Below are 72,089 nucleotides of genomic sequence, written 5' to 3'. Positions count from 1 at the left end.
CAAACAACACATGCTGCTGAAGATGTAGACATAAGGAAACCCTTAGACACTGCTGATGGGAATGGATCCAGCCCAATCTTTATGGATATTATTACAATGCTTCCCAAAACCTGGAAATAGATCTTTCATATAACCTATAATTACAACTTTGGGATAGATACCTGAAGGACTGCAAGTGAACATGGCACACAGACTCCAGAATACAAATGTGTACTTCAGCATCACTGACAGTAACTAAGTTATGGAACCAAGCAACATGCCCAGGAATCAAGAAGTGGATAAGAAAATCTGGCACATACAAATAATGGAATATTTCAACCTTCAAGATGAAGAAACTTATGTAATTTTCAGGAAAAGGGAAATGACAGAAGAAAATTTTGTTTAATAGCTAAGTGTTCCAGATCCATCATCTATAAAATATACTTAGTAAGCACTTACTGAGATCTTAATATAGTTTTTTAAAAACACACTGTTCTCTCATACAATTACCAAGTAATGGCTAAAGCACATAATATAGAAAGGAAAGACCAAACATACAATGCTTCAAATTTTAAAAGCAAAAGAAGAATGATGTAAAAATGTTTGAAACATCAGAGATAGAGATGTAGACAAATACCACTTCAAATATCCTGCTGAGGAATGCTCCTGTTACCAAAAGAAAAAGAAATAAACATCTATGTGCAAGGAAGAGGTTTCCAGCAGCAAAGTACACATAAAATCAAGACAGATTTGCAAGGAAGAGGTAGTAGCTCATGCTAACACAATGAGCATAACTGATGTGAGGGATGAGTTCATAGCTGCAAGGAGTGGGGACAGCATGATATCCTACCTGCAGACAATTATAAAGAATGTGCATTTTTCTGTGCTGGTGATAAAACATCTTGTAGGGTTAATGCTTCCTCTCTGTCAAATAGTGGAGATCAGGTAGAACTAATAGGTGTTACTGAATCCTTGCTCCTTTTGGGTCTGATTTCAAAGTGCTTCATGTGTAGAGTAAGCATAATGAATAAAGAAAATCTATGGGATGGCAGCAAGTATTTTGAAGTTTAAATGATACTTGTTCAGGCCAGGATGCTAAAAAGAATGTATCAAACTTCAGAATCAAGGACACACCTAGATAGGAGCTAAAATTTGCTAAATTTTTTTTTGTAAAAAATATCTATGAAAATTCTTAAGATTTTGGTCATATAAAATGTGTTATTTTATTATCTGAGATTAAAATGTGCTTTTACTAGAGCCCAACTATTAATGGCATATTCAATAGAAAATATGATAACCATACATTTAAAGCTTTTAGGATATTGTTGGGAACATAGTAAATGTAGAACAAAACATAAACTTATTATTATGTATATAGTAACAGTTTTTTGAGATAGTTTCTTGCATATATTCTGTCTCCCATTAAACCTTTGGCAACTCCAGATACCAGAGATCTGGGAAAACATGCATCTATTGCCATACTAATATTATTGAGAATAATTTTGAAACTGGAGCAAATTTTTTCATTGTAAGTTGAAGTTTCTTGAAAAATGTGTTTATTTAATGAGGCATTTAGATATAACATTTGTAACCTCAATTAGCATATTTTAAACTTTTTCTGCAAGCATATTACATTTGTACAATATGTAAGGATATGATAGTAAAATTAAAGGGAAAACACAATCACATCATATTGATTGCATAATATAATCACACAAACACATTAAAATATTTTGGCATATTTTATAAGGAACATAAGTAGAAATAATATTCTAAATTTAATGTTGCAAGGTGTTTGAACATAAAATATTGTATTTTCATTTGCAAAAGGCACAGATCTCACCTTAAAGGGAATAAGATTTAGTTTATTCTGGAGCCAAATATGCATGACCATGGTCCAGGAGCACAGATTTAGTTATGTTCCAATGTGTTAACAGTTTCATGAAGGTTTTATATTACATAATGGAAAGAAGTTATAAATCAGGGCACCCTTCAAATACACTGGCTGACCATCAGATAGGCAGGTTAAAGCAAAGTGGGGAAATCTCCACAATAGGCTGCACATGCTATCTGGTGACATTCTTAGGTCCTGAGTTGGAGGAAGATGGGGTTCTGCTAGTACATTCAAAAAAGTTTACACCTGATAACTGACAGTCAAGTTAGGTCAGACTCAGAGGTGGGCAATAAATGGCTATTGAGGGGCTAAAGTTAGCCCAAAGTAATTTGAATCTGAACTTGCAACATTCCATCACCTGTGATCACCAGGGTTTTATCAGCCCAAATAGTCTTGCTGGAAGTAGATGCAGCAGATGCAGAAGTTTTCTACAAACTTTAGTTTACAGTATGATACCAATTTAAGAATCAAACACAGATATTAGACCATGAGTTTAGCATGTGTTCTATTAGTTCCAATAACTCACAGACCCCAAAAGCTGCATCAAGGAAAGATCTAAGACCAAGCATATCTAAGGTAAGCTCAGTGCAGATAAAAAGGTTTCTCCTCTCTCTTTCTCTCTCTCTCCTCTCTCTCTCTCTCTCTCTCTCTCTCTCTCTCTCTCTCTCTCAAGAAAAGGACACTGAAGGAATACTTCAATGTAAGGAAAGGAGGCTTACATGATGGGCTTCACTGCTATCTGAATTACCTGGAGCCCTCTCTCCTCTGTAAGACTCTAATGAATGCATTTTTCACATCCTTGTTTCTCAAACTATAGATGAGTGGATTCAGCATGGGGATCACAATAGTGTAAAAAACAGAAGCCACTTGATCCTTTCCCAAGGAGTAGGACTTACTTGGTTTTAGATAAGTAAAGATCAAGGTGCCATAAAAGATGGTGACTCCCAGGAGATGGGATGCACAAGTGGAGAAGGCTTTCTGCTTCCCAGAAGTGGAACTGATTTTCAAAATTGTAGATAAAATAGATACATAGGATACAAATAATATGACAAGAGACAATATTAAAGTAGAACCAGCTAAAATGAATATCACTATTTCAGTGTCATGAGTGTCACTGCAGGATAGAGCTAAAACTGGCGTCGTGTCACAGAAAAAGTGATGAATGACATTGGAGTTGCAGATTTGCACTCTGCTTATGCAAAGCACAGAGACAGTGGAATCCATTGCTCCAATCACATAGGACACTGTGAGGAGGACATGGCAGAGTCCTGTGGACATAATGACTGGATAATGTAGAGGACTGCAGATAGCTACATAACGGTCATAGGCCATGGAGGAGAGAAGAAAACATTCAGCAGCAGCCAGGAGAATAAAGAAGAACATCTGTGTGAAGCAGCCCGTGAAGGAGATATGCCTGCAGGAAGTCAGCAGGATCTGTAAGGTTTTGGGTGTGATGACAGTTGAGTAACTGAGGTCCAGGAATGACAAGTGAGTGAGAAAGAAATACATGGGAGTGTGAAGCTTAGCATCTAAGCGAATGAGCAATATCATGCCCACATTCCCCAGCACAGTAGTCAGGTATATCAGGAGAAAGAGCATGGAGAGGACCAGCCTCATCTCCTTGGAATCTGTGAGTCCCAGGAGGATGAAATCAGCCACAGTTGTATGATTCCAGGTGTTCATAGTGAGCTGTCCTATGCTTTTGAGAAATTAAAGGTTATAGATAAGTTGAATGGGTTCAGTATTGTCGTGGCTGGTTGAGTTGTCTCAAAACTGACATCATTCTTTCCTAGCATGTCAATCAAAACCTGATTGCCAAAAATAGATATAGGTATAGCCTGTCATTTGAATATTATAAAAAGGGGCATCTTACTTCCTAATTTCAATGTGCTAGGTTCTATCCTAAATGACTCCTTTACTAACCCATTTAATTTAATGAAATGTTTTACTGTGGACACTATATGTATACATTTCTGATAAGGAAAAGGTTGCAGAAAAAAACATGTACCTTATATTAATTCAATGGAAATGCATGAGAAGTCTTTGGTTATACTAATATTGTTTGATTCCAAAGAACATTCATGATACTGAATTCCTATATATGATTACTTCAATAAACCTGAGCCAATAATGTTAGCATATTATGGACTCGTCTAGAAAAACTAAATATTCTAAGGTATTATTCATATTTTTGCAATGTTAATTAATGCTTATAAAACACATTTTCCAAACATATATGATAACTTATATTTTTACTTAGCTAGAAGAGGTTTAGCTACTTAACATGTCACTGGGAATATTGAAGTAAGAACCAGAAAAAATTAGATCTCAAAATAAATAAAGTGGTCATGGGAAAACCAAATTTTAGAAAACACCATTGACTCATTTATCTAACAATAAAATTTAGTTTTTCCTTTCCTGAAAATTCAAAGTCAACTTTCTTCAAAATCTACACTTTGAAAATGTGATACTTACTGGTAAGCATCTCATTCAATCCACTCTTTATTTCATTTTTCAAAAATCTTGACATGACTTTTTCAAGTTGCAAATGATACAGATACACACATTCTCTTAATAAATTCCTGTTAATTTCAATTACATTAAATCCCACCCTTCAAGTTTTAAGAATACTTACTCAGAATCAAAGTTGGTGAGAAACATGCCCAAAAGTCTTCTGATGTCAAATATTCCTAAATTTGCCCAGTCCCATTTTTTTATAATAAATAAATGAATTCAGTTAAAGATCTTAAGGTTGTTGTACTGTAGCATTTGTGTTGCCTGAGAATGTATCTAAAATTTTGTGTGTTCATCATTGTTTGGAATCTGCAGGTAACTTAAATCACCTAGAAATTATGCTCTCTTATTGGGATAATGGAACATTTTTCAGATTGATAAAGCACAAAATTAACTTGGGGATCTGCTATGAATATGAGGATGACAGTGTATTCTTTGCCTTTGTGCCTGCTTTTTACCAGTTACCTCTTAAGGCCACTGAGCATCATGTAACATTTTGTCATCCTCAGGGGCCAATTTCCAGATAATATTATGTATGAGCATGCTTTCAAAGACTCAAGTTCAAGGACTAATTCATCAAAGGGTTTGACTTTAAGAATCTAGCAATGCCCTGCATGGCTACTATGCCCTCTTTTGTGATACACTAAATGAAATGCAAGTGCTTTTATATATATATGGAAAAAACATAACAATTGCTTAACTCATAACTCACAATGTTTAGATAGAGCGCTGACCAAATAAAGGCATTTTAATAACGTAAAAAGAGGATATTTTTCAGAGATTTATGTAGTTATTTTATCAATGCCACTCTCAAGGATAGCTAATCTGTCACCAAGCAACACTGCATATTGAAACTATGATTTTCTTAGTATGTTTCATTAAAGCAATAGAATACATCAAAATTCAATGTAGTGAATGAAAATAATTCCAAGCTATTTTATCATCTTATTTATATAAAATTTCATTTTCAAATATTTCATTTTGTGCACAAGAAACTTTTAAAACATATACTTAGAGGTTTTCACAATATCATCACATATATCCAATATCTCATACTTATTTTACAGTTAAGTTATGTATACTATGACCTGTCTTATGGCAGTATTCTATAACCTGTGCTATTTTGGGTACTTTGCACAGATTCCCTAAGAAACTGAATATCCAGAAGCTGATAAACGCACATTTTGTGGCATCACAGGGTGGCTTCATTCTGCATTCTGGCTTCCTGAAGTCACTTTATTTAGCAGGCAGCATTGTGTCATGTGCTCTGTAATCTAGGCTATTTTATATTACATAAAAATAACAAATGAGGGCTGGAGAGATGGGTTAGCGGTTAAGCACTTGCCTGTGAAACCTAAGTACCCCAGTTCAAGGCTCGATTCCCCAGAACCCACGTTAGCCAGATGGGCTAAGGGGGCGCACACGTCTGGAGTTTGTTTGCAGTGGCTGGAGGCCCTGGCGAGTCCATTATCCCTCTCTTTCTCTCTGCCTCTTTGTCTTTCTGTCGCTCTCAAATAAATAAATAAGAATAAACAAAACAAATTTAAATGATAAATGGAAGATAAATTTTATACTGAAAGTAGTAACCAATTTATCAATATTTTTGTTAAAAACTCATTTCTTATGTATATTATCTGGTCAAGTTCTTTCTTGAATGAGAATGAAAGAATTTGAAATTTGATTTTAAAAATCTACCTCATTGAAGATTACTTTCACCTGGTGAGTTAGCAAAGGGACAGATGACTGTGAACACAATATGGGACTCAGCGGTTCATGTGAATCTTGCCTTGCTGTATGATGAAATCAGATTTCTGATAGACTTACAAGTCAATACTTCAGGAAAAGGCATGTCATACAGTTTCTGAATATACTATATAAGTGTAGACATTGATACTATATTTAAGTATCATATCTTTGATGAATTTTATATAGACAATACTAATCATAAATAAAATCATAGTTGATGCTGATCAGACAAAGTAACTCGCACGTTCTCAAAACAGCATCTGACCATTTGAAAAATGATAACTTTGGGAGCTGAATATAGAATATCCCATAGTATCAAGGGTCTGTGAATAAGTCTCCTACTCAGCTCCTAGCTGATCAGACTTCTGGGAAGTAGAGCCATATTGGAGGAAGTGTATCACTGGGGGTGGGGTTTGGCTGTGAGTTAGCTCACTTTAGCTACTATGACAAGATGTGACTCCACAAATGTCTCTTCTGATATGATTATCCTGCCATGATGAAACTTCCCCGTAAGAGTATAACCCAAAATAAATGCTTTCCTCCCACAAGCTGTTTCTGAGCAGGTATTTTGTTCCAGTAAGTAGATAAGTGCTAGATATGTCACCATTTTCCTGAATTTGTAGGCCATTTATACTTCTTTTAGAAGCATCTTTATTATACATCATTATTTAATGCTAGAATTTTCTCCCATTCTGTCTGTCTGGCTGTCTGTTCTGACCCTTAGTTTTATTTGCTTATTTTTTAAGAGGCTTTTTCACTAACTCCATTGTTTGTATATGACATCCTGGTGAATATTCAAATGGCTGTGTGTGTGGAATAGTGTCTGCACTCTGTATTCTACTTCACTTGTCTCTGTATGTAGTTGTGGTAATACAGTGCCAGTTTTGTTACTTTCACTTTGTCACAGAATTTGAAAATAGACTTGTTGGTATTTCTAGGATTACTATTTAAGTTCTCAATTGCTTTACAAATTGGGGAATTTTGTGTTTCCTTATGAATTTTCAGGTAGACTTTTATAGTCCTTTGATAAATGTAATTGGAATTTTGATGGATCTTGCATTGAACCTATGCTTTGCTTTTGCATAGGTTCAATTTGTGCACTGAACAATATTTATTCTATTGAGCCATGAACATAGAAAGTCTTTCCATTTTGTAATACCTTCTTTAATATTTGTCATTCATATTGCAGATGTCTTTCATTTCCTTCCTTATATTTGTATTTTAAAGCTATTGAAAATGTGATTATTTGACTGATTTTTTTTCCCACCATGTCTGTTGTTGAAATATAGGATGGCTAGGGATATTTACAAAGTGATTTTATATTGTTCTATGTTGCATAAAATATTTTGTCAAATGGAAGATTTCTTGTGGGATCTTTTAATTGGAGGATCATCTCAGCTGAAGACAAGGACTACTCTACTTCTATTACTCCACTTGTCATTCATATTCATTTCCACATTTATTTTGTTGTTCTGGCTAAAGTGTGATATGCTGTTTATGGTAAGAGAAAGAAAATAGTAACTTGAGAGATCTTTTCATGTGTATGCTGACTCTAATTATCCAGAGAGAGATGGGGGCTTCTTGCTGGGGTCTGTGAATTCCCTGGCCATGGGATTCTGAGTTGGTTTTAAGTGCCAGTTAGTTTTCTGCTTCTGAGCAGGCCTCATGTCCATTCAGAAAGCAGGTGGTTACCACCAAAGCCTGTGTGCCACTATTGTGTAGGTGTGTATTTGTTGTCTAGTTTATTGAATGTACAACTTGCAGGGTCCCCCTGCTTATTTATGTTGTTAGTGACCATTCTACCCCACAGTCCCCATAGCACTTTCCACCACCATGAAGGTTTTCCCAGGAGAAGTCTAGCTATATTCTTAGTTACCATGAGATCTCTTGGTGTCCTTTGACAGCAGCTTCTGATGTCTTCACCAATCGGGTTTTACCCTTTAGCTCTGGCAGGTAACCACATGCTTTGGCAATGGCCTGCATTATTTTGTGGACCTCATGGGTTTTCTTGGCCAACTGCTCACTGTAGTGGGTAACCCAATTCTGGTCCTGAGAATCACCAACCACAGTCAATGGTTTTAATATTAAGTTTTATCCACCTTCTACTGGGCACTCCTGTCTGGACCATCTACCCCCCTTTATTGGGGATTATATCTTGTGTACTGGTATCCATGAGGAAGGTCTCTATTGCACTGATTTATTTTATCTTTAGTGTTGTGTAATTCACCCTCCTCAATGTCCCCTCCCTCTTACTTCCCCCATGAATCTCCCCACCCCATATATTCTTTTTCTCTATTAGTTTTTCAGATGTCTCTTCTCACACTTGGTTAGGGAGTAGCTTTTATTTTAAAGATAGCATAGAATAATAGAGAGATCCATCAATACTATAAGAAAAGATAGTAAACTGCCTACCCCTAGATGCACCCCCTCTACCATGTCTGCTGGGTCCCAGGAGAAAAATGCAGAGGAAGCAGCCATCTGAATGTTGCTCCTAGTGCTAACCTGGCAAATAACTCCAGGGGAAAGGTGACAGACAGTGTGGTGAATCAAAACACATTGAAGCAGAAACACAGAGGCGACAGACAAACTCAATGCTAAAGCAAACTATTAACAGACTTGCTAAAGCTCAGGTATTGTTGTGGAAGAGGGGGGTAGGAAGATTATAAGAGCCATAGGTTGGGTATAGGTAGAAATATCCTAAAGCACAGCCTCCCCCACCAAGTGATTGAGGCCCTAATTACCCCACAGTGAACATGAGTAACTCTACTGAGGAAGGTCCTCATGGAAATGGGGACAGGGGAAGAGGGGATATTAGACCACAGTCTACATAAAAAGAAAAATAGAAAAGAAAATAAAAATAAATTGAAAAGAGAAAGAAACTAGACACATGTCTCTCGTTTTTAATCTGAGAGGAATGTTTTCTATGTGGTCAGCATCAGGTTTGTATATGTTGTTACCCAGATATTAGTATTCATTGCAATAACTAAAATAGTTGGTACTAATAAATCAAAAAGAAGGCTTGTATTCAGAAAAAACATATTTATACACCCAGTTACATACATATATGCACTTATGCTCAAATAATTTGCAATCAACAAACTTGTGCTTCATATATTTTTTTCAAGGACAGGTATGAAACATAGGTAATCTCTGGGCTGAAGAAAAAGAACTATTCCCAAATCTAGAATTGGAAATAAGTAATGAAAAGGGTAAGACTATTATTGTAGGCCTATAGTTTCAAGCTTCTTGGAGTGAACAATGGGGTATAAATCCTCAGGCCTGCTTAGGCAGTTAAGTCAGAACTTGCTTCAAAATGACAGAAGTAAACAAATGAAATCAATGGGTACAGTTCAAAGGTAGAACGATTTCCTAGCATGTGCATGGCCCTACATTCAATCTCTAGTGTGAAAAATAAATGAGTATAGCAAAAGTCTACATGAGGTTACATTGTGTATAAAAGCTCCATTTATGGGACATATGACATAGTAGGGAGGTAGAATTTGACCTACATTACTCTGAGTCAAATTAAAAGTTATGTTGTGTGTATTTTTAAAACAGGTTATCATTAACATGTTGTGTAACTGGGAGGAAGCAAAATGTTATTGTAACATACCAGATAGAATTTGAAGGAGGGTCAGGGGGCTCCATTGGAGCAAAGACCTAATATGAATTTCCTCACAGATTTCATTGAGACTTTAAGTAAAAGTTATGGGAAGTTTAGATTGAAATATAAAAAATGTTTTGTTTTGTTTTGTTTTGTTTTTTAAATTTTCAGAATAAGGCAAATCATGAGTTGCTGCATCAAACATTTGCTTTGGAACATGCTTAACACATCAAAAAGTCTTTGTAGAGCTGTTGACTGGCTTGAATCCTAAGAGTACCACTCAGGACACATAGTTTTCCATCTTATTACCATATCCTTTGCAAAGTTTAACCTTCTGTGTATGAGCATGAAAACCCCATTAGTCTATAAAATATTGCACTTAAAATTTTTGACTGAATATCACTGAGTAGAGGAAAACAAGGAATGATTTTATCATGAATGGCATAAGTAAGCTACTCCACCATCATCACTACAAACATGAGTAGACATTAGAATATAAGTTTCATAGTTAAATATAAAGGTACAGTTCTTAAAAATACATCATGGACAGGTAGGGTAGCACATGCCTTTAATCCCAGCACTCCGTATGCAGAGGTAGGAGGATCGCCATGAGATTGAGGCCACCCTGAGACCAAATAGTGAATTCCAGGTCAGCCTGGGCCAGAGTGAGGCCATACCTTGAAAAAACAAAAATAAATAAAGGTAAAAACTAATCACAAGATTATCAGGGTAGACATGTAGTAGATTGACCAATTTATGAAAATCATCCTCTTAAACAAAGAGTTTGGAGCAGTTCTTCCAGTGTAAAGAAAATCTTACATTCACTCTGATTGTGCTAGGGACTACACCTGGACTAGAAGTCCTTCGTGGCCGATGGAAAAGAGTAGAGCATTAGAATTGTTTAATCAGTGTTGGTTATCTGCATCAGTCATGAAGGATGAGAATAAAACAAAATAAACCATGAATTAAATTCAAGCGCAGTTTTTTCTCTGTTGAGCCAATATATTCTGAATTTGTTTGGTATATTCAAAACTATTCATTGTAAAATGATTTTCCTCCCTAGGATCATGCTCCCATGGTCTATGGTTTCTTTGTGAAGATCATCTTGACTACATGTAAGGCTGTAGTTGTAAATTTATACTTGAGTAAATTTATGTACTGATGACAAATCACAGCTTTTGCAGTGGTTCTGAAGATTGCTTTATAATAAATGCACTTCTCAATGATCCCTGGATTTTTGAATATGCTTTAATAATTATAGATGGGAAATAAACCTATTTACTACAGTATGATAGCACATAAAAAGATGGTGATGGATACTGGAGTCAATAATTTTGGATTCAAATGTGAACTTATTGTGTAAATAATAGAGTGATTATGAGCAAGTTGTTTAATCCCTACGTGCTTCATAGTCACTGCCTGTACAACACACATATGAGAACAATCAGACATTTATGTGTACGTAAGTATCAACACTGAATAAAAATAGGAAAGGTCTAAATATTGCCAGGATTAACTTTTACCAGACGAGTGTCAGGTTATGCTGTCAAAATCAAGTGAGCATGACTGATGTAATACGTTCATAGAGGCAAGGTGCAAAGACTATAATACATTCTAACCTGTCTGCAATTATAGGGGAATTGGGTATAAATCTACTTGAAATAAAAGATCCTGTATTTTTTTTTTGTAGGAAAGATATCAAGTAGCATGTACCACCATTGCTTATAAAGCATCAGAAATGACCTGCACTACTAGACAGGGTCACTTCCCCAGGACCCATGTCAGCCAGATGCACAAGGTGGAGCATGTGTCTGGAGTTTGTGTGCAGTGGCTAGAGACCCTAGTGTGCCAATTCTTTCACTCTGTTCCTCCTTCTATCTCTTGCAATGAATAAATGAATAAATAAATAAATAAGAATACCAACAAATAGATCCTAGACTATATATATATATATATATATATATGGATATATATATATATTCAGAACCAACATAAGTCATGCTAATTTTCTGTGATATTAATACAGAATAAACAATTAATTATATAAATTTAAAAATTAGGGGATATCATACATATGTAGAAGTTTTAAGTTAATTATCTTACAGTGCTGAATTTGTGAAAAGCTGTTAAATTATTATTAAAGTAATGAGTTAGAACAATTTTAGTAATTTTATATTTGATGTTTGGCTAGTTGTTTTTGTTGTTTATTTTTTGCAAATAAAAAAGTTTTAAAGCCATCTTTGGTTAGCAAAATATTTAAGTCACATATTATGATAGAAAACTTCTGATTTGCACTTCTCATTTCTTTTTTTTTTCAATTTATTTTTATTTTACAAAATCATTAAATTTGAGTTCCCCTCATCTCTCCATCCCCACACTCCTTCCCCTGAGGGCCCTTTACAGTGGAGTTCTTGGTATTTACTGTACCTCCCATGTGAGGTACTTGGCCTCAGAATATCCCCACATACTCTTACAATATTTCTACCCCTTCTTCTTCATTGTTCCCAGATCTATGGTGGGCTTGTTAGTAGCCTGATCTTGTTTTGAGTTTTCTGGACCTTCACTTATTTTAACTACTCAGAAAGCAGTTAGGGAAAAGGAATACAGTTTTTGTGAATAATCATCATAAATTCAAATATATATGTGGTGGATTGAGTTATGAAATAACTGTCAAAAGTTAATAAATATTAAAATCTTACATCTAAACTACCCCTTCCATGGCAGAGGCAATGACAGAATGTAAGAACAACTTAGTGCTATAGACATCACATGTTTGGGCTGCATGACATTGATAAATCAAGATGGACTGTGCTAGAAGCCTCCTCCCTATTAAATAAGCTGACATGATACTGGATAGTGCTATGTAGCACAGAGCATTTGGGAGGAGAAAAGTCATCAATCTTCTTAAACTCAGAGAACTTATTAAGCTTTTGTAGTGACCAGCCAGGGGAATGAACCAACAAGGGTAGCATGTCTGTTTGGGGGAAAACAGGTACTCTCTGATTAGATTTCAGTCCCGTCAATGGGAGAGAATTAATGCCTGGTACAGATAACTTTAACTAAAGCCTATGGCTGAGAAGGCCATAAGTGCTAAGAGGGAACTACTACTTTTGTGTGGCTAAATGGATATATTATGACCAACAAAATGCTCTCTACACACTTATATTTATGCCCATATATTAATGCTACTCTCACTTGTGGCTAGAGAAGATTCCCCTTTCAAGTGGCAATGGCCACTGGGGTGACTCAAAGTGGCCAAAGTGCTGAGAAGATCTATCACTGGATTATACAGCAATAAGTGAGACGTCTCTGTCACACCCTCTAAGGCCATTGTGGAAAAGTGGCAGAGAGAATATAGGAGCCAGAGGAACAGGAGAGCTTTACAAAGCTGTCGTTCACACTCAAAGTGGCCTTGATATTCTTGACTTTACAGTGGCTAATGCTACCTGCAGAACACCCGCAGAACACGAGGGCAAAATGATGGCATCAACATAAAAAATAAGATTTGTGTTTATTACCAAAATGCAGTTAAAGCTATGTCAGTGATTTCTTTCAAGAATTTATTGAGAAACAACTTAGGTACCTGAAATATCAGGCAAAAACAAAGAATTATTGTGGGAGCCGAACCTTCTGATTATGTCACAGAATAGTATGGCTTTCAGATATTTAGCAGGTAGACATACAAGTGATTACTGCATTCAGTCTTAATTTGATAATTTGCAGGTCCAAAGCAATACAAGATGACTGTATACATTCTGCTGAGATATTGAAAACATGTTCACCTCACAGCTTGCAATGAAAGAGATGATCAAATATTAGACTTTCAGCCTATTACAAGGGTATAGAGGAAATGATATAAGTTTTGCTTACATATATCTTGCATGTTTATAGATTCACAATAATTAATTTAGAAGAAAATTTATATGAGTGATAACAATTCTTATATTATTTGTCTTCCTTAACAACTGAATTTTGTATTTTGTTATCAACATCAGCATATAACATTTTTGTGTAAATTAATTTTACTTTAATAATTCACTTGAAATCCACATTTATAGTCCTTTTCAGGTATTTGTCTGTTTGCGCAATGAATTAACTTAGAGTAGTTTATAAAACAACAGTGAGTATTCTTCAAGAGAAGGCACTGCACATTAGAAATATGGGACAAGGCATGAATGGTTGCACATGCCTTCATCTTCTCATTCAAGAGGCTGAGAAGGCAAGAAGTTCAGGACTTCCAGGCCAACATGGGCTACAAAGTAAGTTTGACTTCAGCCTAGAGTAACATGAGATCTTGCCTCAAAAAATATGGAAACAATATAATACCAGACAGAATTTGTGTTTCTTGACTTAAATATATCACATCCATCTTTTTGTCAAACAGAATTATAAATATTCTGTTTCTAGGACGGGTAAAGAAACTGATGCTTGAAATTTTAGAGATTTACTAAAGAGTCAACAAATAACAAGCTCTTTTATGTATGTGGATAGGACATCTGTAATTGTAACTGTGCCAAAAGTTGTCTTTTTCATGATATAATTATCTAAAATTTTAGGATACATGAATTACTATAAGATAAAAGTTTAAGGTTTTCTTTTTTTTTTTTTGCATAATACTTATCTTAAAAACACAGCTAATCATCCAAGAGGGTACCATGTGTTTTGTGATTTTCACTTATTTATGGCAAGGACTTTAATACCACATTCCTGGAAATATCCAAGACCATTAGCAGTTTTGAACAAGGGAAGTCCAGCATTCAAATAAGTGAGATTTCCAGTCACTTTCTGATAGAGACAGCGATAGAGATGGTGGTTTGAGGCAATTATACCAAAGAATAAATAAAAGAAAAATAATGAAATTATTGATATGGCTGCCAACTTAGTGACTTTCACATGTTCCTAGAAAAGAGAATATTCACTTGCCAAAGGGTAAGGAAAGCAGGCGTACATGCTGGTCCTCACTGCTATCTGAATTACCTGGAGGCCTCTCTCCTATGTAAGACTCTAATAAATGTATTTTTTACTTCTTTGTTTCTCAGACTATAGATGAGTGGATTCAGCATGGTACCATCATGTGTTGTTTACATACTAAATAGGCCCTTATCTAATAAAAATTTTAAAAATAACATTTCGTGAACTATAATGTACAAATATACTTAACAAACTTATCTCACTATTATATGTCAAATAATTTGCTATAATAAATTATGTTATTTCTTTAATTTGAAGAAAATATTCTTTTTTGTACACTAATCATAAAATGCCCTGATATGATCAGTTTTCCATCTAAACATTATATGTATCAATTAGGTTTCTTTGTGTGTCACTTTATATGTATGTGTATGTATATATAACTTTTTAAAGTTAGTATGTTATACAAGAAGGCAACTGGTCACACTGTTCATTGCTGAGCTCCTAGGGAACAAGAAAACAAATTCTTTTCTGAAACACCCCTTAAATTTTTGTACTTGAAATTATGCCACTTGATCTTACTTGGAAATTGGCCCCTGAGGAATGCAACATGTTGCATGAGGCTCAGTCCCCTTAAAGGGCACTGTAATTACCAGGAACAGAGGCAATATGAAGGTGCTTGCCTTTTATGCCAGGAAATTTCAGAGATTTTGTAAGGCCTTCTGTACATTAGAAACTTTTCATTTGCCCAACAACTGATTAAAAGAACTAGGGTGATTTAATTTCCTTGAGAAGTAAAAATATAATGAACACACAAAATTTTGGGAATAATATTCTCAAAGAGTAAAAGTGTTACAATTCAGAAATTTTCAGTGTCTTATGGATTTCAGATTTTATTTGTAAGAATAATTGGGAGTTGACAAGCTTGGGTTACTACATATCAGAAGAATTTTTTGCATCTTTTCCACCAGTTTTGGCTCACAGTAAGTATTCTTCAAACTGTAAGAATTAAATAAGTTAAAATAAAGTAAAAGAATGTTTGTATACCTATCTTTTGCAACCTTCAGCAGTAATATCAGAATTTCTGAATAATGAAGTGCAGAATTCATAGAATGAGATTATTTTAGAAATAACAATCATAATTTCAAAATGTACTTATAAAAGAGATTTGACTTTGAATTGCCAGGAATACCAATCTTCATTAACTACTAAACATAACAATGCAAATTTACAGTCAGTTACACCTCTTCTCTTCTATTTTGTCTCTGGTCTGGAGGCCTTTAATCTTATCTCAATGTTCCCAATGAAATGTTGAGTAGTCAAATCTTTTCCAGTTTAGCAAAATATAATTTACCATATAACTTCTGGGAAAAAGTGGCCTTTCTTTAATAATAATTATTTAAAATTCAAAAAATATTATATTTTATGTTTTGTTTTTGTAAATTTGTTCATGAAATGCTAACATAATTGGCTCAGGTTCACTGAACACATCAAGCATAGGAAATCAGGATTATGAGTGTTCTTTAGAGTCAACTGTTTTGGTGTGACCACAGAATCATCATGCATTTACACTGAATTAAAATAAATTACTTGGTCTATATTTGTAACCTTTCCTTATTTGAGATGATTAGATGATAGTGGTACTCACAGTTTAACATTTAATGTAGATTAATTGTGTTCATAAAAAAGGCATTTAGAACAGCATCAGACTAAATGAAAATATACCATACTCTATTATTCAAGGGCCAATTTATGTCTGCATGGACTATACCTATTTTGGGGGGCTCAATTCTGTTTTATACACAAGCAAAGTGAAAGTGGTGTTAATTCTAAGACATTCACACTCACTGTAAAAGTAATTTAATGTATATATGAACAACTCCCTTTTACTGAAGTTTTTCAAGCTCTGTATTACCTTTTATTTCTCCACAGTTTAGGTATTCTTACTATGGACACCTGGAATCACACAATTGTGGTTGATTTCATCCTCAAGGGACTCACAGATTCCAAGGAGATGAAGCTGGTCCTTTCCATGCTCTTTATCCTCATATACCTGATTACTGTGCTGGGGAATGTAGGCATGATATTGCTCATTCGATTAGATGTCCAGCTTCACACTCCCATGTACTTCTTTCTCACCCATCTGTCATTACTTGACCTCAGTTACTCAAATGTCATCACACCCAAAACCTTACAGATCCTGCTGACTTCCTCCAAGCATATCTCCTTCATAGGCTGCTTCACACAGATGTTCTTCTTTGTCCTCTTGGCTGCTACTGAATGCGTTCTTCTCTCCTCCATGGCCTATGATCGCTACGTAGCTATCTGCAATCCTCTACACTATCCAGTCATTATGTCCACAAGCCTTTGCCGTGCCCTCCTCACTGTGTCCTATGTGATTGGAGCTATGGAGTCTATGATCAATGTGCTTTGCATGAGAAAGGTCCAATTATGTAGATCCAATGTAATCTATCACTATTTTTGTGACACATCACCAATTTTAGCCCTGTCTTGCAGTGACACTCATGACATTGAACTCATGATATTTATTTTAGCTGGTTCTACTCTAATAATGTCTCTTGTGATACTTTCTGTATCTTATATATCTATTCTTTCTACCATCTTAAAAATCAATTCTGTTTCAGGAAAGCAAAAAGCCTTCTCTACTTGTGCCTCCCATCTCCTGGGAGTCACCATCTTTTACAGCACCATGATGTTTACTTATCTAAAACCAAGTAAGTCCTACACCTTGGGAAAGGATCAAGTGGCTTCTGTTTTTTACACTATTGTGATCCCCATGCTGAATCCACTCATCTATAGTCTGAGAAACAAAGAAGTGAAAAATGCATTCCTTAGAGTCTTACACAGGAGAGAGGGCTGCAAGTAATTCACATAGCAGTGAGGCCCAGCATGCGAATATTCCTCATGCCATACTTGTATTCCCTCACTGTCTTTTCTTTAACACAACTGAAAACCTCTTCACCTGAGTATGGTGCTTCCCATATGCACATATTTTCAGACATCTCCATGATGTGGCTTTCTGAGTCTAGGTATTACTGGATTCATGGAACACAGGTTAAATCCATTTTTTAAATATTTATGCATGTAAGTCTAACTAGTGTGCAAAATAACGGTGTATGTTTGCAATATTAAGCATTTCATACAATATTGGAATTTTAGGTAATTAAATTATGGAAAAGATAAGTTTTGCAATAAGTTGCAGAAGTCATACCCTTTATAATAATAGTTTTTAGCTGTGCAATACTTAATAAGTCTCTAAAAGATTAAGACTCAAATTTTCTCAACTGCATCTTCTAAGCGTTAATAGTAGCATCAAGATCAGTGCATTGTAGGTAAGGCAATAATCATACCTTCTGTAACCATTATGGGATTTACATTCTTTATATATTTTAAATGTGAATTGCCATTTCTTGATGAATATTCATTGACATTTTATAAATTAATTAAAAATTAATTCATTTCACTCATATACAAAGTGTTGTAAAGGACTACATTTAGTATATTCCAAACTTAGTTTTTGACAACAAATATTGATTTAGAATTAAGTTATCAGAAAATGTTATATGCTAACTTTGATTACAATTTGGAAAGTTATTTAAAAGAAGATAATCACTTAAAACATTACTGGCACACATGTGACATGTCCTCATAATTAACAAATGAGGCTATATGAATGTGTATGATATGGAAATAAAATTTATGTAATTTCCTTTATACTCTTGCATTACCTTGAAAGTCTAAAGTTTAACTACCTCTGTATAATTAAAAGTGTGAGGTGAACATGTGTTCAGGGTATGGGTGTAACTGTTGCAAACACCTTCCATTACTTTGGATATGATTATGCTGTTAATTATCAAGTTGAAATTGCAAACAGTTATATCCCCTGTGGGTGTACCTAGTAAACATCAGCCATAGCATTCTAAAACATAACACGTCGCTTTAGTACCTGTAATATTTCCTTGTGTTTGATCTAACTTCTATAAGTTTTCATAGATCATCAACCATAAATTCTTGCATTAAGTTATTTTAAATTGATTATTACAAGTTAATGAATAAACTTTCCAAGGCAAGGAAGTGACAACAAATTTAGATTATATTTAATGAAATAAACTTTGTCCAAGAAGGCACTAAATATTTATATATTTAAAAATTTTTATTTACATATCCTGTAGTATAGTTTGAAGCATATTTTAACTATTGAAATGATATTTTAGAAATATAGTACCATTTTTAATTAATTAATATTGTTGCTAAATTTTGGCAATAATTGCCACATTAACTTTTTCAGTGTGATATGTTTTAAGCTGATATGTTTTGAAATTGTTTAATGTTTTTTAATTTATGTTTCTCATTAATGTAAAATTATATTTTCTTCCCATAATACAATTTGGAGTGTTTAAAAGTAACTGTATTTTCATTACTTTTGTTGTTTAATTTTTTTTTCATGAATTCAAAACTGAAAGAAAATTTATTTAAATTTTCTAAATATGTATTACATTTTCACATGTGTAACTTGTTTCAAAAATTGATTTCATACTCTATGAAATCCACGATAGACTTAATGACTTATATTTTCCTTTCGTAATGATTTTGTCTAGAGTCTATATTTGTAACTGTTGCTACTTGTTAACATTTATAATTATAAATTAGAATTTAGTATATGTTTATAGTTTGATCATATATGTTTGAGATCATATTTTATCCTGAATATAACTTACCTTAATTGAGGTTTTATGAGCTTTTTCTTCCTTAATTTTTTTCAATCAATTTTTTTCATATAGTTTGAATTTGCATCTATTTACATTTGTATGCAAGATTTAGAAAAGTTCTATTTTTCTTGGTAAAAATGACCAAAATATTCTACAATTTTGTATAAAACACTTAAATAGATATATTCCTACATTTTAAGATTTTAAGACTATTTTAACTCCTTTATAATATACATCAAAATTATACACTCTGATTTATATTTATAATGTACAGACAAAATGAAAAAAAAGGTATTTTTTCCCTTAATTGTATTATCAAACATTTTGATGTGTATTCCATATAGTATCTTCCTGACATAGTTTAATATATGGCAATTAAAGTTACAGCATTAATCAAAATGCTATGTAAAATGAACACAGTTTGTATAAAGACTCTGATGCACCATGATGTTATATTGTTCTACTTTCAAATTTCTTCCTGGATAAGTTGAGAGTGGTAGGGCCTTCCTGACATTTCATCACTGAGGAGAATCAACTAGGAACATTGCCATATATTTGAGAACAGCCAGGGCACATATAGGACCCTGTCTCAAAGCTAGTTACTATCTATATGTTTTGCTCCACAATTACTACAGTCCAGACCATATTAGAATAGCTATAAACATGTGATTATCCTATTTTATCTTTCTGAGATCATTGGCAGCTGAGCACTAGAAATAAGGAAATTTTAATCCTATTTAATGAAAACTCATGTATTATATGGCCAAAATGTTATGTGCTTATCTATAGATATCATTTGTTTGTTTGTTTGTTTGTTTGTTTTAAAGCAGGGTCCTATTTTAGTCCAGGCTGACCTGGAACTCAATCTGTAGCCCATCTTTGTTCAAACTCATGGAGATTTTCTCACCACATCTTCTGGAGAGCTGGGATAAAAGGTGTGTGCCACAAAGCCTGGCGAGATTTTAATTTATGTCTAGCAGATTTGTCTCCTATCCATGAGTATAAGTTGATTCTAAAGTTTGGATTTTATTTCAAAACACTGTCTTAGCATTCTTCCATGAGCAGCTTCTCTTTATGCTTAATTCTTATTCTACTCATGAGGCACGCTGAAACATGCCCAAGAGGAGCAAGGAATCAATATAGACCAGAAGGAGAGTCTAACATCTACAGTTTGAAGAGAAATAGCGCATCCTATCTTCTGTTCATAAATCTTACGTGATGTTTTATCACCAGCATGGAAAAAAATCAAATTGTCTATAATTATTGACAGTTATGATATTATGTTGCCTTCTTGTTTCTAGGAGCTTATTGCTTGTATTGGTTAAGCTCAGTATGAGTTTATTACAACAAATGCTAGTCCTGGTTTTATCTAGACTTTTTCTTATTAAAACTTCTTCCATGCATATAACTTATTATTATTTCTTTGATAATAGGAACATTCCTTAGCAGGAGTTTCATTTGTCCACATCCCTCTCTCATGCTGCATTTATAATTAATATCAGTTTTCACAATCTGATACTGCACTCTTTCCCTTTTGTTTCATTTTACTTGTATGAGCACCACATTAAATTGAAAAAAGAAAAAAACTAGAAAAAAGGCTTCAGTGAACATGTTTAGTAGATTTGTTTTTTATAGAAAATGAATCTGGAGCATATAGAGATTACATAAGATTTTCTCCAGTTACAACATTTTCTCCTGAAAAATTACATAATATACTTCATGTTTAATTTTTAAATACCCATTATTTGCATGTGCCATATTTTATGATCATTCTTTTATTTTAGGGTACCTAGCATGGTTCCATAACTTAGCTATTGTCAAAGGTGATGGAATATCCTCTTGCAGTCCTTTAGCTACATATCCAGATGTTGTAAACTTCATTAAAAAGGAAAACTCAGGCCAAGATGGCCACCACCTTACTGCACTGCACAGCCACTGTACCCACAGTCCCAGCTTCAGGAAACTCCCACACTTACTGTAGGAAAAGGGTCCCAGGCCAACATAGTTCCACTTGCTTCACTGCACAGGGATGATCACCCTGCTAGCCCTGCCCACAAGTGACCTTGGCCAGGCTATGCATGCTAGTCCATTGGAGCTCAGGCTCCTTTGATCAATTTGCCCGCCAAACAGCACCAATACACTGATTCCTACTTGTGGAAGCGTAGCCTGCTCCACTCACTTTCTCAATTATTACTCCGGCCACCGCATATCCACATAACCCCATGCCCACTGCAAATCCCCTTGCCAGTTCAGACTGCGTCTGTCACTTGCACTAGCTCAGGTGCCAGCCCCTCCCTGTCTGCCACACTGGCTGACAGCCATTGTCCTGCACAGGAGCGCAGACTGCTTCTGGATCCCAGCATTCCACCACTCCAGAGTTTGGGCTGCTTCAGTGTTTGGTGCCTCAGTGTCCCTTCTAGGGTGACCACAGGAAGCTTTGGCACATTACCACATGAGAGCTCAGGTAACTTTGGTGCTCCGGGCCAGGCAGGAGCTCAGGCAGCTTTGGCAAGTGAGAGCCAAAACCCTGGCTGACTGGCAACTGCCTCAGGCTGATTCAGATTCCCATTGTGCTTGAGCCCAGGTTGATCCAACAATAGGTATATGGACATACACTGCAATGGGTAGATCACAGCACAAAAGAAATAACATGAAAAATCAAATGCAAGAAAATCCAGTTAGATTACCCAGTACTACATTAGGATTAGAACACCAAAATGAAGCTATGAGCAATGCAACCCTGACCAAGCTACTGGTAGAACTTGCAGGAAAGCAACAAAGGACCGAAAATCATGTGTATGCTGCCATCCCTAGACTAGACCTAATAGATACGAAAATGGAAGGAGTTCAAAGACAGTTGAGAGATATGATGGAGAGTAAAAAAAATAGAGGACCTCTAAAATCAGCTGGCCATGATAAATGAAGACATAAAGACATGTAAGGATGAATTCTAAGAAGCATCAAGGGAATCAGAAAATGATGTGAAAAGGGATCATGATGGAAGGATGGAAATTATACATAGAAAAGTAGTAGAAAATGCAAACCTAATTGAACAAGTCCAAAACTCTCTAGAAGCTCTCAAGAATAGAGTCATCCATGTGGAGTAAAGAAACTCTGATCTGGAAGACAAGATGGAAGAAACAGTTCGAGAGTTCAAAAATTTCAGTAACTTCAAAAGTTTCTGTGAAAAGAACATGAAGGAATTGTGGGATACACTTAAACATCTTAATATCAGTATCATTGGGATACCAGAAGGAGAAGAAATTCAGACCAAAGACATGGCGAACATATTTAACAAAATATTTGAAGAAAATTTCCCCAGTCACCTAAAATAAAGGCTCATAAGGGTACAATAAGCCAACAGAACTCCAAACAGACTGGACCAAAGGAGAAACTCTCCAAGACATACTGTCATTAAGATTATAAACATTGCAAAGAGAAAATCCTAAAAGCAACTAGGGAAAAACAGCACACCACTTTTTTTAAAAGTTATTTATTTATTTATTTGAGAGCGACAGACACAGAGAGAAAGACAGATAGAGGGAGAGAGAGAGAATGGGCGTGCCAGGGCTTCCAGCCTCTGCAAATGAACTCCAGACACATGCGCCCCCTTGTGCATCTGGCTAACGTGGGACCTGGGGAACCGAGCCTCAAACCGGGGTACTTAGGCTTCACAGGCAAGTGCTTAACTGCTAAGCCATCTCTCCAGCCCATGCACACCACTTTTAAAGGTAACCCCATCAGAATTACTCCAGACTTCTAAATGGAAACCCTGAAAGCTACAAGGGCCTGGAATGAAACACTACAAAGTCTAAGAACCTATGGCTTCCAACCTAAGCTATTCTACCCAGCAAAAGTATCCTTCATAATAGATGGTGAAAAAAAAACTTTCCATGACAAAACTCAGCTTCACAATAATATGTACATAAAACCAAACCTACAGAGAGTATTTCAGGAAATTTTGCAAAGAGAAGAAACAAATAACCAAATTCAAATGCCTACAAGTAGCAGATCACAATAACCAAACTCAGAGTATCCACAAAAACTTCAAAGTCCTTGAAAACACCAAACCACATATACCATCACAATATGGCAGGTATCAACCAAATCTCACAGTCATTACCCTAAATATTAATGGCCTTAATTCACCCATCAAGAGACACAAGCTAATAGGATGGATCAGAAAATTGGACCTCTAAATCTGTTGTCTTCAAGAAACCCACCTCACCACTAAAGACAGACACCTCCTCAGGATGAAAGGGTGGAAAACTATATTCCAAGCAAATGGGAATAAGAAACAAGCAGGAGTAGCTATATTAATATTGGATAAAATTGACTTCAAATCAAAAAAGACAAAGAAGGGCACTTCCTACTTATCAAGAGAATGATCCATCAAGAGGCTATTACAATCATAAATCTGTATGCATCAAACACAGGGGCACCACAGTTCATAAAACAAAACCTACTTGACAATAAAACAGAAATAATCACCAACACCATAATACTTGGGGACTTCAATACACCATTATGAGCAATAGACATATCATCCAAACAGAAACTCAACAGGGAAGTAAGAGAGCTCAACAAAATCATAGATCACTTAGACCTAACAGACATCTATATAACTTTCCATCCCAAATACACAGACTACACATTTTTCTCAGCACTGCATGGAACATTCTCTAAAATAGACCATATACTGGGTCACAAAGCCTGGTTCCACATATTTAGCAAGATTGACATAATTCCCTGCATGATATCAGATCATAATGCTATATTTCTAGACATTAACAACAAAAGACCTACCAAGAATCGCAATGGCACATAGAAACTGAACAGCACACTTTTAAACAATAAATGAATAGTGGATGAAATAAAAAAAATGCAAAATTTCTAAAATTGAATGACAATGAGAATACATCGTACCAAATCTTATGGGACACATGAAGGTGGTCATCAGGAGAAAATTCATAGTACTCAATGCCTTCCTAAAAAAGACAGAGAGATCCCAAATCAATAACCTAACCATCCACATAAAGGCACTGGAGAAGCAAGAAAAATCCAACCAAAAGAGCTCCAGAAAGAAAGAAAGAATTAAAATCAGAGCAGAAATTAATGAATTGGAAACCAAGGAAACAATTAAGACAATTGACAAAACAAAGAGATGGTTCTTTGTAAAAATAAACACGATTGACAAACCCCTGCCCAATTTGATCAAGCAAAAAAAGGAGAAGCTTCAAATTAGCAAAATTCAAAATGAAAAAGGAGAGATCACAACAGACATAAGTGAAATTGGGAGAATCATCAGGACTTACTTCAAAAATCTCTACTCCACAGAAATGGATAATGTGGAGGAGATGGATAAATTCCTGGATGCATACCATCTATCAAAGCTAAACTCAGATCAGATTAATCACCTCAATGAATTCATAACACACATGGAGATTAAAAAAGTAATAAAAAAAACTCCCCAAAAAGAAGAGTCAAGGACCAGATGGCTTTTTAGCTGAATTCTATCAAACCTTCGTGGAAGAACTCAAACCAATCTTTCTAAAATTGTGCCACACAATTGAAGAACAGGGAAAGCTACCCAACTCCTTCTATGAAGCTAGTATCACCCTAATCCCAAAATCAGGCAGAGATGCCACAAGAAAAGAAAACTACCGGCCTATTTCCCTGATGAACTTAGTTGCAAAGATCCTGAACAAACTCCTTGCAAACCGAATCCAACAACACATCAAAAGCATTATCCACCTTGACCAAGTGGGATTCATTCCAGGAACACAAGGGTGGTTCAACATACGGAAATCTGTCAATGTAATACACCACATAAACAAGATTAAACACAAAAATCACATGATCATTTCAATAGATGCAGAAAAGGGCTTTGACAAGATACAACATCACCTCATGATCAAAACATTGGAGAGAATTGGCATGGTTGGTTCATACTGTAACATAATAAATGCAATATGCAAACTCTTAAGGCTCAAATAATATGTAATGGAGAGAGACTGGAAGAATTCCCGTTAAGATCAGAAACAAGACAGGGTTGTCCACTCTCACCTCCACTCTACAGTATAGCACTGGAAGTCCTAGCTCAAGCAATAAGACAGGACAAGGAAATAAAAGGGAGACAATTTGGAAAGGAAGAATTTAAGTTAGCTGCATTTGCTGCTGACATGATTGCATATGTAAGAGACCCAAGAGACTTCATCCCCAAACTCCTGAAGGTGATTGTCTCCTATAGCAAAGTAGCAGGGTACAAAATCAATGCACAAAGATCAGTAGCCTTTATACATGCAAATAACAAAGATACAGAGAAAGAAATAAGGGACACAGTCCCATTTTCAATAGCAATAAAAGAAATAAAATACCTTGGAATACTATTAACCAAAGAAGTGAAAGTTCTATACAACAAAAACATGAAAACACTCAAAAAAAGAAATTGAGGAGACTTGAGAAAATGGAAACACCTCCCATGCTCCTGGATAGGCAGAATAAAATTGTGAAGATGACAATCCTACCAAAGGCAATATACAAGTTTAATGGAATTCCCTTTAAAATCCCTACAGTGTTCATCACAGAGAGAGATAAAATGATCTCAAAATTCATATGGAAAGGCAGAAGGCCTTGCATATCCAAACATATCCTCAGCAAAAGAAACACCTCTGGTGGCATCACCATACCTGATCTAAAGCTATATTACAAAGCCATAGTAATAAAAACAGCATGGCAGTGGCATAAAAACAAGAGTATAGACCAGTGGAATAGACTTGAGGACCCAGACATTGGGTCCAGCAACTATTGCTACTTGATATTTGACAAAGGCCCTAACAATATAGGCTGGAAAAAAAGACAGTGTCTTCAACAAATGGTGCTGGACAAACTGGATAACTGTATGCAGGAAATTGAAACTGGATCCACACATTTCACCATGCAGTACCAGTATCATCAGAAAAGCAACTACTACTGGAAAAAAACACAGGAAGTATTTTCCATGATATAAGAATGGAAAAAGTCTTCCTGAACAAAACCCAAGTAGCTCACAATCTTAAACAGTCACTCAACTAATGGGATCATATGAAGCTGAAGAGTTTCTTTACAGACAACCATACAATAAGCAAAGCCAATAGATTACCCACAGAATGGGAGACAATATTTGCTGGTTATCCAACTGGCAGAGACCTAATCTCTAGAATCTACAAAGAACTCAAAAATCTAAACAGTAAAAAGTCAAGCACCCCACTCACAAAATGGGGCAAAGAGAAGAACAGGCAGTTCACAGAGGAAAAAATACAAATGGCAAACACACACTTAAGAAAATGTTTATCATTCATAATCATCAGGGAAATGCAAATTCAAACAACTATGAGATTCCACCTTACCCCAATAAGGATAGCAGACAGCAAAAAATCAAATGAAAATACATGGTGGCGAAGATGTGGAGAAGTAGGAATATTCATCCACTGTTGGTGGGAATGTATGATGGTACCAGCACTTTGGAAAGCAATATGGAGACTCCTGAAAAAGCTGACTATAGAGATACCAGCAGACCCAGTAATTCCCTTACTGGGAATCTACCCGAAAACCTTCAAACTACAGGCCTGAGAGATTTGCTCAACCATGTTTGTAGCGGCTCAATTTGTAATAGCTAAGAGCTGAAATTAACCCAGATTTCCATCACAAGAAGAATGGATAACTAAGATGTGGTATATCTACACAATGGAATTCTATACAGCAGTAAGAAAAAATGACACAAAGAAATTTGAGGAAAAATGGTTGAACCTGGAACAGATCATTCTCAGTGAACTTACCCAATCACAGAAAAAAATTGCCACATAGTCTCACTCATCTACAGCAACTTACCTGAATCCACCCAAGATGCCTTATATACTCAGGAAGCATCTCATGGACTAGAGAATAGAATGGGTGGGGAGGGAGGGGAGGGCAATGGAGGGGTTGGGAATCACAAGTATAGACCCAAATGGCAATGGTACCATAAAATTCTGCATCCTACAAGGCAAACCAAATGGCTGAACTTTCACCAGGCCCTTAGAGGGAACACCTGACCCAAAGGACACTGGAGTGGGTATGATGAAGACTGACCTTAATCTTCTACAGCTTCTCTGTCTCCCTCCCTCTCTCTCTGTCTCTGTTCTCTCTAACTGTTTTATATTAGTTTTTTTTTTTTTCTTCCTTTTCTTAGTGGGCACAGACCTGTAACTCCCAGGTCCAGCATGTGGCTATCATGCACAGTGAACTTTTGATCAGAGAGTCCTACAAGACTTCCTAAAAGAAAGACAGATTTCTGTCAGAGTACTTGATGATCCAATAATGGTTAGTGGTAAGACTCTACTGCTGAAGACACCTTATGTGTTTGACATGTAAAATGGAATGGCATGGCTGTAAGTTGGAAGAGAGTCAGTTCCCAGACAGTCAGTGCGTATAGTGCCAGGAGGTGCTACATGGGTGATTGGGGGAAAATGAGCAATATCTGTCCTAGCAACTCATGGTCTAACCTATTTAGCAGTAAATAATCTGTCATGATGCCCACACAAGTGCAATAGTCAATAGTGGCACACAGCCATGGTGGGAAACCAACTGCTCTTGATTTAGCTAACTGATCCCCTCAGTGGTGCAGGACCCATAGCTGGAGCTGAGAAACAAGTCAGAACCATATCCAAACATAAGCCCACTCTTCATTATCAAGCTACCACCAATCATGGGCTATAAAAGGGCTGACACCTATTAAACTCTCTGTAAAACAGTAAGGGTTATCTCATTTGTCTGGTGCTAACTTACTCTCTGTTGGAGAATCTGCTTTTCTTTTTCAGATAGATGTAGATACTAGGGAGAGAGCCACCCCATCATACCTCAAAAGGGCCCCTGCAGAAACTAAGAACAATTGGCAAAACAAGTAAAAGTGTTGTTTTCCTGATGAACTGGATACCAACACAAGGGGGAAGGAGATTAACACAGAGAAAAATCAACTCCTAACAAATCAGAGAACCGGAGACCCAGAGGCCCCCAACACCTCATCACTGAAGCAGATCAAAAATGAACCCAACATGGCTCAGGGACATTTTGCCGAAGAGGGGCGGGAAAGAATGTCAGAGCCATATGTTGCGTCTTGATATGTAGAGACATTTATCCTACCCATAACTGTGGGATAACTCCACAATGCATGACCCATATACCTCAACAAGCAGGGGCCAAGGTACGGGGTAGGTCATGGATGAGCCTAATAATGGTACCAAATTGACTGTATTCACTGAGTATAAAACAAATTAATAAAAAAATTAAAAATAAATTTAAAAATAAAAAGGAAACCCTACCATAATAATTAAAACCATCAGGGCTGGACAGATGGTTTAGTGGTTAAGGACTTGCCTGTGAAGCCTCAGAACACTGTTTCAAGGCTTGATTCCCTAGGACACACGTTAGCCAGATGCACAAAAGGGCACACACATCAGGAATTTCTTTGCAGCTTCTGGGGGCCCTGGCACTCTTTCTCTCTTTGCCTCTTTCTCTGTCTGTCATTCTCAAATAAATGAATAAAAAATTAAAAAAAAAAACTATCAGAACAACCTCCATAATGGTTCGGCAATTTATATTTCCATCAACAATATATGCATTTCCTTTTGTCTACATCCAAACAAGCATTTATTTTTGTTTGGTTCATAATGACTGCCATTCTAATTTTAATGTAGTTTTGATTGAATTTTTATGATGATTTGTTAAATTGAATTTTTTTATGTTTATTGACCCATTCAGTATAATCTACAAATTGTTTATTTCATTAGCCATTTATTTATTGGGGCATATTCTTGTTCAATTATTTGAGGCATTTCTATGCTATGTACAATATTATTCTGTCAGATTTGGACTGATTATGTTTTTATCTCATTTCATAGGCTGTCTCTTCAGTTTGTTACTTCCTGTGCTATATGGATGGTTTGTAATTTATTAAGTCCCATTTGTCAATAGTTTCCATGATATCCTGAGCAACTGGAATACACTTCAGAATGTCCTTAATTTTGTCTGTAATCTGAAATGTTTTCATATTGATTCTCTAACACTTTTAGAAGTTGGGGAATGTATTAAGATCTGTGACCTAGTTGAAGGTAATAGTTATGCAGAATGAAAAATAAGGATACAATTTCATTTGAGAAAGGTATCATGTTAACATGGGAATGATCTAATTGGCATTCAAATACTCATAAAAAAATGAATACAGGGCTGGAGAGATGGCTTAGTGGTTAAGCGCTTGCCTGTGAAGCCTAACGACCCCGGTTCGAGGCTCGGTTCCCCAGGTCCCACGTTAGCCAGATGCACAAGGGGGCGCACGCGTCTGGAGTTCGTTTGCAGAGGCTGGAAGCCCTGGCGCGCCCATTCTCTCTCTCTCCCTCTATCTGTCTTTCTCTCTGTGTCTGTCGCTCTCAAATAAATAAATGAATAAATATTTAAAACAAAAAAAAATGAATACATTAAAAAAGTTGACTGAAAGTAAGTCTTCACCTATGAGGACCTAGGAAGTCAAAGAATTAAATAAACAAAACAAACCTAAATACTGCTAACATTTTGAGTTCTGTAAGACAAGAATATTTGGAAATACTTAACATAATATTTTTACTTATTTCTGGGAAAGAGATAGAGAAAGAGATAGAAAGAGTGTGCCAATACCTCTTGTATTTGCAAGTGAACTCGTGACATATGTGCCACTTAGTGACTCTGGCATTATGTGAATACTAGGAAATCAAACATGGGCCAACAGGAAACATGTATCTTTAGCTTCTGAGACATCACTGAAACCTTAGAAATAACTTGATATAGGTAATTTTTTCCTTTATAATACCCTCACTAAAATATCATAACCCAAAAAGTAAATGTACTGTGGCTTGTATTAGTATGATTTTTATTTTTATAAGATATAATTTTGTCTTTAAATACACTCAGGATTTTATGTCCCTTAAAATTAAGTAGTTTTGTAAAATAATTCAAAGAGCCAAGCGTGGGGGTGCAAACCTTTAATCCCAGCCCTAAGGAGACAGATGTAGCAGGATTGCTGTGAGTTTTTGAGGCCACCCTGAAAATACAGACTGAATTCCAGGTCAGCCTGAGCTACAGTGAGATCCTACCTCAAAAACAACAACAATAAACTGAAATTAAACAACTAAATTTCACCTACTAAGAAGGCATTCTATCACTGAGATTCAATTCAATTCCATAAATTCACTCTAAGGGAATATTGATTTGCTGTTGATTGATTCAATTTTCCAGAAAGGTTTCAAGACAATCATCCCAATTGGGATGAATCAGTAGAGAAACTTCCTCAAAATAAATGTAAGTAGATATCTAGTGTTAATTCTTCTTATGGAAAACATTGGAACCCTTAAGAGTAAAGCACAATAAATGAGACAGAAGGAGGTGGAACATGCAAGTGTAAAACTACTTTCTATTTTCCAGGTTTTGGTTCCTGAATAAAATATTTGCTCAATGAAACAGAGACAGGGACATTCCTCATGGATAGAACACAAACACAAGAAGACGTGAGACTGGAAAGGAGGTTGATATCAGATGTCTTTCTCAATTGTTCTCCACCTTATGTACTGAGGGAGGATCTCTCAGTTGAACCCAGAGATCACTGATTCAGCTTATCTAGACAGAGATCTTTTGACTTCACCTTCTGTTCTGAGCACTGGCATTGTATATACATGAGCCACCAGACACAAGTTCTGAGAACACGTACTCAACACCTCACATTCGAGTGACAAGGACTCTATATACTGAGTTATCTCTCCAACTCTGAAATATTTTATTATGGAAAAATATCTATAGTTTCTGACAAACATGTATAAAACATCTATAGACAGTTGTATCTGAGTTAGTGAGAAAAGAATGGTCAATTGCAGTAGATCTGACAGGAGAGGGATTAATAAATGGGGACATAAATTTAGGGAGGAAAATAAGAATTATAGCCCAAATGCCTATATCCTAAAGCCTAGAATCTGAGGAAATGAATTTCAATGACAATCAAGCAATAAATTGTGTAATAGCATTGAATATATATTGATAATATTTTAACATATATATGTTTGAACATAGATATGCAAATGTTAATACCCACTGACATTCATGAGGTACCCCAATAAAGAGCCTTGCAATGCTTTAGTTAATACATTTTAGGAACATCAATATTTCATAACTGTAAACTCAACTCACAAGTGTTGCCTTTGCTTTCTGAATTAAAAGAGAAAAAAAGCTGATTTTTCGGGGTAAGAAAAAATTGAAAATATATTTAATGGCCAATTTTATTCAAAAATTTTTTCATGGCTTCTTTTACATCCTTGTTTCTCAAACTGTAGATGATGGGATTCAGCATGGGGATGACAATGGTATAGAATGTGGACACTATCATGTCATGCTCTAAGGCATAGCTGGAACTCGGTCTCACATACATGAAGAGGATGGTCCCATGATAAATGGACACCCCTGTGAGGTGAGCTCCACATGTAGAGAATACTTTTCTCCTCCCTTCAGCTGAGTGCATCCTCAGAATGGCCAACAGGATAAAGCCATAGGAGACCAGGACAATGAGGATGGTGATGACCTCAATGGAACCCACGCAGTAGAAGAGTAGAAGCTGGTTTATGTGGGTGTCAGAACAGGAAATTGCAAGCAGTGGAGGAATATCACAGAAGACGTGCTTGATTTCATTTGAGCCACAGAAGGAAAGGCTAAAGGTAGCCACTGTGTGTATGGTTGCATGCAGGATTCCACCAGTATAGGAAGCAACAATAAGTGGCACATAGACCCTGGGAGACATGCTCACTGAGTACAGAAGTGGGTTGTAGATGGCGACATAGCGGTCATAAGCCATTGCTGCCAATAGAAAGCACTCCGTGGTCCCAAAAGTCACAAAGAGGAACATCTCGGCCACACAGCTGTGATATGAAATGGATTTCTCTTCTGCCAAGAAATTATCCAACATCTTTGGGGTAACAACTGTAGAATAGCAAGCATCCAAGAGCGACAAGACACTCAGAAAATAGTACATGGGGTTGTGGAGCCGAGAATCCCCAAGGACCAACAAAACCAGTCCCAAGTTTCCTATTAGTGTAAAAAGGTAGACGGCAAGAAAGAAGAGAAATAAAAACACTTGCAGGTGAACATCATCTGTGAAGCCAATGAGTATAAACACAGTGACTTCACTCCCATTGCTCTCTGGGATCCTGTATGCATCCATATGTGATGCAATCTTTGATATTTCAAGTTTTGTTTATAGATTGCCAAGACCTTATGCAGTGAATGCAGAGTCCATCAAGTAGGTGATCATTAGTGCATTTGGAAAGGCATAATGAAACTCTTTTATCTGGGATCTGCTTTGATGATGAAGTGAGTCCAAGTGGATACTCTAGTCTGTTTATAAATCAAATAAGATCATGTTTATTTGTACCTAAACAGGTCAATAAAACTCAATCTCATTGTTATAAGTTTATAATCTTGTCATTTTTCTCCTTAACTTTCATTTTACTTCGTGTTCAAATTTAGAAAGGTTAAAGAGACCTCTTAGGTTCAATACAGTGTCCATCAAGTGATATTCCTAATGTTATAATTGAAAAAATGGAATCAAACATATTTACATATTGAAATTGAACAGTGTGAAAAATCAATAAATATTCTATCTAGAATGTGAGATCAATTTGCCTTACTTTTAAAATTCATTCACTCCAACATTTATGCAAAATTAGAAATCATGTTATGTGCCACATATTTGCAAGAAGGAAAGCTGGAAGGCCATCTATATGGGATTTAATGGAATTCAATGTTACATGTTAAGCCAAATTTCCAACAAGAGTCTAGCCTGAATGGAAGAAATGCAATGTAGTTGTGTGATATGCACAAGCCCCTAGATTCAATCTCCAGATCTGGGAAAAATAAATCAATATCATGGGTTTTGATTTCCCTTCAGCATCTTTTTCTATAGCAGACTGCCTTCCACACTGGGAAAGGCTCATTGTGCAACTAGCCTGGTTGAGTTACTTGTGATCTACCAGTGATTTATATTCAATAGAAAACCTATAAGGAGGAAGGAACAGTAATCGTAGCTACTGAGTTACTAAACTACTAGTCAAGGTGATTGATGCTAAGGGTAGGATTAATATATCCTGTGGAACAATGTTTGAAATAAATGATTCAGTATCCTTTTCCTGATGAAAAAGCTGAGAAACAGCTAGACAAGCAATCTGACCATATTAGATAGTTAAGTAGCAAAATTCAGATTACTTTGCAAGTTTCTCTATGGTCACCCTTAATGAAATTTCCCTGAAACTTTTTTGCAGAGTTTTTGTTACACTGCAATACATGAATCATCCTCTAAAAAAAACAAAAAAAAATCATTTTCACTTACATAAATTCTCTTATACATTAACTAAACTTAGAAAAGTATATGATTTTTTTAAAAAAGTTTAAGCCAGACATGGCAGGGCATGCCTTTAATCCCAATACTTGGGGAGGGGGTGGCTATGCTGAAGGATCCCTATGAGTTGAAGGCCCACCAAGGCTATAGAGTTAGCTCTAGGTTCGCCTGTGCTAGAGATAGACACTGCCTCAAAAAAGGTGTAGCTTCTAGATCAATTTTCTAAAACTAGGAAATCAACATAGAATTCATTTAAATCCCTTGCTATTAAACATGTCATCAAGTGAACATAAAGCCTACAGTTGATTGAAATTTAATTCTTCTACATTTTGTAACCTTTCTGAAATATTGGTATAAGCCCTTAATTTTAGCATTCCTATTCTGCTCCCTTTTATTTTTAAGTAAATCAAAGCCATTTCTGAATTTACAATTGTTATGATCAAATAAGGAAGGAGTTCCTGCTTTCTCTTCTCTCTATCTTGGAAACCTATGATTCAAGTGTTATGCATTACTGGATGAAATGAAGCCTGTCTCTAATTTACATGTGAAGCAATGTTTTTGTTTTTGTTTTAGCTTCAAAAAGATTCTGGCTTCTAAATATCTGTGCGTTGTTGAAAGTGTTTTCTCTTACCTTCGGAATTGAGTTTCCCAATCAGTTAAGGAAAGCTGTGGATTTCTTCGATTTTATTTTTCATAAGAGGCTCTTTAGCTCTTCTTGAAGCACACAAAGGTCCTCCAGGGAGCAAGCACGTGAATTCTCTTCTGGGACAGGAAATGACCTAGGTGAATTTGTTTTTTCCATTGTAAATAAGAGAAAAATCTGCAACGACAAATTACATTATGTAATGGTTATAGAACTGCATATTAGCCCTTGCATGAAATTATCCCTCCAAGTAAAAAGTATATTCATAAGACTAGAAAATATATATAGTAAATAAGAACAGGATTACTGCTCCAATACTAATAATGTGGTTTAATGTTTTGATGCATTCTTTTAATTCTAGTTTGCTTTGCCTGGAAATTTAACCTACTTTATTGCCTCAATGTCTCTCTTTCTCTCTCCATATGTATGCATAACATGACCAAATTTGATATATTTCCAATAAAGGTTCTACTAAACTTATATTAATTTTAAAGGTCTATAATTATGAGAGGTAAGACAGTTTAAAGCTTACTTAGAGTTCATTAAAGAAGGGAGCACATGAACACACATAATTAAGATGCTCATTCTTGACTTTGCATATTAACAGGAAAGTTGGGTCAATATATAATGAAAGTTCATTGGAGGAGAAAGTGCATGAGTACACATACTTAAGGTACGTGTACATGAATATGCATATTAGCAGGAAAGTTAAGTCAACATATACAGAACTACAAAATTCTATGCAATGATACATTTTACTATTAGAGATTAGGTACAGTTAAATTTCAGACACTTTAGTTTGACAAGGTCTTTTGTTTTGTTTTGTTTTCGAGGTCTCTCTCTGGTCCAGGCTGATCTGGAATTCACTATGTAATCCCAGTGTGGCCTCGAACTCAAGAAGGTCCTTCTACCTCTGCCTCCCAAGTGCTAGGATTAAAGATGTGTGCCACCACACCTGACCTTTGAGAAGGTCTTTTTATAACTTGAGTCTTCCATGTACTGATCTATAGATGTCTAACTTTCTATGTAGATATGAAATACATTAAAAGTTTGAAATAAAACACCGATGCTCAAAAGAAACAAGCTACAGGATAAGAGATACTATTTGCAAAGGACATTTCTGATAAATGATATAGAAAATATTAAAAATAACCATCTGTTATAACTCAGCAATAAGAAAACAAGCAACTTGACTGAGAACTAAGTCAATGTCTAGCAGACACCACACAAAAAGAATAGAAAAATGGGCTGAAGAGATTGCTCAGTGGTTAAGGTGCATGCCTGCGAAGCCTAAGGACCCTGGTTCGATTCTCCAGGTCCCAAGTAAGCCAGATGCACATGGTGGCACATGCGTCTGGAGTTTGCAGTGGCTAGAGGTCCAGGTGTGTCCATTCTTACTCTCTCTGTTTCTGTCTCAAATAAATAAATTAATGAACAAATAAAATCTTTAAAAATAAACTAGAGAAAAATGGAAAATAATCACAAGTAAAGATGATCCACTGGAAAGGTCAGTAAGTAACTGCAAAGTAAGACAGGTATTTTTTCTCACATACCTATCAAAAAGTCCAGAAGCCACAATACAAGAATGTCAAAGGACAAATAAGAATTGCAACTATACAACGTAGTGTGACTGTAGATGTGTGATTATCATATTGTATGATTATAATTTGCAACTTCGTTAAGTGCAATTGCTGGGTCTTAATTAGAACTATATATTTTTTTAAATGAAACCTCACACTTCCTTTCAAAAGGTCTCTTTTACATTATATTCCTCTTGTCAGTGGCTGAGAAGTAATTTTGTCTATATCCTCTCTAGCATTTATATAAGGGAAGAGGGCACTGAGTAAATTGGGGCTCATAGCACTGCCATTTCGTAGACTTTCAAGCCTTGGAAGGTGGTTAGCATACCCAGGCAGATGGAGTTTTATTGTTACAATACTGAGTGTGGGCTACCAGTAGGTAAGAGGGGATAAAGTTAAAATAACACTTAAACACACAAGGTGAAAAGATTAACAGATTTATCATCACAAGTAGTAATAAGCATAACTCTCTTTCATTGGATGCAGAAATCTATTTTGAAAGCTATTTTGAAAATGTCACATCTAAGGTTAAATTGTTGTGTATGGATTTCACTCCTATTATTTGACCTTTGGGAATTAAGAAAGGAAATTCTGCCAGGTGTGGTGGCTCCCACCTTTAATCCCAGAATTTGGGAGGCAGATGTAGGAGGATCACCATGAGCTAAAGGTTCAAGGTCACCCTGAGACTACATAGTGAATTCCAGGTCAGGTCAGACTGTACTAGAGTGAAACCCTACCTCAAAAAAAAAAAAAAAAAATTCTCTGAGTTGTGTTGTCTAAAACACTTAAGACATACTTAGCTTTAAATTAAAAAAAATATTTACTTATTTGAAAGAGAAATAGAAGCAGATACAAAAAAAAAAAAAATGGGTATGTCAAGGCCTCCAGCCACTGCAAACAAACTCCAGACACATGTGCCACATCTGGCTTACATTGGTGCTGGGAAATTGAACCTGAGTCCTTAAGCTTCAGAGGAAAGTGCCTCAATTGCTACATTATCTCTCTACCCCTTATTTTTTGAATATAGTTTTTCTTCTGAGTGTTAGATATCAAATGGATAGCCAAATCTCTATCTATCTATCTATCTATCTATCTATCTATCTATCTATCATCTATCTATGTTTTGCTAGTAACATGGCAAACTATATTTAGAAAAAGGAAAATATATGTCACTTAGCAATGGGAAGTGCAGGCAAACATGTTTAACAGCACTGGAAACAATTTTTATCAGCAAAACATAAATATTATCTCCAACATTTATTTAGTTCTAGCATCCTGGTGAGAGACATCAGGTTTTTAAAAATTATTTATTTATTTATTTACAATTGTGGGGAGAGAGAGAATTAGCACACCAGGGCCTCTACCTGTGTAAATGAACTCCATATGCATATGGCTTTATGCTGGTATTAGGAAATTGAATCTTGGTTGTTAGGCTTTCCTGGAAAGTGTCTTAACCTCTGAGCAATCTCTCCAGCCACAAGCCACCTTTTTTTTTTTATTTTTTATTTTAAGTTGAGCATTATTTCTTTAAGGTCTATACTTCTAATCTTAAAAGAACTTCTAGGAGGGCAACTTATTATCTAAAGGAGCAACTATCAGTTAGACAGAAATTCCTCTTGAGGAATAATAGGTTAAACGCATCATGGGTATACACACTATCAGGTTATTCCCCATAATTAATTTGGTATCCTCAGGAATAAGAAAGGCCATTTTTGTCAGTGTATAAAGGCAGGGTAGTCTGGAACTCTTGAATTTTCTTGTCTCTGCTTCTTGAGCAATTACTTATTAGCATGTACCACCCCAACTGTCAGAACCTTGTGAGCCTCAAGAATGTCCTAAAATGCTTGAGGATCCCAGGGAGTTAGCTAGAGATAATACCTCATCTCCTGCCAACTTAATGCCTTAGTCTCTGAAAAAAAAAAAAAAATACATCTCAAATACTTTATACTTTCTTGGTACAGATGAGTCCAAAACTTAAACCTTATCATTTCTGCTTATCAGGAAATTGAGAATTCTGAAGGATTAATCTAAGGCTTTGGGTCAGCGCTGCATGATCTCAGGGATAGAAAAAGAGTTAGATATAGAATACTTCAGTCCATTTCATTCTCTTTTTGTAAAACAGGTCCCCTTGCTGGAGGTTGATATTACTTTAGGGGACCAGTTTTTTTTTTTTTTTTAATCTCCTAGAGGTTCTGTTGCATGGGATAAGAAAGACCAAGGTAATTCCCTTACCCTCTCTTGTCAGGTCTCTATAACTTAGAACAAGAAATCATGTACAAAACTCACTGTTTAGGTCATACTTAGATACAGTCTAAGAAAGTCTATGCTGAGGATGTATTAGCACCAACATATAAACCAAAATATGATATACTGGAACAGGATGCAAGCGCGATAATATTCAGAGTAAATTGCTCATTAAAAAGTTGTCAGGCTCTGTGGAAAGCTGTAGAAAAACAAAGTGCAATTTACCATTAGTAAAAGAGAATATAAAATTGTCTACAGGTAAAACATCTTGTTTTATCTAAGCAAAAGGAAAATCAGAAAACATCAAGCAGACATGGTCACAAGCAGGTATCCCTAACAATTGAGCTATTCCCTCAGCCCCGAGGTGGCTGACTTTAGGACACATCTAGTTCTCTGAGCCTCATGTCCAAGTATGATACAAGTGATCCCCAGTCCTGTGGTCCTGCTAGTCAAGTCCCGCTGGGGCTTGAAGTCCCTTTGCAGTCACCCTGTCACCCTTTGCCACCAAGCACAGGTAGCAGCCTTGTGGGTTCAGGCACCCCTCCAGGGACTCTGCAAGTCCCACATAGTGTCCCTATGTGCACGTGCCGCTTGAATCTCCGTCCAGGGCATTGCCCAGTAACAAACAGCACAAGCACCGACATCCCAGGCATAATCTGCACCACCCTCCTCCCCTCACAATAGCATTGGTCATCAGTACTTAAAACTCAAGTTAAGGGCTGGAGAGATGGCTCAGTGGTTAAGCGCTTGCTTGTGAAGCCTAAGCACTCCGGTTCGAGGCTCAATTCCCCAGGACCCACGTTAGCGATATGCACAAGAGGGCGCTCACATCTGGAGTTCATTTGCAGTAGCTGGAAGCCCTGGCGCACCCATTTTCTCTCTCAATGTGCCTTTCCTTCTGTGTCGGTCGCTCTCAAATAAATAAATAAAAAAAATTTTAAAAATTAAAAAAAAAAAAAAACCTCAAGTTCATGTTTCACAGAGTAAGCACAAAATAAATCCTGACAAAACTCAATCAGCATTCTACCCACAGCATTTATATTTTGATATGGGGCTTTACAATCAACCAGACAGAGAAAATTTAACTTTAGTACATCTCTCAGAAACTTCAAAAACAGATCATACCTACTTCCATGAGGATGGCAGGAAGCAGGGGAACACCTAACTTCAGGCATTAACTACTCATGCACCATTAGTGAAAGGAGAATTTTGGGGTGTCCTCTCATAATGCACTGATATATATCAACCCACTGATAACTTCGGGATGTCATCAGGTTCTTGTCTTATAAATTTGATGAACAAATTCCCAAATCCAGAAGATAATGTTTCGAAAGTTTTGATCACAGCATATAGCTTTAAGGGGGGAGAGCTTTGAGAAGGGAAGCTTACTGGAAGGAAGGGAGGGAGGGAGAAAAGGGAGGGAGGAAGGACGGAAGGAAGGAAGGAAGGAAGGAAGGAAGGAAGGAAGGAAGGAAGGAAGGAAGGAAGGAAGGAAGGAAGGAAGGAAGGAAGGAAGGAAGGAAGGAAGGAAGGAAGCAAGCAAGGAAGGAAGGAAGCAAGCAAGGAAGGAAGCAAGCAAGGAAGGAAGGAAGGAAGCAATCAAGCAAGCGAAACAAGAGGGGGTTTAAAAATCACAGAACTGAGGAGAACAAAGGAAGGCTGAGTTCTTACCCAGGGAGGAAAGAGAGGGTTTGAGAAGCCCACCTTGAGATTCAGGTTGTGTTTTTTATCAGCCCCCCAAATGGGCCGCTGATTTAGCCAGTCTAATTCCGACATCAGGTGTCTGGTGTCAGGATTTCCAGAAAAGGGCAATCTTCTCAGAAATTTTAATTGTCTGGAAAGGACCTTCTCAGAAGGGAATGAAACGGCTCCCTGGGGGGGTGGGGGAGAATAACAAAAGTCTACATCCTTCTGATGTCTTTTATCTGTAGAAAACGATAATGACTTAGACTTTCCCCTATAGGCCAAAGATATTTTCCACATTTAGTCAAGGAGAAAACTATTCAGAATGGGGTTCTGCTTTTTTTATTTTCTCCACTACTGAAACGTTCCCTTACACTCTTTCCGCCCTACTCATTTGACAACCACAATCCTGTACTTAAGGTGACTTGACCTGGTTATTTAAAGGCAGAGTGTCCTGCCAGTTTCTGAGATCCTCGGAGCAGCATACTGTGGCAATCTGTGGCAATCTGTGGAGTAGTCCATCACCTGCAGAAGAGAGAGTGCCTCTTTACATTTTCCCTTTTTTTTTAAATTTTTTTTTTTGTTCATTTTTTATTTACTTATTTGAGAGCGACAGACACAGGGAGAAAGACAGATAGAGGGAGAGAGATAGAATGGGTCCGCCAGGCTTCCAGCCACTGCCAACGAACTCCAGACGCGTGCGCCCCCTTGTGCATCTGGCTAACGTGGGACCTGGGGAACCGAGCCTTGAACCGGGGTCCTTAGGCTTCACAGGCAAGCGCTTAACTGCTAAGCCATCTCTCCAGCCCTACATTTTCCCTTTTACAGTGATTTATTAGTATAGCTAGATGCTGTACTGCCCAAAAGAAAACAGCAATAACAACAAAATCCATCAAAATATCTTTCTCTTACCTACCTGTAACTTAGAAACTACTGATCTACATTTTACAATCACTTTGTAAGACATATCTTTACAGTGGGCTTGCTAGACAATATAGGAGTTCTTCTTTTACTTTTATTTATTTATTTATTTATTTTTCCGAGGTAGGATCTCACTCTCTAGCTCAGGCTCAGGATAACCTGGATTTCACTATGTAATTTCAGGGTGGCCTCAAACCCACAGCAATCCTCCTACCTCTACCTCCCAAGTGCTGGGATTAAAGGCATGCACCACCATGCCCAGCATATTTTTACATTTTTTGAGGACCAGCCAAACTTTTTTCCATAATATGTTCATTGTTTTATGTCGCTAACAATAGTATGCAAATGTTACTGCTTTCCCACACTGTTGCCTGCAATCAGTGTCTTTAAATCTTTTGCAAAAGCTGTTATGACTGTGGTAAGATAAGGATGTCTCATTGAAACTTTGAATTGCATTTTCCTGTTTACTGTTCATGTTTAAACCAAGTGTTATGTCTATATAGTCTCTGTCAGTATGCCTCTATATAATTTATGTACATTTACATACCTCCTTTTATGCCCATGTGCCCTTTGCCCAGGTGTTTAGCTTGCAGACACTGTCTCCATGTCTGTGCGGTGTTTCTTTCTTTCTGTTACTAGTTTGCTATGAGTCACTTTTTTTCTTTTGATTTGTCAATTTTTGCTTTAGTTTCCTATAGTTTAAGGCTTTTTCCAACATACTTTGACCAATACCATTATTTTCTGTTTTATTCTAGTAATTTCATGTTATATATCACCTTTCTTGCATATTTAAAAAAATCTAAGCAAGACTTAATGTGAAAATTTAAACATTAATTTAAATAATTATTCAACAACATTAAATTATATGTAACTATGTAATACAATTACTGATGAATTTAAAAAATTACTGTTGTATGGAGTTAAGAATATAAACTAAAATACATGACAAAAATAACATAATTTTATGAGGGTGTCAATAGAATTGAGCATTGTAAATTAATATTGTAATTTTGGGATAGTTGTTAGAAGAAACAAAACATGATTTATAACTGTAAAATAGATACAGGCAGAAAATGTAAGGATAAAATATATTCAAGCCTATAAGTGATGGCAGAAAGGAGAAGAAAAAAGCAATTAACAGGAGAAAGACATATATAGACTTGGGCTTGAGAGATGAGTCAGCAGTTAAAGTCACTTGCCTGCAAAGCCTACAGGTCTGTGTTTAATTCACCAGTACTCCCATAAAGCCAGGTGCACGAAAAGCCCTGGAATAACAAGACTGTCACCCGACTCTCTTCTTTCTCTATCATCTATCTATCTATCTATCTATCTATCTATCTAATTTTATTTATCATTTTTATTATGACATACTTAATATGGATACATAAGGTATTGGAACCATCCTTTCCTTCATTCCGTCCCCCATTCCACTGGGCACTGGGGCCTATTTGCTGGTGTTCCCTATGGAGTTGTTGGTTATGCATTGTGAAACATCAGTCAGATATTAAGGCGGGGGATGTCTCTGGGTATAACGTAAAACTTGTGGTTCTTACAATCTTTCTGCTCACTCTTCAGCAACATTTCCAGGGCCTTGGTGAGTGTGTTATAAGGCTACTCACTGCTTTGACATGTGTTGAGTATCCTCGGTGTCTGTCTCCTTCACCCTGGTACTGACTGTCAGGCTCACCATGGAAGCAGCAGTCTTGATTATCTCTCCAGTTCCTCTGTGGTTTCACCTGGGGCTTGTCTGAAATGCAAGGAGTGTTTATTTTATTTTATTTTATTTATTTTATTTTATTTTTCCCCCCCTTGGGTCCTGCTACCTTGTCAAAAAGAAAAGCTGATTCTCCAAGGGAGAGTGAAGTCAACAAAGGTTAAATGGGATAAGCATTATTAATTTAGGGAGAATTTGATAGATGTAGCCCCTCTTTTAGCAAGAGATAAGTGGGAGCTTGACATTGGAGAGCGTAATCTTTGTCTCCTTAGGATTCTAACCTGATTCCTAGTTCCATATATGGGTTCCTTTCCACCGAGCAGAGCTCTTAGCCAATCAGAAAGTTCTTGCACAATTATTTTCTATTAGAATTCACAGTTCCCAAAATTACATGTCATGAAGTCAGAGTTTTAAATTTCTCTTCTATATTTTAGAGATTACTACTTCTTTTATGTACCTTGTTTACTATATGTATTTAAGTGAACTGTTATAATTTATTTAAGCTAAACACAGCTATTCACAATTTTAGTGGATTTGCAGTGCAGTATGTTTGAATGACCATAAAAACCTCTGTTATTAATAAAAGAAGCAAATGTTAAGTTTACATTATTACACTTTGTCCATAATTATTAAGTTATTTTAACATTATATATTTCATATCCCCAGTGGGTGGAAATTTTCCTGAAATTAAAATTTACAACATTGTGTCAAAGCCAGATCAGAAGATTTCTAAGGTTTTAAATATCTTACCTAACAATAAAAGGGCCAATTTTCTAAGCCATCATTTGATAATGACAATAAAGTTCCTCATTTTATAAATACCAACACCTACTTTTTACAAAATTATTTACTTTTTTATTATGCAAGAATTATCCCTGATGTTATTTTGAATGAGAAGCTAATTGGGAGCACATTCCCTATGGATTATCCCTTGGGGTTTCACTAACAGTTGTGTAAATAGATATAAACATTCTAAATTAACCATGTTCGTAGTACAACTAAATATGACCTTGCTATTCCACAGTTTAGAGAAAGCTATGCTGTCTAGAATATTTTAGAAGAATGACAATATCAGCATAAAATATTACTATTCTAAAATTTTTGCTATTAAACAAATGATATAAATTCCTTTAAGCCTGTTGATTGCATGAATGAATACAATGCATTTGTTGATTCCTGGCATGTATAAAATTTACTATAAATATGGAAAACTAATACTCCAGAAACAAACAAAATAGGATTCACTACAAATGTTATGCATTTAGTTATAATTATCAATGTTCCAAGCTGAACAGCATTCTGATATTTCTGTGATTTGTCCACTGATATGTCATAGTTTTGGATGTGGGACACAACTTTTCCCATCCACTTGAAATTTAAATGTGATCTAATGGGCTGGAGAGATGGCTTAGTGGTTAAGCGCTTGCCTGTGAAGCCTAAGGACCCCGGTTCGAGGCTCAGTTCCCCAGGTCCCATGTTAGCCAGGTGCACAAGGGGGCGCACGCGTTTGGAGTTCGTTTACAGAGGCTGGAAGCCCTGGCACGCCCATTCTCTCTCTCTCCCTCTATCCGTCTTTCTCTCTGTGCCTGTCGTTCTCAAATAAATAAATAAATAATTTAAAAAACATTATTAAGTGTGATCTAATATTAAAAGAGTCAGTGGAGATCAGTGGTAATTTACGTGGTTAGAATCAGGGTTTGAGAAATGGTGTGTGTATTCATGGAGTGAAGAACAATCATCTCCATTTTTTCTACATGAATGACATAAATGCTTCAACTGTCATCACATCATTGAGTCCTGACCTACTCATTAGATTAAATAAAGCAATGGTTACTTGACTCACATGAGTAATTATTTTCAAGTACTATGGACAGATAATCATCTACATACCTTCAAGTTTATGCCCACTATTGTGGCATGAAGAACATCAAAGAAGCTACAGTATTTGTACTCAAGGGACTTACAGACAGCACTGAACTGCAGATCATCCTCTTTTCTGTCTTTCTAGTAATTTACCTTCTTACCCTCATTGGAAATTTAGGACTGATATTTTTAGTCATTGTGGATTCCAGGCTCCACAATCCCATGTACTGTTTCCTGAGTGTGTTATCTTCTGTGGATGCCTGCTACTCCTCAGATATAACCTCGAGAATGTTAGTAGCTTCATGTCAAAAAACAAAAACATTTCATTACATGAATGTGAAACACAATCATTTCCTGCTGTCACTTTGGGACCACAGAGTGCTTTCTGTTGGCAGCAATGGCTTACGACTGCTATGTAGCCATCTACAACCCACTGCTCTACTCAGTGAGCATGTCCACCTAGGTCTACACTCCTCTTATCATTGCTTCCTATGTTGGTGGAATTACTCACGCCATCATCCACACAGTAACCACTTTCAGCCTGTCTTTTTGTGGATCCAATGAAATCAGACATATATTTTGTGATATACCCCCTCTGCTTGCTATTTCCTGCTCTGATACTTACATAAATGAGCTCCTACTGTTCCTGTTTGTGAGCTCCATTGAGCTCGTCACCATCCTCATTGTCCTGGTCTCCTATGGCTTTATCCTGTGGGCCATTCTGAGGATGCACTCAGCTGAAGGGAGGAGAAAAGTGTTCTCTACATGTGAAGGTCACCTCACAGGGGTGTCCATTTATCATGGGACCATCCTCTTCATGTATGTGAGACCGAGTTCCAGCTATGCCTTGGAGCATGACATGGTAGTGTCAATATTTTACACCATCCTTATGCCCATGCTAATTCCCACCATCTACAGTTTAAGGAACAATGATGGAAAAGAGGCCATGAACAAGATTTTGAAGAAAAAAACAATCACATTATACATTAAAATTTAAAAATTAACTGATTATTTGGTGTTTTGATATCAAAAGTTCTTATAAAATGTTTTAATATTTCATTTCTTATTGTGTACAGGATATTTAAACATCTTATTGAGCATAAACATGTATAATTTGATCATATTCCTTTCCTATTACCCTCTTTTCTCTCTCAGTCCCATCCCTCCTCAACTGGGTACCCTCTTCTTTCCAAATAGTCATTCTTTTGTTTTGATGTCTCATTTTTTGTTTGTTTCTTTTTTGTTATCCTATGTCTTCCAGGTCAAATGTTGATGCACTGAGATTCATGCAGGTCTGGTTGAGGTAACAACAACCACTGTGAGGCATAAAGGGATCAGTTAGTTCATGTCCAGAGGAGAGTGTGCCAAAGCATTCTTTCCTACCCTGTGGCCCTTATATATTTTTCTGCACCATCTCTTGCAAAGTTACCTGAGACTTAGATACATGGAGGATGTGATGGTGGCAGCTTGTTTGATAATGAGTTATCAACAGCCTTTAATGTTTTGGCTTTCATGAGTTTTGCATCTCAATGTGTACTGCTAATGCCATTAGACTGACTACCAATGAGAAAAGTACTAAGATTCTTTCCACTGTCTCCTCAGGAATGTTCCCAGAGCCCTGCTGGGTATGCTAGAGATAATTCTCCCTAGTTAAGCTTCTCTTGCAGTGTCACCTTGCTGGGCCGAGAGTCTCCCAGCATTCATCAAAGAAGCTTCTCCTAAAAAGACATGAAAATAGCATCAATCAATGGGTGAAAACATATACATTGAAAAGGTAGTTTGATAGGTTCAACATATTATACATCTACCTATCCAAACAACAGTGGTACTGACCCTATAGAGCTAACCTGCAGGATTTTCACTAGGTTTTTCTCTGCCAAGCATAAATTCTGTCCCACTGAGCATGCTTCAAACCCAATTAGAAAGCAACTGAGTTGAATGCCCCCATAACCTGTGTTCCACTGTTGCACCCTCAGGAGGATCTTGCCTGGCTGATTGATAGTGCAGCTTGCAGGATTCATTGTTTGCTGACACTGTTGATGACTTGCCAACAAATTTACATGTTCAAAGCTAGGATCTTAATATGGGAGAGAACATGCAGTGTTGGTGTTTCAGTGATGAGTTATATTAGTTAGTATAAATTTTTCAGCTCCATCCATTTTCCAACAAATTTCACATTTTATTACAGCTGAAAAATACTCACATAGGTATATGTAACACAACTTTATCTACAGTTTTCTCTTTTCTAGTTATTGTGAATAGAATAACCACAGACATGGATGAACCCCATGATCGTGACAAAGTGGAATACACAGGTCCAAGTCAAATAAGACACTAAGTGGTATGGTGACAGGGTGGAGGGAAAAAAATTTGTTTTCTTAACAAACTTGTCTGACTTCAGTATAGCAATGTTCGTGGTCAAGTTACCCAGGGGATCAGTAGTGGGGTGGGGAGGATTCATGCTCTGGACTAACCAGTCTGTTTCTCTGTAAGGCAGCGTGGTCTGTGATTAAGGTGTAGGTAGGTGATAGAATGAGGCAGAAGAAATTCATAGTATTCCTTTTTCTTAAATCAGATAATAACAGTCTAAGATAAAAATAATAAGCAAGATGAAATTTAATAGGATTTTTAATTTGGAAGGAATATATAGATTAATTGATTTTAATTAATTAGATTTTACTTATGCATTTTTGTAATATATTCTGAAATTTTAAAAATTATATTCAAAGTGAGAGCAGCATTAATCTAAGGGTATGAATATTAAGAGAAGTTCTTACTGGGAAGTTTGATAAGCATAGTATATACACTTATCCAGACATCAGCAGATGTTACAACCCTAGGGCTCATGACTACCCCTGTTTTAAGTTTTCAGTATCAGGGATGTATTCCTTCCCTTGGAACGGGCCTCCAGGTGCTGAAAAGAAGTAACTAGAGTACCGAGTAACATATTCCAAGGCTCAGGTTCTAATGCAGAAGAGGTGGCGGAAAGAATGTAAGAGCCAAAAGAAGGGTTGGACTCCTTACAACATGCTCCCTCCAGATAAAAAATTGGCCTCAATATCCACGACCTCATAGTGCCTGATACTACCTACACAAGACCATCACAAGAGGAAAGAAGGATCTTGGCATCTGAATAGAGGAGAAACTTTTTGAGATGGGGAGTGGATGTGATAGAGAGTGGAATTTCAAAGGGGGAAAGCGGGGAGGGAGGGTATTACCATGGGATATTTTTTATAATCATGGAAAATTGAGAAAAAAAATTATATTCAACTCTATATAATTTCTGTCAGATCTTTATGCTTTCCATTATTTTTGATATAATATTTAGTAGAAAAAATTCACACATCTGTGAAGTACAATATAATATTTTAAAATAAATTTCATTGTCATTATGCAATGTTTATATAATGCTAATTAACATATCCATCACCTACCATGCCTCTCACTATGGAGAGTCTAGGAATTGTTATTTATGTTTTCTTCTTTTGTTGAAATAGGCTCTCACTCTATCTAGCCCAGTCTGTCCTGGAACTCACTCTATATGATCAGGTTGGCCTTGAACTCTTGGTGATCCTCTTACCTCTGCTTCCTGAGTGCTGGAGCTAAAGGTGTACACCACCACACCCAGAAGTTTCCTTACTTTCAAAAAGAACAAAATATACCCCACAACTCTAATGTGTCCACTGAAAATTGGGCATTCAGATATATGATTGCATTTTGTGTTGTGACTGAGTATAAATTTCTTTGCATAATTGAGATATTAGTTGTGATTACTTTGCTTATTTTTGCACTATTCACACTGACTTTCTCTTTCATGACTATATTAGGCTCATAAGAACTTAATAAATAAGTGACAGATTTATTTTGCAATACCTTTTGATAATTGACACTTTATTTAAAAAAATATTTTATTTATGTGTGTGTGTGTGTGTGTGTGTGTGTGTGTGTGTGAGGGAGAGAGAGAGAGAGAGAGAGAGAGAGAGAGAGAGAGAGAGAGAGAGGCAGATAGAAAGAGAGAGAATCAGCAACTCATGGTCCAACCTACTTAGCAGCAAATAACCTGGTGTGTTGCCCACACAAGTACAATAGTGGCACACAGCCATGGTGGGGAACCAACTGCTCTTGATTTGGCTAACTGATCCCCTCAGTGGTAAGAGACCCATAGCTGGAGCTGGGAAACAAGTCAGAACCATATCCAAACGTAAGACCACTCTCCAATATCAAGCTACCATCAAACATGGGCTACAAAAGGGCCTACACCTATTAAACTCTCTATAAAAAAGTAAGGGCTATCTCATTTGTCCTGGTGCTAACTTACTCTCTGTTGGGGAATCTGCTTCTCTTTTTCAGATAGATGCAGATCCTAAGGAGAGAGCCACCACATCATACCTCAAAAGGGCCCCGGCTGAAACTAAGGAAAACTGGTGAAACAAGCAAGGGTGCTATTTTCCTGATGAACCAGATACCAGCACAAGGGGGAAGGAGACCAATGCAGAGAAACATCAAGGCCTACCAAATCAGAGAGCCACAGCCTCAGAGGCCCCCAACACCTCATCACTGAAGCAGACCAAAAATGAACCCAACATGGCTCAGGGAAATTTTGCGGAAGAGGGGGCAGAAAGAATGTCAGAATCACATGTTGGGTCATGATATACAGAGACATTTATCGTACCAATAACTGTGGGCTAACTCCACAATGCATGACCCATATACCTCAACAAGGAGAGGGCCAATGGGGATGGGGTAGGTCACTGATAAGCCTAATAATGGTACCAAACTGCCTGTACTTGCAGAATAGAAAACTAAAAAAAAAAGAAAAAAAATTAGAAAAAAAAAGAAAAAGAGAGAGAGAATCAAACCTGTGTCCTTTGGCTTTGCAGGGAAGCTAATCTATCTCTCCAGCCCAGTGATTTCTTATCTGAGTGACTATCCACTCAGAAAATTAAAAAGTAATTTCTCTTGAATTCAGTTAAGGACTGTTATATATTTAAATGTTCTATTATTATTAATGATTTTAAAGAATTATATGAAACCCTCCCACCACCCTTCCTTGTCCCCTCCTCCACTACTCCCTTCTCTGTCTTCCCTCTTTTCAATGTTACAAATGTTTTAGAGATGAAAAACATGGTAATTTTTGACTAAATTTGAATGCATAAATATGACTACATGTAAACGCTTTTGTATACATATACATGTGTTCTGCTACTGACTGTAGCAGGCTTCAATAACAAAATATCACATAGTGAGTGGTTCACACAAAATACATTTATTTCTCCTAGTATGAAGGTTCAATGTCCAACTCTAAGAAACCAAAAGGGTGAGTTTCTCTGAGGCTTCTCTCTGCAGATGATCAGTGCTCATATTTTCCCTTCATCTTCAGGTGTCCATTCCTCATTCAGTGTCTACTTCCTAATATCACCATAGATGGATACAAATTATATCTCATTAATACCCACTAGGGAACTGTTTGAGCTGATAAACACCTACAGCCATATAGCAGGATACAAAATAAATACACAGAAATCAGTAGCCTTCCTATATGCTAACAACAAACACAGAGAGGAAGAAATGAGAGAATCATTCCCCTACACAATTGCATCAAAGAAAATAAAGTACCTGGGAATGAACCTAACCAAGGAAGTAAATGATCTCTACAATGAAAACTATAAAACACTCAAGTTAGAAATTGCAGAGGACACTAGGAAATGGAAAAACATCCTTTGTTCCAGCATTGGAAGAATCAATATTGTGAAAGTGGCAATCTTACCAAAACAATCTACATATTTAATGCAAACCCCATCAAAATTCCAATGACATTCTTCACGGAAATAGAAAAAACAATTCAAAAATTCATTTGGAATCACAAAAACCTTGAATATCTAAAATAATACTGAGCAACAAAAATAAGACTGGTGGTATCACCATACCTGACTTTAACCTATATTACAGAACTTTAGTAACAAAAACAGCATGGTACGGGCAAAAAAGCAGACAATGGAACAGAATAGAGGAACCAGATGTAAGTCCAGGTAGCTATAGCCACCTGATATTTGATAAAAATGCCAAAAATACTCATTGGAGAAAAGACATCTTCTTCAGCAAATGGTGTTGGGAAAACTGAATATGTATCTGTAGAAAGATGAAAATAGATTCTTCTCTCTCTCTCCATGTAAAACATACACAAGAATTAAGTCCAAATGGATTAAAGACCTTAACATCAGACCTGAAACTCTGAAACTGCTAGAGGAAAATGTAGGGGAAACCCTTCAACATATTGGTCTTGGCAAAGACTTCCTGAATATAACCCCAATTGCTCAGTCAAATAAACACAGATTAGAGACTTCCAGCTAAGATGGTGACCACCTAGCTGCGCTGGAGATACCAGGGAAAGGCAAGAAATTAAGGGTTATCAGGGTCTTCTTGCCAGTGGGAGGGCACAGAGTGGGGAAAAACAGGGAATCACAGATCCCTTCTTAGGTGGGTAGTCTACCCCCCAATACAGCTGCTAAGCCCAGTGCCCCAAGCGGCTGTGCTCTGATTGCGCACCCGCCAGCCCATCCTGCGCCTGCCAGCCCGCTGCACTGACCATGCAGGGACCTCCGTCGTTGTCCTCTGATCGTGCATGCTGGCCCGCCACGCTGTGCTCGATTCACATACCTATGGGGGCCACTTCTGCTGTGATCAGGCTGCTGCCAGACCCACCACTGCTGTGCTCCAATTGCTTGCCCGCCGGCCAGCCTCTGCTGTGTCCCAATCCCATGCCCCCATCAGCTGCCTCTTCACTAATATTGCATGTGCAGAGGGGCCAGTCCCACAGCAAGGGCCACACAAGCCCACACTGAATCACTAGTGCCAGCTCAGGTGCCATCTCCTACATGTCTGTCGCCACCCATCCCCCACTCCCCTGAGGCAGGAGAACGCAGACTGTTTGCAGGTCCCAGTGATCCCAGCCAGAGTTTAGGCAGCTTCAGGGCTTGTACCTCAGTCCCCTTTAAAGCTCAAAAGAAGGCAGCTTTGGTGCATTACAGGGTGAGAATTCAGGCAACTTTGGTGCCCCTGTCAGGCACTATATAGGCAGCTTTGGCAAGAAAGAGCAAAAAACCAGACTGTTTGCAACTGACCCAGGCTGCCTTGGATTCTCACTGAGCTGCAGTCCAACTGCTCCACCCACCTACCTGCCCATACACTGACATGGGTAGACCACAGCGCAAAAGAAATAACATGAAAAATAAAATGCAAGAAAATCCAGACAGATCACCCAGTCCAACAAGGATTACATCTAACCAAAACATAGAAGAGGGTTTAGGATCAGAACATCAAGTGGAAGCTACGAGCAATGCAACCCTGACCAACCTACTGCTAGAACTTGCAGGAAAGCTACAAAGGACAGATAACCATGTGGATGCTACCATCACTAAGCTAGAGCAATATGATAAGACACTGGAAGGAATTCAAAAAGAGCTAAGAGAGTTGAGGGAGAGTGAAAAAAAAAGGACCTTAAAAATCAGATGGCCACACTAAATGAAAACATAAAGAAATGCAAGGATGATTTCCAAGAGTCATCAAGAAAAGCAGAAAATGAGGTGAAAAGGGAGCTGGACAGAGCGATGGAAGTGATACATAGGAAAGTAGTAGAAAATGCAAACTTAATTGAACAAGTCCAAAACTCGCTAGAGGCTCTCAAGAATAGAGTCAGTGAAATGGAGGATATAAACTCTGATCTGGAAGACAGGATTGAAGAAACAGTTTGAGAGTCCAAAAATTTCAGTAAGTTCAAAAGTTCCTGTGAACAGAACATGAGGGAATTGTGGGATACCATTAAACGTCCTAATATCAGAATCATTGGAATACCAGAAGGAGAAGAATTTCAGACCAAAGGCATGGAGAACTTATTTAACACAATAATTGAATAAAATTTCCCCCGTCTCTTAAAAGAAAGGCCCACCAAGATACAAGAAGCAAACAGAACTCCTAACTGACTAGACCAAAGGAAAAACTCCCCAAGACATATTATCATTAAGACTCTAAACATTGACACCAAAGAGAAAATCCAAAAAGCAGCACACCACTTTCAAAGGAAACCCCATCAGAATTACTTCAGAATTCTCAATGGAAACCCTGAAAGGTAGAAGGGCCTGGAATGAAAATTTCCAAACTGTAAGAAACTATGGCTTCCAACCCAAACTACTCTACCCAGCAAAAGTCTCCCTTATAATAGATGGTGAAAAGAAAACTTTCCATGACAAAACCCAGCTTTACAATTATATGAACACAAAACCAAACCTACAGAAAGTATTCCAGAAAATTCTCCACAGAGAACAAACACAAATGCCTACAAGAAGCAGATCACACAAATCAAACCCAGAGTAGACACAAAAAATTTCAAATTCTATGAAAACACAAACACACCTCTACCACCACAACATGACAGGGATCAAATCAAATCTCACAGTCATCACCCTAAATATTAATAGCCTTAATTCACCCATAAAGAGACACAAGCTAACAGGGTGGATCAAAAAATTAGACCCCTCAATCTGCTGCCTTCAAGAAACCCACCTTACCACTAAAGACAGAAACCTCCTCAGGGTGGAAAACAATATTCCAAGCAAATGGGAATAAGAAACAAGCAGGTGTAGCTATATTAATATTAGATAAAATTGACTTCAAACCAAAAACAATTTAAAAAGACAAAGAAGGCTACTTCCTAGTTATAAAGGGAACAATATATCAAGAGGATATCACAATCACAAATCTTTATGCACCAAACACAGGGGCACCACAGTTCATAAAACAAAACCTACTTGACAATAAAACAGAAATAACCACCAACACCATCATAGCTGGGGAATTCAACACACCATTATTAGTAATAGACAGATCATCCAAACAAAAACTCAACAGGGAAGTAAGAGAGCTCAACAAAACCATAGAACACTTAGACCTAACGGACATCTACACAACTTTCCATCCCAAATACACAGAATACACATTCATCTCAGCAGCCCATGGAACATTCTCTAAAATAGACCATATACAGGGTCACAAAGACTGCCTCCACATATTTAGGAAAATTGACATAATTCCCTGCATGATATCAGATCATAATGCTATATTACTAGAAATCAATAAGAAAAGACCCACCAAGAATCCCAATGGAAATTGGAAACTGAATAGCATACTCTTAAACAATAAATGGATAGTGGATGAAATAAAAAATGAAATTGCAAAATTCCTGGAATTTAATGACAATGAGAACACATCATACCAAAACTTACGGGACACAATGAAGGCAGTCCTCAAGGGAAAATTCATAGCACTCATTGCCTTCATAAAAAGACAGAAAGATCCCAAATCATTAGCCTAACCGTCCACCTAAAGACACTGGAAAAACAAGAAAAATCCAACCCAAAGAGCTCCAGAAGGAAAGAAATAATTAAAATCAGAGCAGAAAGTAATGAATTGGAAACCAAGGAAACAATTAAGGCAATTGACAAAACAAAGAGCTGGTTCTTTGAAAAAAATAAACAAGATTGACAAACCTCTGGCCAATTTGATGAAGCAAAAAAAGGAGAGACTCCAAATTAACAAAATTCAAAATGAAAAAGGAGAGATCACAACAGACATAAGTGAAATTGGGAGAATCATCAGGACTTACTTCAAAAATCTCTACTCCACAGAAATGGATAATGTGGAGGAGATGGATAAATTCCTGGATGCATACCATCTACCAAAGCTAAACTCAGAGCAGATTAATCACCTCAATGAACCCATCACACTCATGGAGATTGAAAGAGTAATAAAAACCTCCCAAAAGAGAAGAGTCCAGGAACAGATGGATTCCCAAATGAATTTTCTCAAACCTTCATGGAAGAACTCAAACCAATCTTCCTAAAACCGTGACACACAATTGAAGAACAGGGAAAGCTATCCAACTCCTTCTATGAAGCTAGTATAACCGTCATCCCAAAACCAGGCAGAGATGCCACAAGAAAAGAAAACTACCGGCCTATTTCCCTAATGAACATAGATGTAAAGATTTTGAACAAAATACTTGCAAACTGAACCCAACAACACATCAAAAGCATTATTCAGCTTGACTAAGTAGGATTTATCCCAGGAACAAAAGGGTGGTTCAACATACGAAAATCTGTCAATGTAATACACCACATAAACAAGCTTAAACATAAAAACCATATGATCATTTTGATAGATGCAGAAAAGGCCTTTGACAAGATAAAACATCACTGCATGATCAAAACATTGGAGAGAATCAGCATGACCAGTTCACATCTTAACACAAGAAAGGCAACATACAAAGCACCTCATGGACTAGATAATAGGATGGATGGGAGGGGAGGGCATCGAAGGGTGGAAAACAGTAATCTGGATCAAACGGCAATGGTACCATAAAATTCTACTTCCTAAAAGACAGACCAAATGGCTGAACCTTCACTAGACCCTTACAGGAAATACCTGAACCACAAGACACTGGAGAGGGTAGGATCAAGACTAACCTAATCTTCCACATCTTCCCTCCCTCCCTCTCCCCCTCTCCCCTCTATCTCTCTCCTCTCTAACTCTTGTATATTAGTTATGTTTTTCCTCAATTTCATAGTGGGCACTGACCTGTAAACCCCACTTCCTGATTGGGTCTACCATCGACAATGAGCTTTTCATCAGAGAAACCTACAAGGTTTCCCAAAAAAATGACAGACTTCTGTCAGAGTACTTGATGACCCACCAAAGGCCAGTGGTAAGACCATATTGCTGAAGACTCCATACACAGCTGACATGTGAAATGGAATGGCATTGCTGGAAGCCAGGAGAGACTCAGTCCCCAGACAGTCAGTGTGTCAACTGCCAGAAGGTGCTACATGGGCAACTGGGAGAAATGACCAATATCTGTCCAAGAAACTCATTGTCTATACTAATTAACAACAAATAACCTGATGTGATGCCCAAACAATTGCAATAGTGACACACAGCCATGGTGAGGAACCAACTGCTCTTGATTTGCTTAACTGATCACCTCAGTGGTACTAGACACATAGATGGAGCTGTGAAACAGGTCAGAACCATACCCAAACATAAGCCCACTCTACAATATCAAGCTACCATCAATCATGGGGTACAAGAGGGCCTACACCTATCAAACTCTCTATCAAAAAAGTAAGTGTTATCTCAATTTTCCAGGTGCTAACTTACTCTCCATTGGAGAATCTGCTTCTCTTTTTCAGATAGATGCACATCCTAAGGAGAGAGCTGCATCAACATACCTCAAAAGGGGCCCAACTGAAACTAAGGACAATTGGTGAAACAAGCAAGGGTGATGTTTTCCTGTGAACTGGATACCAGCACAAAGGGGAAGGAGACCAACGCAGAAAAAATCAACTCCCACCAAATCAGAGAGACAGAGCCTCAGAGGCCCCCAACACCTCATCACTGAAGCAGACCAAAAATGAACCCAACATGACTCATGGAAATTTTGCAGAAGAGGGGGCAGAAAGAATGTGAGAGTCACATGTTGGGTCATGATTTGCAGAGACATTTATCATACCAATAACTGTGGGCTAACTCCACAATGAACGACCCATTTACATCAAAAAGGAGGGTCCAATGGGAGGGGTAGATCATAGATGAGCCTAAACAATGGTACCAAACTGCCTGTATTTGCAGAAAAGAAAACTAATAAATTAAATTAAAAAAAAAAAAAAAAAAAAAAAAAAAAACAAGCTCCAAAGGCCCAAATAATACTTAATGGAGAGAGACTGGAGGAATTCCCATTGAGATCAGGAACAAGACAAGGATGTCCTCTCTCACCTCTGATTTTCAATATTGTTCTGGAAGTCCTAGCTCAAGCAATAAGACAGGAGAAGGAAATTAAAGGGATACAATTTGGAAAGGAAGAAGTTAAGTTAGCTCTATTTGCTGTTGACATGATTGTATATGTAAGACACCCGAGAGAATCCATCCCAAAAGTCCTGAAGATGATTAACTCCTATAGCAAAGTAGCAGGATACAAAATCAATGCACAAAAATCGGTAGCATTTTTGAATGCAAATGACAAAGATACAGAAAAAGATCTAAAGACATAGTCCCATTTTCAATAGCAACAACAACAACAAAAAAATATCTTGGAATAATGTTAACCAAGGAAGTATAAGAGCTATACAACAAAAATATAAAAACTCTCAAAAAAGAAATTGAGGAGGACTTGAGAAGATGGAAAGACTTTCCATGCTCCTGGATAGGCAGAATTAACATTGTGAAGATGACAATCCTACCAAAGGCAATATATAGATTTAATGCAATCCCAATTAAAATCCCTACAGTGTTCTTCACATAGATAGAAAAAAATGATCTCCAATTTCATATGGAAAAACAGAAGGCCTTGCATATCCAAACATATCCTCAGCAAAAGAAATACCTCTGGTGGCATCACCATGCCTGATCTAAATCTATACTACAAAGCCATAGTAATATAAACAGCATGGTACTGGCATAAAAACAGGAGTATAGACCAATGGAATAGAGTTGAGGACCCAGACTTTGGCTCAAGCAACTATAGCTATTTGATATTTGACAAAGGCCTGAACAATATAGGCTGGAAAAAAGATAGCATCTTCAACAAATGGTGCTGGACAAACTGGATAACCACATGCAGGAAACTAAAACTTGATCCACACATTTCACCATGCACTACACCCAAATCCAAATGGATCAAAGACCTCAACATAAGACCAGAAACTCGAATACTACTGGAAGAAAATTTAGGAAGTACTTTCCATGATATAGGAATGCAAAAAGACTTCCTGAACAAAACCCCAGTGGCTCAAGTCCTTAAACAGTCACTCAACCAATGGGATCATATGAAGCGGAAGAGTTTCCTTACAGACAAGCATATAATAAGCAAAGCCAATAGAATACCCACAGAATGGGAGAAAATATTTGCAGATTATCCAAATTATAGAGGCCTAATCTCTAGAATCTACAAAGAACTAAAAAATCTAAACAATAAGAAGACAAATACCCCACTCACAAAATGGGGCACAGAGTTGAACAGGCAATTCACAGAGGAAGATATACAAACGACAAACACACACTTAAGAAAATTTTCATCATCCCTATTCATCAGAGAAATGCAAATTAAAACATGTATGAGAATCCAACTTACCCCAATAAGGATAGCTAACATAAAAAATCAAATGAAAATAAATGCTGGCAAGGATGTGGATAAGTAGGAACACTCATTCACTGTTGGTGGGAATGTAGGATGGTACAACCACTTTGGAAAGCAATATGGAGACTCCTGAAAAACCCGACTACAGAACAACAGACCCAGTTATACCTTTACTGGGCATCTACCCTAAAACCTTCAAACCACAGGCCAGAGAGATTTGTTCAAACATGTTTGGAGCAGCTCAATTCGTAATAGCTAAAAGCTGGAATCAAACCAGATGTCCATCATTAGAAGAATGGATAACAAAGATGTGGTATATCTACACAATGGAATTCTATACAGCAGTAAGAGAAAACGACCCAAAGACATTTGCGGAAAAATGGTTGAACCTGGAACAGATCATACTCTGTGAACTTACCCAATCACAGAAAAAAAATCGACACATAGTCTCACTCATGTACAACACCTAACCTGAATCTACCCAAGATACCTTACATACCCAGCAAGCACCTCATGGACTAGACAATAGGATGGATGGGGAGGGCGAGGGGGGCATTGAAGGGTGGAAAACAGTAATCTGGCCCCAACCGGCAATGGTACCATAAAATTTGACTTCCTAAAAGACAGACCAAATGGCTGAACCTTCACTAGACCCTTACGGGAAACACCTGAACCATAAGGCACTGGAGAGGGTAGGATCAAGACTCACCTAAATCTTCTACATCTTCCCTCCCTCCCTCCCCCCCTTTCCCCTCTATCTCTCTCCTCTCTAACTCTTGTATATTAGTTATGTTTTTCCTCAATTTCTTAGTGGGCACTGACTTGAAACCCACACTACCAGCTTGGGTCTACCATCGACAATGAGCTTTTGATCAGAGAAACCTACAAGGTTTCCCAAAACAATGACAGACTTCTGTCAGAGTACTTGATGACTCTCCAAAAGCCAGTTGTAAGACCCTATTGCTGAAGACTCCATACACAGCTGACACGTAAAATGGAAAGGCATTGCTGGAAGCCAGGAGAGGGTCAGTCCCCAGACAGTCAGCATGACTAATGCCAGTAGGTTTTACATGGGCGACTGGGGAAAATGACCAATATCTGTCCAAGGAACTCATTGTCTAACCTAATTAGCAACAAATAACCTGATGTGATGCCCACACAAGTGCAATAGTGGCACACAGCCTTGGTGGGGAACCAACTGCTCTTGATTTGGCTAACTGATCACCTCAGTGGCATGAGACCCATAGCCGGAGCTGGGAAACAAGTCAGAACCATACCCAAACATAAACCCACTCTCCAATATCAAGCTACCATCAATCATGGGGTACAAGAGGGCCTACACCTATCAAACTGTCTATGAAAACAGTAAGTGTTATCTCAATTTTATGGCTGCTAACTTACTCTCTGTTGGAGAATCTGTTTCTCTTTTTCAGATAGATGCACATCCTAAGGAGAGAGCTGCATCAACATACCTCAAAAGGGGCCCGACTGAAACTAAGGACAATTGGCGAAACAAGCAAGGGTGATGTTTTCCTGATGAACCGGATACCAGCACAAATGGGAAGGAGACCAATGCAGAGAAAAATCAACTCCTACCAAATCAGAGAGTCAGAGCCTCAGACCCCCCCAAGACCTCAGCACTGAAGCAGACACAAAACGATCCCAACATGGCTCTGGAAAATTTTGTTGAACAGGGGGTGGAAAGAATGTCAGAGTCACTTGTTGGGTCATGATTTGCAGAGACATTTATTGTACCAATAACTGTGGGCTAACTCCACAATGCACAACCCAATTACAGCAACAAGGAGGTCCAATTGGAGGGGTTAGATCATGGATGAGCCTAAACAATGGTACCAAACTGCCTGTATTTGCTGAAAAGAAAACTAATAAATTAAATTAAAAAAAAAAAAAAACAGATTAACCACTGGGACCTCATGAAATAACAAAGATTTTGTACTGCAAAGAACACTGTGAATAAAGCAAAGAGGCAACTTACAGAATGGAAAAAAAAATCTTTGCCAACTATATATCTGATAGAGTATTATTATCTTAGATTTACAAAGAACTCAAAAATTTAAATAATAAGAAATCAAACAAGCCAATTGAAAAATGGGCTATGGAGCTAAGTAGAGAGTTCTCCAAAGAAGAAATACTGATGGTGTATAAGCTTCTAAAAAAAATGTTCTATGTCCGTAGTCATCAGCGAAATGTATATTAAAACTACATGGAGATTCCATCTCACTCCTGTCAGATTGGCTATCATCACGAAAAAAATGGTCATGCATGCTGGCAGGAATGTGTAAAAAGGGGAACCCTTCCACATTATTGTTGGGAATGCAATCTGGTCCAGCTATTGTGGAGGTTCACAAAACAGCTAAAGATTGATCTCCCATATGACCCAGTTATAGCACTCCTAGGCATATATCCAAAGGACTCATCTCATTTCCTTAGAGGTACGTGGTCAACAATGTTTATTGCTGCTCAATTCATAATAGCCAGGAAATTGAACCAGCCTAGATGTCCCTCAACTGATGAGTAGATAATGAAGATCTGGCACAATGGAGTTCTACTCAGCGGTAAAGAAAAACTAAGTTATGAAATTTGCAGGAAAATGTATGGATCTGGAATGGATTATATTAAGTGAGGTAACCCAGGGCCAGAATGCCAAGCATTGCATGTTCTTTCTCATATGTAGATCCTAGCTACAGATAATTGGGCTTCTGTGTGAGAAGGAAAAATCTCAGTAGCAAGGCCAGTAAGCTAAAAAAGAGATATAAAGAAAAGAGAAAGGAAGGGAGGAGGGAACTTAATAGGTTGGTATTGTATATATGTATAAATAGAAGAATAGATTAACTGGGGTGAAAAGGCCCAAAGTGAGGTCAGGGGACAAGATTGAGTAAAGCAAAGTAGAGGGAGGGCTTATTAAAATCTAAGAGGATGTAAATAAATCCTATGGAATCCTCTGGTTTTGGACAGTGAAAAACTCAGGAGCCATAGATCATTGCTAGAAAATTTTCAGTGCAAGGGTTGGGATACCTTCCTGTGAGGTTTTGTCTAGGGAGGTCCCTGATGCCCCAAAACATTATAGGCCATTTCCAAGGCCCTTGGTTTCCCACCAGGAACAGATGTTAAGATGCTATTATTGAAGACTCTACATACTTGGTCTTCAAGGCCACCTTCTCAATGTAGACCAGCTGACAGAAAGCTGTAAGAAGCCATTCTACATGCAGTTCAATGGGAGAAAGAGATACCACCAGTGAAGATACTCAACAGTGGACACTGCAAGCCTTATAATTGGCCAGCCAGGCAAATGAGCCAATGGATGCAATAATGGCATGTCTGTCATGATGGAAACCAATTGCCCTCCCATTGGAATGGAGGCCCACTCCATGGGAGGGAATACATCCCTGATACTTAAAACTTAAAACCGGGGTAGTCATGAGCCCCAGGGGTGTAACATCTGCTGATGTGTAGATAAATGTATATACTATGCTTATCAAACTGCCTAGCAAGCACTTTTCTCAATATTCATACACTTATATTAATGCTACTCTCACTTTTGGTAGAGAATCCTCTTTTCAGATGGCAGTGACCTTGGGATGACTCAGTAGGTATCATAGTGCTGGAAAGAAGTGACTGGAGTACTGAGCAACATCTCAATCACACCTTCTAAGACTCAGGGTGTAATGCTAAAGAGGTGGTGGAAAGAACGTAAAGCCAAAGGAAGGGTAGGACTCCTTACAACATGCTCCCTCCATAAAATGGCCCTATTATCTATGACCTCATAGTTCCTGACACTACCTACATAAGATCATCATAAGAGGAGGAAAAGATCATGGCATCAAAATAAAAGAGAGACTGATTGAGATGGGGAGGGGATATGATGGAGTATAGAATTTCAATGGGGAAAGTTGAGGGGAAGGGAGGGTATTACCATGGGATATTTTTTATAATCATGGAAAATGTTAATAAAACTTGAGAAAAAATGTTAGGAAACTTACGTTATATTTCTTTTCCTAGTAGGAAAATTGTTTTTTGTCATGTACACATTTCAGGATTACAAGCTAAACCAACCAAAATCAATATCCAAACAAAATGCTGTATACGATTTTTTATTAGTTTTTTTATATCTTTCTAACATTGTAATCCAATATGTATCTGAGGAAAAGTAGACATAGCACCCATCTTTATTCAATATTCAATACAAGTATCATGATAGATCCACACACAAACGAACTTACCAGGACACACTTGACAGGACAGTGCTCAGTGATGAGACAGAGTCCCCATGGATGAAGAATAGGCCATATTTTTTATTGTATTCTTTGGGGTTATTTTCATTTACTTGAGATATGCACAAAATACCTTTTGTTGTGCACTACAGGACTGAGATTGGAAACATACACCTAGCCTGACCTCTAAGGAGTGGAACTTCTATGGGATAATGCCCATGCCTTCCTCTACTCCTTACACTGTGTGGGTGAAAATGTACCTATCATATAAACCAGATATACAAATACAAATCAATTAACTCAATATTTTAGCTTAGCTATGACCTTATATACTTAACATTTATGCCTCCCATAGTGTTTCGCAGCACATAAGTCTTATACATATAGACATATTGAAAATGTAAATGACTGTGTTTCAGATCTGTTTGAGAGTCAGAGAGACAGACATCAAAGTAGAAGAGGGGCTGTGTTGTGGTTTGATTCAGTTGTCCCCCCATTAACTTAGGTGTTCTGAATGTTCGGTTCCCAGCTGATGGAGATTTGGGAATTAACACTTCTTAGAAGCAGAGTATTCTTGCAGGTGGGCCTATGAGTATTATGGTCAGTGTCCTCTTGCCAGTGTTTGGCACACTCTCCTGTTTCTGTTGTGCACCTGATGTTGGCCAGGAGGTGATGTCCACCTTCTGCTCATGCCATCATTTCCCTGACATCATAGAGCTTCCTCCTCAAGGCTGTAAGCCAAAGTAAACCCTTTTCCCCTAATAGCTACTCTTGGTCGGGTGATATGTACCAGCAATGCAAACCTGACTGCAACAGACTGGTTGGCAAGAAAATAGGGTTCAGCAGAATAGAGAGACAGGGAGAATCAAGATAACGTAATGGGTAGGGATTATTACCAAAATAAAATATATGCAACATAAAACATAAATAAGTTATTTTTTTTTAAAAGGATCAAGCAATCTTACTTTGAAAGGATCATTAAAGTCAAGTGTGAGTGACTGGAAGAATCAGTCTCCAGGAGAAAGGGTCTATGTTCACTCTCAAAGTCAGCTTTTCAGACTTTCACTGCAATCTTACTTTGAAAGGATCATTAAAGTCAAGTGTGAGTGACTGGAAGAATCAGTCTCCAGGAGAAAGGGTCTATGTTCACTCTCAAAGTCAGCTTTTCAGACTTTCACTGAGGGCTTATAAAAATAAATCAATAAAATCTGCTTGTTTGAGCAAATACTCCAGTTAGTCTGTATGCACAGAGGCTTGATGGTTACTGGTATGCAAGCTCACATAGGCGTGGATAATAGTAGTTATAAATATACAAGGGATCTCACTGAATCAATGATAATTATAGTGAACCATGCAATTAAATTCTAAAAATAAAAGCATCTCATTCTTTCAATAAATGTGACACATTATTTTCTAAATGAACATCCTGAAATATAATGATAAGGAATATTATTGACGAACTTGAAAATGAACTAGTAAAAATCAAACAGAGGAAAACATTAATGAAACACACAAAATAGAAATGAACATAACCAACAATTTAACAATAATATAATTTTAAACAATTTGAGATAATTTTCAGGTCCTGGGCTATACTGCTTAGGCTAAATGTATTAAATTACAATAAGGTGAGTGGGGAGGGAGGGAAGGAAAAGAGAGTGATGGAGGACCCAAATCTGGACCCAAATGGCAATGGTACCATAAAATTCTACATCCTAAAAGGCAAACCAATGGTTGAACCTTCAACAGGTCTTTAGAGGGAACACCTGAGTCACAAGGCACTGGAGAGGGTATAATAGAGACTGACCTTAATCTTCTACAGCTTCTCTCTCTCCCCCCCCCTCTCTGTCTCTCTCTCTCTTTCTCTCTCTCTCTCCCTCTCCCTCCCTCTCTCCCTCTCTCCCTCTTCAAATATTATTTGATTACATTTTTAGGTCCTGAGTTGGTGGAAGCTGGTGGTCTGCTAGTAAAAAAAAAAAAAAAAAAAAGTTTGCACCTGATCAACTGAGAGACAAGTTTGGTCAGACTCAGAGGTGAGCAATAAATGGCTATTGAGGGGCTAAAGGTAGCCCTGGGTAATTTTACTGTCACCTTGCAACGTTCCATCTCCTGTGATCACAAGGATTTTATAAGTCCATGTACCCTTGCTGGAAGTAGGTGTAGCAGATGCAGAGCTTTTCTGGGAACTTCAGTTCACAGTATGATACCGGCTTAAGAATTATGAAGGAACATTGCGGTTTCCACACTAGTTGCACTTATAAACACAGACATCCGACCGTGGGTTAGCATGTGTTCTATTACTACCAGTCATGCAGAGAGTTGGAAAGCCACATCATGGAAAGATCTAAGACCAGTTGTATCTAAGATAAGCTCCATATACAGATAAGAAGATTTTCTCTTGTTTTTAGAAAAGGACCCTGAAGGAATACTTCGATGTAAGGACAGGAGGCTTTCATGCTGGGTGGGCCTCACTGCTATCTGAAATACCTGGAGCCCTTGCTTCTCTGTAAGATTCTAATGAACGCATTTTTTACTTCTTTTTTTCTCAGACTGTGGATGAGTGGATTCAGCATGGGGATCACAATAGTGTAAAAGTCAGAAGCCACTTGAAACTTTCCAAAGGACACTTGATTTTATATAAGTAAAGATCAAAGTGTCGTAAAAGGTGGTGACTCCCAGGAGATTGGAGGCACATGTTGAGAAGGCCTTCTTCATGCCAGAAGTTTAACTGATTTTCAAAACTATAGAGAAAATAGGATATAGATAATATGACAAGACACACTATTATAGAGAACCTGCTAAAACAAATTTCACTATTTCAATGTTTTGTGTGTCCCTACAGGGTAGGGATAAAATTGGTTATAAATCACAAAAAAAAAGTGATGGATGACATTCGAGTTGCAGAATTGTACTTTGCTCATGCAAAGCATATTGACAGTGAAATCTATAGCTCCAAGTATATAGGACACCATGAGGAGGGCATGCCAGAGTATGGCGGACATAATAACCGCATAGTGTAGAGCACTGCAGATAGCTACGCAGTGATCACAGTCCATGGAGGAGAGAAGGAAACATTCAGTAGCTGCCAAGAGGACAAAGAAGAACATCTGTGTGAAGCAGCCCATGAAGGAGATATGCTTGGAGGAAGTCAGCAGGATCTGTAAGGTTTTAGGGGTGATGACATTTGAGCAACTGAGGACAAGAATTGACAGGTGGGTGAGAAACAAATACATGGGAGTGTGAAGGTGAACATATAGGCGAATGATCAGTATCCTTCCCACATTTCCCAGCTCAGTAATCTAATATATCAGGAGAAAGAGCACTGAGAGGACCAGCTTCATCTCCTTGGAATTTTTGAGTCCCATGAAGATGAAGTCAGCCACATTTATGCTATTCTAGGTCTCTATATGGACTTGCCATATACTGGTGAGAAATAAAAGTCTTTCTTAGATTGCATGATGTCAAAAGACATTTTTGATTATGTTACTGTACTTTTATAATATTTAGGTTGTCTCAAATTAGCAGCACTTTTATGTGTAGCTATAGAATTTTCCATAAATAGATACATTTATGAACAGACATTTTAAAGCAATATAATTTAGTCTACATAATTTAAAATTTCAAATTGTCAGTACTAATATGAATGTTTTCTTATGAGAATACATTTAATGTGCATGAAATGTTGTATAGTAGTTCCTAATTTAAACCACTGACTTTGATGATGCACATAAAGATCGGATAACTTTTTATATCTCTGTACAAATAAAGGCATGTTGACTCTGTGATCATGTCAACTATTCAGAATCCAAAATCTAAGTCCATGATACTGTCATCCTACTCAAAATTTGTTTAGTAAACATGAACAATATTATACAAATGTTATATGTAGGACAAAGACAGAACCTAAAGTAATGTGTAATTGCCTGCTGATTACTTTGCAATAACACCTACTTTGAATTGTAGTTTAATTTCACAGTTCACCATGTTCTAACAGGTTGTGATGTGACAAAAAAAACTAAGGAAGATATCTTTTCCTTGTCAGAAGATACAACAGAAGAATTGTTCTAAAAATACATTTGCAAACATTATCATTATTTTTAGAATCCCATTCCATCAGTTTTACATGTCTGTTTCTAAAAGTTCTGACACTCCTCATGTCCATTGGCCACGTGGCTTTCATGCTCATTTAATAACTACCCTATTTCAGTATCTGATCACATCTTCCAGTTTTTTTTTGTTTTTTTTTTTAAATCCTTTTTAAAATTTATTTATTTGAGAGCAACAGACACAGAGAGAAAGACAGATAGAGGGAGAGAGAGAGAATGGGCGCGTCAGGGCTTCCAGCCTCTGCAAACGAACTCTAGACACGTGCGCCCCCTTGTGCATCTGGCTAACGTGGGACCTGGGGAACCGAGCCTCGAACCAGGGTCCTTAGGCTTCACAGGCAAGCGCTTAACCACTAAGCCATCTCTCCAGCCCACATCTTCCAGTTTTTGAATACTTACTATGAGCCAAAGATGAGGGGCCAAGAACAATGAAGGAAAGGGAAACATCTAAAATCATGTACCTAAATTTTTTATTAACTCCAAACTAAGTTAATAAATTTTTTCAGTGCCAGGTATGAGATAATGTCCAGTGAGGTTTTGGCCAGCGAGGTCCCTGATGCCCCCCAAACATTATAAGCCATTGATAAGTCCCTTGGTTTCACACCAGGACTAGATGGTAAGACTCTATTGCTGAAGACTCCACGTACTTGGGCTGCAAGGCCACTGAGAAATCCTGCTGGAACTGAGCTGATAACCTCCTCCATGTAGACCAGCAGACAGAAAGCTGGAAGAAGCCATTCTGTGGGCAGTTAAATGGGAGGAAGAGAAAACACTAGTGAAGATACTCAGCAGTGGACCCTGCAAGCCTTATATTTGGCTATCCAGGCCAAATGAGCTAACAGATGCAATAGTGGCATGTCTATCGTGGTGGAAACCAACTGCCCTCTAAATGGACTGGAGGCCTGCTCCATGGGAGGAAATACAACCCTGATACTGAGAACTTAAAATAGGGGTACTCATAAGCCCTAGGGGTGTAATGTCTGCTGCTGTGTGGCTAAATATATATACTATGCTTATCAAACTGCCCAGTAATTACTTCTCTTAATGTCCATACCATTATATTAATACTACTGCCACTTTTGGTAGAGTATGTTCTCTTTTCAGGTGGCAGTGGCCTTGGGATGACTCAGAAGGCATCATGGTGCTGGAAAGAAGTGACCAGAGTACTCAGTACTGCAATATCTCTATCATAACTTCCAAGGCTCAGCGTCTATTGCAGAAGAGGTGGTGGAAAGAAATTAAGAGCCAAAGGAAGGGTAGGACTTCTTACAATGTGCTCCCCCCAGACACAAAGTGGCCTGGATATCCATGACTTCACAGTGCCTGACACTACCTACACAAGACCACCATAAGTGGAGGAAAAGATCATGACATCAAAGTAAGAGAGAGACTGATTGAGAGGAGGAGGGATGGGATGGAAAATTGACTTTCAAAGGGGAAAGTGAGCAGAGGGAGGGCATTACCATGGGATATTTTTATAATCATGGAAGTTGTTAACAAAAAAAAAATTGAAAACAAGAAGTTGAAAATTATATGATGTTTTCTTTGAGGCTGATATTTCAACATTTTTGTGCATTTTAGTTTTAATTCTGAAGTAATTTAAATACCCTAGAAATCGTGCTCTGCTGAAGGCTAAATACATAGTTTTCTATGTAGGTAAGTATAAAGAACCCAGAGAGCTACACGCATGCTTATATATGAGTATAAGGACGTCAGTGCATGCTTTGACTCTGTGCCTGGTGGTTCCCAGAAGCCACCAGGAAGGGCAGTGAGCATCATGCAACATGTGGTCATCCTCAGGGGCCAATTTCCAAGCAAGATTACATCGCATGCTTTCAACGAGAAAAGTGCAAAGATAATTTAGTAAAGGACTTGCATTTTCCCTAGGAGAACAGAAATGATAAGCAAAATTGCTGATCCTACTTTCTTATTATATATATGCTTAAATATGTGTATATAACTGCATACGTGTATATATGTGCATGATATACAGATCTATGGTATCACTTAATTATACATATATGCATACACAGTTAAAGGGTGCCTAATCATTACTAAGTTTATGACACATAATGCTCAGACAGTGCTTTTTTAAGTAGTGTATAATAGGGGAACTTATTATTCATTTCTCTATTTACTGTATTGATGGCATTGTCAAGGACGAAATGGCAATTTTCAACAAGAATATTTTAAAGAAAAAGCATGATCCCATCAGGAGTAAATGGCTATTACAAAGAACAGAACATACCAAACTTCAAAGTAAATGAAATGATTCTAAACTTTTGTAAATTTAACAACTTTTTATCCTCAATCATCTCTTTTTGTCCACAAGATATATCTGTACTTCTCATTATCTATTCATTATATATTTTTTTAATTAACATACCATGCATTCAATATCTTATCTTTGTTTTACAGTTTAAATGATATATATCATGGCCTATCTTATATTAACTGTTATAACTTCCATAACTTCTTGTACTTTGTACAAAGGGGGATCCAGTCATTTACTAGTTGAAATTAAAGTACAAAAACAAGTTAATACATATTTGAAGGCATCACAGTTTTTGCAGGATTCTCCATTCTATTTGTTGCCATCTACTTCATCACCATGCAACATTTGTGTGATGTGCTTTATGATCCTGCATATTTTTATCAAATTGAATTAAACTGTAAAATAAATTAAATACTGAGGCTATTATACATTTTGTGATTAATCTTATGGCAAATCCAAGTTATGTCAAAAATCTTTCTTTCTTTCTTCCCTCTCTCTCTCTCTCTCTATCTCTCTTTTTTTCTTTAGTATAGAGATAGAGACAGAGGAATACAGACAGACAGAGAGTGAAAGTGGGCACACCAGGGCCTGCGCCACTACAAATGAAATCCAGATGCATGCACTACTTTATGGTTTGTAAGCAAACAACTTTAATTGATCACTATCTCTCCAGCCCCCAATTTTTTTCTTAATTTATCTTACATATAAACTCTGTACATTATAAAGTCTTATATATAATGTTATAAAGTCTACTTGTAATATATGTATATTATATATTTATTATATTATATTAATTATAGAACACATATATTATATTCACATATAATCAGGTCAAATACTATCCTAAACAAGAACAATAAGTTAAAATGTGATTTTTAAAGAAGGTGATGGATAATGAAGAATTTATCATGAAACAACTTAGGTACATAAAGTATCAGTTAAAGACAAGGAAGTACAATGGGGGCCAAACCGACTGATTATGTCACAGAATGGTATGGATTTTAGGTATTTATCAGGGAGTCATATAAGTGAGTATTCTATGTAGTCTTATTTGATAATTTACAATGTGTCATGACCAAAGCAATACAAGATGACTACAAATTTTGCCAGGACACTAAAAACATGTTAACCTCACAGGTTGCCATGAAAGAGATGATCAAATACTAGCCTTACAAGTTAATAAAAAATATAGAGGTGCTGGAGAGATGGCTTAGCGGTTAAGCACTTGCCTGTGAAGCCTAAGGACCCTGGTTCGAGGCTCGATTCCCCAGGACCCACGTTAGCCAGATGCACAAGAGGGCACATGCATCTGGAATTTGTCTGCAGGGGCTAGAAGCCCTGGTGCTCCCATTCTCTCTCTCTCTCTGCCTCTTTCTCTGTCTGTCACTCTCAAATAAATAAATACAAATAAAAAACCAAAAAAAATTAAAAAATATAGAGGAAATGATATAAATTTTGCTTACACATGCCTTAGATGTTTATAGATTCACAATAATTAGTTTAGAGAAAAAAATCACATGAGTGACAATAATACTTTCAGGTTAGTCTAGATTAACATGAGATCTTTCCTCAAATAGTATGAGAAAAATAAGACTAGACAGAATATTTGTTTATTGCTTTAATGCTTTATGTCCATTCTTTTTATCACATAGAATTATAAATATATACTTCTAGGACACGTAAGGAAATCGATCCCTAAACTTTTAGATACTTATTAAAGAAAATAGAAGTAACAAGCTATTTCATACATGTGTAAATGATGTCTGAAACTGTTGTTACTGTGCCAAAATTGTCTTTTTGTTATATAATTATCTAAAGTTTCAGTGTGCATGGATTATCATAAGATAGCAATTTAAGGTTTTCAATTTTTGCATGATTTACCTTAAAACACAGATATTCATACTCTAGGTTATCACATGTATTGTGATTCTCAGTTATTTATGGCAAGGACTTTAATACCACATTTCTGGCAACGTGTAGGACCATTATCAGTTTTGAACAATGAAAGCTCAATACTCATATAAGTCAGACTTTTAATTGTTTCAGAATGAGACAGAGATGAGGAAAGCAATAGTACTAAAGAGGAAATAAAAGGAAAAACATTTTTGAAATTCTTGGTATGGTTGCAAACTTAGTGACATTCATATGTTCTTAGAAAAATTAGAATTCTTGGTAAGGCATACGGAAAGGAAGCATACATGCTGGCCCTCCCTGCTATCTGAATTACCTGGAGCCCTCTTTCATCTGTAAGATTCTAATGAATGCATTTTTTACTTCTTTATTTCTCAGGCTATATATAAGTGGATTCAGCATGGGGATTACAATAGTGTAAAAAACAGAAGCTACATGATCTTTTCCCAAAGAGTAGGACTTACTTGGTTTTAAATAAGTAAAGATCAAGGTGCCATAAAATATAGTGACTCCCAGGAGATGGGTGGCACAAGTTGAGAAGGCTTTTTGCTTTCCAGAGGAAGAATTGATCTTCAAAATTGTAGATAAAATGGATGCATAGGACACAAATAATGTGGCGAGAGACACTATCAGGGTAGAACCAGCAAAAATAAATATCACTAATTCAATGTCATGTGTGTCACTACAGGATAGAGATAAAATTGGTGACAAATCACAAAAAAAGTGATGTATGACATTGGAGTTGCAGAATTGCACCTGGCTCATACAAAGCACATTGACAGTGGAATCCACAGCCCCAAATACATAGGACACCAAGAGGAGGGCATGACAGAGTCTTGTGGACATAACGACCTGATAGTGTAGAGGATTGCAGATAGCTACATAGCGATCATAGGCCATGGAGGAGAGAAGGAAACATTCAGCACCTGCCAAAAGGACAAAGAAGAACATCTGTGTGAAGCAGCCAATGAAGGAGATATGCTTGGAGGAAGTCAGCAGGATCTCTAAGGTTTTAGGGGTGATGACAGTTGAATAACTAAGATCAATAAATGACAGGTGGGTGAGAAAGAAATACATGGGAGTGTGAAGCTGGGCATCTAAGCGAATGAGCAATATCATGCCCACATTCCCCAGCACAGTAATCAGGTATATCAGGAGAAAGAGCATGGAGAGGACCAGCCTCATCTCCTTGGAATCTGCCAGTCCCAGCAGGATGAAGTCAGCCATCTTTGTGTGATTCCGGGTCTTCATTGTGAGCTGCCCTATACTGTTCAGAAAACAAACACTTTCCTTAGATTGAATAATATCAAGACATTTTTGATTATGCAATTGTATTTTAATAATTATTTGGGTTGGCTTAAATTTGCTAACACTTATATCATGTGTCACAATAGAAGCTGCTTCAAATAGACACATTTTTAAAAAGACATTTTAAAACAATATAATATAGACTTTATACTTAAAAATTTCAAATTATTGGTACTAATATTAATGCCTTCTTTTAAGAACACATTTAATGTACATGAAATATTACACAGTAGGTGCTGATTTTATCCGCTGATTTTAATGAAAAATTGTGTGCATAAATATCAGATAACCTTTTATAAACTCTGTATAAATAAGTGCATATTGACTCTGATCATGACAATTATTTAGACTCCAAAATCTATCCCATGATACTGTCATCCCATTCAAACTTTATTTAGTAAACATGAACAACATTATACAAATTTTATATATAGGACAAAGACAGGACCTAAATATAATGTGCGCTTTCCTACTGATTTACTTGCAATATCACCTAGTTCTAATTGCAGATAAATTTAACAGTTCAAAGGGTTTTAACAGCTTGCAATATGACATAAAACCACCATGTAAGATGATATGTCTTCCCTACCAGAACATACAAAGTGAGAATTTTTCTAAAACTACAT

The 72,089-nt window shown here is 37.1% G+C and overlaps 3 protein-coding genes and 3 pseudogenes across 3 annotated transcripts; 2 read left to right on the top strand and 4 right to left on the bottom strand.

Annotated features, from left to right (window-relative positions):
- Positions 1–2,617: 2,617 nt before the first annotated feature.
- Positions 2,618–3,556, bottom strand: LOC101609037 (olfactory receptor 8H3-like). Its single transcript, XM_004667754.1, has one exon. It carries the CDS (start codon positions 3,554–3,556, stop codon positions 2,618–2,620), a length of 939 nt encoding a protein of 312 aa, XP_004667811.1.
- Positions 3,557–16,596: 13,040 nt separating this feature from the next.
- LOC101613662 (olfactory receptor 8H1-like) lies at positions 16,597–17,535 on the top strand. Its single transcript, XM_004667630.2, has one exon. It carries the CDS (start codon positions 16,597–16,599, stop codon positions 17,533–17,535), a length of 939 nt encoding a protein of 312 aa, XP_004667687.2.
- A 14,144-nt stretch (positions 17,536–31,679) lies between these two features.
- On the bottom strand, positions 31,680–32,702 carry LOC101613383 (annotated as a pseudogene).
- Positions 32,703–44,502: 11,800 nt separating this feature from the next.
- Positions 44,503–45,445, top strand: LOC101608742 (annotated as a pseudogene).
- Positions 45,446–64,337: 18,892 nt separating this feature from the next.
- On the bottom strand, positions 64,338–65,847 carry LOC101613093 (annotated as a pseudogene).
- A 4,620-nt stretch (positions 65,848–70,467) lies between these two features.
- Positions 70,468–71,406, bottom strand: LOC101608451 (olfactory receptor 8H1-like). The gene has a single exon (XM_004667753.2). It carries the CDS (start codon positions 71,404–71,406, stop codon positions 70,468–70,470), a length of 939 nt encoding a protein of 312 aa, XP_004667810.2.
- Positions 71,407–72,089: the final 683 nt, after the last annotated feature.

The sequence above is a fragment of the Jaculus jaculus genome, chromosome 1 (assembly GCF_020740685.1).
Source record: "Jaculus jaculus isolate mJacJac1 chromosome 1, mJacJac1.mat.Y.cur, whole genome shotgun sequence".
NCBI classification, from domain to species: domain Eukaryota; kingdom Metazoa; phylum Chordata; class Mammalia; order Rodentia; family Dipodidae; genus Jaculus; species Jaculus jaculus.
This window is presented reverse-complemented; position numbering and strand designations above follow the sequence as displayed.

What these genes read in the sequence shown, in the direction of transcription:
- LOC101609037 (XM_004667754.1), bottom strand. Translation starts at nt 3,556, where the DNA reads ATGAACACCTGGAATCATACAACTGTGGCTGATTTCATCCTCCTGGGA.
- LOC101608451 (XM_004667753.2), bottom strand. Translation starts at nt 71,406, where the DNA reads ATGAAGACCCGGAATCACACAAAGATGGCTGACTTCATCCTGCTGGGA.
- LOC101613662 (XM_004667630.2), top strand. Translation starts at nt 16,597, where the DNA reads ATGGACACCTGGAATCACACAATTGTGGTTGATTTCATCCTCAAGGGA.